The sequence below is a fragment of the Gracilinanus agilis genome, chromosome 2 (genome assembly GCF_016433145.1).
Source record: "Gracilinanus agilis isolate LMUSP501 chromosome 2, AgileGrace, whole genome shotgun sequence".
Classification (NCBI taxonomy): Eukaryota; Metazoa; Chordata; class Mammalia; order Didelphimorphia; family Didelphidae; genus Gracilinanus; species Gracilinanus agilis.
In genome coordinates this window covers 425,729,928-425,802,016 of record NC_058131.1, presented here as the reverse complement: position 1 = coordinate 425,802,016, position 72,089 = coordinate 425,729,928, and the positions used below count along the sequence as shown (strand labels likewise).

General features: G+C 39.4%; 1 protein-coding gene across 4 annotated transcripts; it reads right to left on the bottom strand.

The window, feature by feature from the left end:
- Positions 1-41,498: 41,498 nt before the first annotated feature.
- SEPTIN8 (septin 8) lies at positions 41,499-62,716 on the bottom strand. Of its 4 annotated transcripts, none has more exons than XM_044664660.1 (8): positions 62,339-62,716; positions 60,719-60,905; positions 59,008-59,169; positions 58,461-58,557; positions 57,129-57,297; positions 56,609-56,741; positions 56,164-56,354; positions 41,499-42,790 (listed from the first exon to the last, which is right to left on the bottom strand). In XM_044664660.1, exons 1-8 carry the CDS (start codon positions 62,503-62,505, stop codon positions 42,643-42,645), a joined length of 1,254 nt encoding a protein of 417 aa, XP_044520595.1. In that variant the 5' UTR covers positions 62,506-62,716; the 3' UTR covers positions 41,499-42,642. The 4 variants fall into 4 exon arrangements, with proteins under 4 accessions (XP_044520595.1, XP_044520592.1, XP_044520593.1 ...); XM_044664657.1 differs by having other exon boundaries at positions 60,719-60,899; positions 62,339-62,534; XM_044664658.1 differs by lacking the exon at positions 41,499-42,790 and adding an exon at positions 49,942-50,341 and having other exon boundaries at positions 62,339-62,534.
- Between the last annotated feature and the right edge of the window lie 9,373 nt (positions 62,717-72,089).

The following is a 72,089-nucleotide window of genomic DNA, read 5'->3' as shown; positions in this document are numbered from 1 at the left end:
AGGGGAGCTGATCTGCCTGCCATCCATTCAGGCAGCCATCTTGGGTGGAATTCCTATTCCATTTTAAGTAGCAGGAGGTCTGAAGAGATGTTTTACTAAAGATATTAGGGTTTTATTTAAAAATTTTGATAGTTATAGCCACATGCCTGATAAGAGCTCATTCAAATGCCCCACCATGCTTTCCCCCTGGCTGCTTCATAGGAAAGAGAACATCCCAATCAAGTTCTGAGTCTTTATACCTCTGTCTACACAATCACACTTCCTGACACCTGTATATTGCCTAAGAGGAATCTTGGGAAATGTAGTTTTCAAGTCCCCTAAACATCCACAGGAAGTTTATATCATGGATCTCAATATTGACCCCCAAATTTCCAATATCACATTCCCCCCTGAAGAGCAACCAGAGACTGGTCTCCTGGAATGCTCTTGCAAACACAACTAACTTTTAAATTACAGAAATTTGGGGATAAGAAGAAAAGAGGACAAAAACAATGATCCAATGGTTGCTAGCCGTATTTACAAAGCACCAATTAGGGGCAGTCCCCTTTGGCATAAGTGTACATTCAGAACAAATGCATTCAACTCCCCATAGTTCAATCAACTGCACCCCACAGTTAATTTGGACCCCCAAATTTCCAATATCACAGTACAATAATAATAATAATATAAAAATAAAAAATAATAATTGTTATAAAACTAGGGGTCAGTACATTGGCCCCTAAGATTCACTTTATTTCTTTCTCTTAAGCTTTAGGGAGTTTATTTTAGATGAGAAGTTCTAACTTCAGTCTTTAAGTTTGAGCCCATAATTAGGAAAAACACATAGGTGAGGGTTAGCTTCTGCCTAATCTCAGCTCCTTGAGGTTGCAACAAAACAGTTTACTAGAGACATTTGTGTAAAAAAACTGCTGATTCTACTATGATGTCTATAGATTGACAGGCATTGGGAGGGAAGCTAAGGAAAGAGCCAACTTTTTAGGGAAAGACTTCTCAGCCTACATCTTCTTCTAGAGATATCCCTAGAGCGGTTATCTTCATTCCCTACTACTATTGTTTTCCCTTTGCTTCATGCTAACTCCAACATATTAAATCTAGACTCTCAGAATCTCTTCTCCCATTCTGAGAACCTTTCACCTTATATACAAATGGCTAACCCAGTCTCTGAACCAATGGCTTTATGTCAAGCAGATGTATGAGTCTTCCTTATATTCAGTTCTTATTAATTCAGTGAAAAAGTGTTTTCACCTAGTCAAAGTATCAGAGCAAAATAGAATGGTTTCAACTCACCTTTACAAATGAAGCCATTAATCCATTGACAGCTTCCTTTCCAGTTGTCATCCAGTCTGTGAAAATGGAATTAGCTCACCCCTATTCATTTTTTAGACTTTAGCCACCAGGAATGTTACCCCACCCAACTTAGAATTAAGTGGCGAGGGGGAGGTCTATGACCCACATGTGCTAGTAAGTGACAAATCAAAAACAAGTGACTGCCCCCTGGACAGTCCAAAACAAGGTTGAGGCTGCCATTTATCCATGTAGAACTGGAGGGTGGACGCAGGAAGTGAAACAAAGAACCATCTTTTAAATATGATGGTAACTTCCTGTGGAGGAGAATTTGGCCCTTTGAACTTGGCCTTAGAGGAGCTCAGTTTGGAGACCTCAGACTGCATCCCTTTGGATTGTCATGTGGGTGAGTGAAAGGCTGACTCCCTTTTCTTTGGCTTTTCTGGAGGACTAGCCTCTGAAGAGGCCTCAAGCCTTGGAAGAGGCCTTGTAGCTAGAAGCCTTATTTAATTAACCTCTGTGTCCCCCTTTGCTGGGGCCTCTGAAGCCCTGTTTGGTTCGAGGCCCTGGACCAGGTCAATGTAAATCTCTCTCTCTTTCTCTCTTTTTCTCTCTTTCTCTCTCTCTCTCTCACTCTCTCTCTCTCTTTCTCATTTTCCCTACCTTTACTCTTCTTATTTGTAAATAAACCACCATAAAAGTCATCCTGACTTGGATCTTTAATTTTGGAATTGGGTAATCAATTCCTGGTGACCAAACTCTTAAATATTCAGTCCAACCATAATTTTTACCTCTTACAAATCAAAGGTAATGAGTGTGTAGGAGCAAAAGCTGAATACACTTTTATCAATGGTAGCCTTGTACTGTTTTAGGGCCAAGTTTCATTTTGGCACTACAGAGAAAGATTAGGGGCTGAAGATAATTGATACTAGATGAATTGTACTAAAAACAAAGTAATACAGTATCCTTTTTTGAAACAGGTTCATAAATCAAATAATTTCAGGTAATTCTTTGAATGATAAAATACTTGTATATACATTTTGTATATGATACAAACATGTATATGATAGTGCAGAGGCTTATATTCCTTTTATACCTTTTCAGATCATGAAGAAGCAACCAGAAGTCCTAGATCTGTTTTAATAGAATAGGTTTATTGAGTCAAGATACAGAGATATTCTGAATTTTTAGCATCTAAGGATCATAGATTTAGAGCTAGAAGGGCTCTTAGAGGTGGATTACTCCTATACTTTTACTTTACAGAAGAGGAAACTGAGGATCAACATGGTTAAGTGACTTTCCCAAGATTTCACCAATAGTACCAGAGTCAGGATTTGAAACCAGGTCCTCTGTGCAAAAAAACAGAGCTCAGCAATGTGCTCCACAGAACACTAGAAGTCAGAGTAGGAGACAGATTAAATCAGTGCCTGACCTCCATTTCCAAGAACTGTGCAAAAGTCCCAAGATCTGTTCTTTCTACTTTAATTTAATTACTGACCGAATGAATTGGGTGAATTTCTTGTTATTTCCACATAATTCTGTCTGAATTCCAACCATCATCTTCAAATAGCCTCACTGGAAACTTGAACTCTATTCCTGGATACCACACTCTGAAAGATGAACTTTTGCCTTATCCTGCCCAGAACCAGGAGTCTGTGAAACTTCCTAGTTGTCTTCACATCAAACTGTACCTCCACACCCCCTTTCTTGCTCCCTTTTATGTGTTGTCTTCCTGTTGTAATATAAAGTCCTTAGGGCAGACACTGTCTTGCTTGCTTGTATTTGCATCTCCAGCACTTAGCATAGTGCTTGACAAACAAGTAAGTGTTTAATAAATGCTATCTAATGCTATGACTTTCTTCCTAAAATAAATCCATCTCCATTTTACCAGAAAACTTCTCCTGTGGATTACAAAGCCTTATTCAGAGCTTTACTTCTGAGATTTTTTGTTTTTTAGATCAGTCATTGATGTAGTAGGGCAACTAGGTAGCCCAGTGGATGATAGAGAGCTGTCTGAAGACAGGAGGTCTAGGGGATGGCCTCAGACACTTCCTAGCTATGTGACCCTGGGCAAATCACTTAACCCCAGTTGCCTAGCTGCCTTGGAAACAATATTTACCATCAATTCTAAGACAGAACGTAAGGGTTTGTTTTTTGGTTTTGTTTTTTAAATCACAAATGTAGAGCTGGAAGGGACCTGGAGATCCTATTATTCCTACCCCATTATTTGAAAAATAAGGAAATAGAGATCCAGAGTAATCAAGTGATTTGCTCATGGTCACTGGAGAAGTAAGTAATCAGGGGGCATGTTTTGAATCCAAGCCTTGAAACTGTCAAAATTTTAAAACTCATTGGCTTTAGTGAAAATAACAAGATTTGCAGGTAATTCTTATTTTTGACTGTTTAGGATTTACTTGAACCTAAGGACTGATTTCCCTCATATCCTCTTATGCTTTTTCTTACATTTCTTTTTTATCATCACTTATGATCACTTTTCTGAAATTGAAGTTTTGTTTGCTAGTGATTATTCCCTCCAAAATTCCATTGTCTTTCTTATATTCCCCTTTCCCTGTCCCCATTTGTTTTACTTTTGAGTTTAATATATTTCTACACTAAGTCTATGTCTGAGTTTGGAAGTCTGCATGTTCAACCCATCTTTATATGCTTCAAATAAAGGTGAGGGTAAGTAGATGCCTGCATTTCCCTACCCTTTTCTCCATATTTGTATTCTCTTCTTCTTATACCCCCACTTTATGTGAAATAGTAAATTGTTCCCCCTTCTTCCTCATTTCTTCCATAACATATTTTTTTCTACCTTCTATTTACTTTCTTTTTTAAAAAAATCCAGATCCAAGCCCTGTGTTGTCCCATTTCCCTCATTCTGTAAATAATACAGAACTACCAAAGTAGTTATAATAAAAGATCTTTAATTGAGGTAGACAAATAAAGCTGGAGAGATGAATGAACCATACATAAGCTTCAGACTTCCTCTGAACTACAGAAAGTTTAAATAATCTTAGGAGAAGAAGAAGGACAACAGCTTGGTTATATAAATTTACTGAAGTTCCTGGGGAAAATAGGATAGCCATAGTCACCGATATTAAGATTAAATTTCTCCTGAGACTGTATATTAATTTATATGTGTTTGTTAAATAATTTTAAAAAGTGGTTCAGAGAAAGAAAAACCACCAATACCAACCACATGTGTCTGACTGTTCCTTTCCCAAGCCTCCTTCCCCTAAAGTGCCTGGGAGTCCATCCCAATAATGAGTCTGAGAGCAGCAATGCAAAATGCAAAGGGACTTTATTATCTTAGCTTAAGCTAAGGGTCTCACATCGTAAGGCTGATGTGGGACCCCGAGCTGTGCCAAGCTGAGTTTTTAAAGGATAGTAGACAGCAGGGGACAGGATAGGGCGATGTCTGCAAGATAGGAATTCCTGTAGATAAGGCTGTTTTATCATGCAAGGGTTAGGATCTGGAGACCAAAGGTCTGCAGGTTTGAAATTCCTGTAGACAAGCCTGTTTCACTATAATGTTATACAAGGGTCTGGACTTTTAATTCTGACCCTCTAGGTTCCACACCCCAGCACTCTGCACCAGCTTCTCCACCAGACCTCAGGCATGCCAGCACCCTTCTAGACAGCCAGGAACCCAATAAGGTGTGTGTACACCAGAGTTCTCCTAGCCAGTGCTCACTCTTCTAGCCTCATCCTCCCAAGCCATCTGTGTGGTCACACGTTGGCACCTTACACCTTTTCTTTGTGTGATTCTGAGGCAAAAGAGAGCTTTTTCCTTCCCCTAGTTCAATTTTATGCTCCTTGTGGTGTCACTTTTCCATACCCCTCTGATTTAGCAGAATCTGACCTCAGTCCAGATTGGAGTCAGGTCTTCTGGATGCCAGGAGTCACAATGGGACAAGCATCATCCCAGCACCAGGATGACAGGAAGCCTCTGGTGTTCCCAAGAAGGGTGGGTATAAGTCCTCCTTATTGTAAGTAGTTTGTTGACAGACAAAGCATCTGCCTTTGTTCTTAATTCAATTAAAGGGTGGGGCTGAATCATATCCTGAATCAGTCAGAGAATAGGCTATTTTCAAACTCAGTATGAAACTTTCCCTTTAAAATCTAAGGCTGATCTTAGAGTACAAGAGAAAGAAAAGGGGTACAGGCTAGCATTAAATTCTCACAGTATGAATTTGAGGTTTTTTATCTTTAGCTAATCCTGGCTAGGGTGATTAGAAAAATACGTAAGAGTTTATTGTCTCCTTTAAATTGTCTTTGGGAGAGAGGCAAACCTAATTTAAAGTGAATTCAGTCTTTTTTGGTCTTTTGCATTTACTTCCTGGGAATAGTCTAGGAAACAAGTGAATCTGGAGATTCCTTGCAGACAGGGTTGTCAAATCTAAGCATTTCATCATTTATCCCCTTCCAATTGCTAAATTTATTTACTTTTCTGGTTTCTCTTGACTCTTGTGTTAGTATTTCCAAGTTTCTATTCAGTACCTCTATTGTATTTTTTTAAATCTATATTTTCCCCATTCTCAGTTTTTCAGAGTTGTTATTCTGAGGTATCAGCCTTAATTTTTTGCCTTTGGGGACATGTTATTCTGAGATTTTCTTTGCTTTAGTTGCTAAGTCTTGTGTGCTTCTAACTATGGGTCCTTGACATTTTAACTTTTTCCTTCTGACTGCTTGTATTATTTTTTCTTTGATTGGGAAGCTCCTAATTTGGGATATGTAGTTTCAGTTTGGAGTTTTAGAAAATGATTGGTCAGTTCTTTATTTTTTACTTTATTTTCTGATTCTGGTGGATCTAAGACGTTTTCTTTTATGATTTCTTGAAATATGATCTCCAGGTTTTTGTTTGTTCATGGTTTTTGAGGATTCATAGGATACTTACGTTATCTGTCCTCAATCTGTTTTCTGGGTCAGTTATTTGTGATAATAGACATTTTATATTTCGTATTTTTGCATACTTTTGACTGCTTTAATATTTCTTGCTGTTTCATGTGCTTATTCCATTCTCTTATACTTATTATATATATATGTACATACATATATATATATGGTTTTTTTTTAAGGAAAGAAATTGGTACTGTCCCCCTCTGTTGCCCTGACAGACCCCACTGACATGCTTTCCTGAGATTTTGAAGGTCTTGGACTTACTGCTTAGCCTCTGGTGATGAGATGGGGACATAGGGTTTCCTGGTTACCCCAAGTCCCTAGAAGAATCCCAGGTCAGAGAGTACATGAGGAATTTCCCAATTTTCCACCCCTGCAGTGCTGGCTGAAGAAAGCCAACCCTAATGCAACCAAAGAGATGGCTGAATAAACAATGAATAAACTCTGCCTCTTTTTTTATATGCATTTACACTAATTTTATGATCGGGGTCTTAGCACTGAGGGATACCTTCTGTTTGCACCTCAAACATCACTCGATTCTTCAAGATAGTCAGCTAACCCACCTTTTTTGATCAGGATGTCATAAGCTATGTATACCTATGTATACCCCAGACACCAAGGCACCTCACTATGTCACCTAATCCTGCTTGTTTATCCCCCTTATTTGTCCCCCTCCCCACCTTTCTTTCTAAGACATATAGACCCTATTCTTTTAGGATATAAAAATCCTAGACTCCTCTTCAGGAAGGCAGTTTGTTCTTGAACCTGCCTCCCAGACATTCAACCTAATAAATTTCTCGATTTTTAAAGATATTCATCAGAGCTTGTTCATTCTTTGAAAGAGAGTATCCTCCTGAACCAGAACCAGATTAATATCATGCTGTCCCACAACAGTCCCAGAAGCCAGGCACTGAGTTGATCTTGTCTCCTGCTTTGACTTTCAATGTTCTATGGAGCTGCTAAGCTGTTTTCCTGTACAATTGTCTGTGAGGGGGTGATTTGTCACTATTTCACATTTGACAGATAAGAGGTAAGATCTGGATTCAAGTTCCATTATTGGAGCTGGCATTGACTTGTGACACTACCCTTATGCATAGCACTGCCATGTTTCAGGGCTATTTAGAGTTAGCAATGGCTCCCCTTCCTCTGTTGGATTCCTGCCATGTAATTGGAATTGGGGAATCTAGCTCCTTAGTCATTTCCAGGTTGACTTGAACTGGTGCTGACTTTCCTAGTTATAATCTTCTACCAACCTCTACTCTCATCTGGCCATCTTTTTTGTGTGATTTTGGACTGGCTATAAGAGCTTCTAAATTTTTTGAGGTTTCTTGATAGTTCATCTGTTGGGGGGACATTTTTCAGATATTTGGGGGGTTTCTATGAGAGATCTAGGCTTCTCTAAGACCTTTCACATCACCTAACCCCATCTTAAATAGAGTCTTCTTATCCCTGTTTATCTCTTTTTAGCCATGTCTAATTTTACTATTGTCTTTTATCTTGTGCCAATTTTTAAAAATTCATCTGAACCAAGATAAATTCTACCCTACCCCAATTATTTGAATTCTTTGTGAAGCGTTGTTTCAAGTGTTTTTGTTGTAAAGTACATGTTGTTGGATTCTGCTGTGAAATTCATTCCACTGCCCTCCTCTGTTTGGTCACACATAACTATGAATTCATCCCCTTTGTTATTCATGATTTTCCCTTACTTGCATCCTATTATAATTATTTCTCTTTTTGCCCTCTTTATACAGAAAAAGCTTGGGAAAATAGGGAATAGAATCAGTACAAATAATCTGTAACTAAAGTAGCTTGATCATACTTCTCTGACCTTCATCTTTTTTGGTCATTTAATTTTCTGATTAATGGTTCTCTTGCTTTTTCTCCTTTAAATTTTTCTTCTATGCCTAATCTTTTGAAGTTAAAATTTATTTTACTTAAGTCTCTTCCTTCCCACTCTTTACTCTCCCTCTTAGACTTCCTCTCCCTTCTCCCTGTCCCTATCAATTTCCCTGTTGAATTGAGTTTATTTCTGCACTAGACTTCTCTTTGTGTTCAATGCTCCTCGGTTAGTAAATATTTATTAAATTCCTACTCTGGGCCAAACACTATGCTTACTGTTAGGGATACAAAAAGAGGTAAAAGTCAATTTCACCTCTCAAAGAGTTCACAATCTAATAACAAAGATAATTAAATATGCACAGTCAAGCTATGTGCAGGGGAGAAAGGGAATAATTAAAAGACGGGAGGCACTAGAACTAAAAAGAATCAGGAAATTTTCCCTGTAGAAGATGGGATTTGAATTGGGACCTAAAGGAATAAAGGGAAGCCCACAAGTGGAGATGAGGAGCAAAAGCATTATAGGGATAATGAATAGCTGGAAAAAAATGGAGTATCATATTTGTAAAAAAGCAAGGAGGGGGGGCAGCTGGGTAGCTCAGTGGATTGAGAGCCAGGCCTAGAGACAGGAGGTCCTAGGTTCAAATCCGGCCTCAGACACTTCTCAGCTGTGTGACCCTGGGCAAGTCACTTGACCCCCATTGCCTACCCTTACCAATCTTCCACCTATAAGTCAATGCACAGAAGTTAAGGGTTTAAAATTAAAAAAAAAAAAAAAAAGCAAGGAGGCCAATATCAAAGTATATGGAGAGGAATAAAGTTTTTAAAAAAAATGAAAAGGTTTTAAAAGCTTTGATGCCAAACAGAGGATTTTGTATTTGATTCTAGAAGGGATAAAGAGTCACTGGAGTTTACTGAGTTGTGGAGTGATATGGTGGGGCCTGTGCTTTAAGGAAATCACTTTGGTGACTGAAGGATGAATTAGAGTGTAGAGAGACATGAGTCAGGCAGATCCACCAGAAGGCAGTTGTAATAGTCTAGGTGTAAAATGATGAAGAACTCTACTAGGGCGTTAGCAGCATCAAAGGAAAAAAGGGGCTTTATTGGAGAAATGTTGCAAAAGTGAAAATGGCCTTGGCAAGATTAGATTTGAGGGATGAGAGGTAAGAATTGGTGGCTTAGCCTAAGCTGTAAGCCTGAGGATGGTATTGCCTTCAACAGTAATAGGGAAGTTAGGAGATGAGAAGATTTAGGGGAAGGACTAATGAAATCAGGTTTTGATATGTTGAGTTTCAGATATCTCCTGGATATCCAGGTAGAGATATCTGAAAAAGTAGTTGTAGATATGAGATTTTAAGTCAGCTCAGAGATTAGGGCATGATAAGTAGATATGAGAATAATCAGGTCCTATAGCAGTGATGGCAAACTTTTTAGAGATGGAGTGCCAATTCCCACCCCCACCCACCCACCAAGACTGTGTGCCATGCCCCTCCCCTCCACCACATGCTGGGTATGCCCTCCTTACCCCAAACAGGGGAGGGAAGAAGGGCTTCCATTAGGCTGCTGGATGGAGGGATGGGTGAAGTAAGGAATGTCCCCAGCAAGTGTAAAGAGGGGGAGGGGAATAGTCTGAGCTCTCAGCTCCCCGCCAGCTCTACCACCTGTGAGCCACCCACCTTACTCGCTGTGTGCTCCCATTGGACTGCTGGGCAGAGAGGTACCTGTGCAATAGGTTTGCCATCACTGTCTTCCATGATTCTCTGAACATTCATCAATTCTTATAACATTTCATATAGTATTCCATTATATTCATATACCACAATTTTCCAGTTAATGAGTATTTACCTTATTACTAGTTCTTTGCTACCACAAATAATTCTGCTAAACATATCTCATTATATGTGGTATAATTTATTATCAGTGATCTCCTTGGGGTATATTCTTAGCAGAGGAAGCACTGGGTCAGAGGGTATGGGCATTTTAGTCACTTTGCATAATTTCAAATTGTTTTCCAAAATGGTTTTACTAATTCACAACTCCACCAACAATGCTTTAGTATTTCTACCTTTCCACAACCCCACTAACCCTGATTATTCTAAGCATTCATCATCTTTGCCAGTTTGCTAGGTATGGCATAAAGTGTCAAGTTTGTTTTGATTGCACTTTTCACATTGTTAGTGATATGAAACATTCTTTCATAAAGTTGTCAATAGTTTGAAATTCTTATTTTAAGAACTGTTTATTCATATTCTTTGACTGCTTACACGGAATTTTCCAAAGTTTTTTGACACATTCATCAGGAGAGTCAAATCAAAGAGGGCTTCCCTGTAGATGATGTACTATAATATTCTTGTTTATAGATGGCATTGTATTAATTGTATCAAAAACAACTAAATGAGTCTTCTAGAAGTAATCCATAATTACTTAAAAGAGTTTGGCTTAAATGTCCAGGTGGGGGAAAAAATCAGGTGGATGAAGAATGCTTACTGCCTAAATTATGATAGTTACCCATAAAATTCATATCTTAGTACATACATCTTAGACAGACATTGCAAGTAGAAAAAGAACTGGACTTTTAGAAAGAAGATATTTGTCTAGATCAGTGTTTCCCAAAGTGGGCACTACCGTCCCCGGTGGGTGCTGCAGTGATCCAGGGGAGCGGTGATGGCCACACTTTTTTTGTATTGCATTCTATTCCGAGTTCAATAAATAGTTTCATAATTTCCAGGGGGCGCTAAGTAATATTTTTTCTGGAAAGGGGGCGGTTGGCCAAAAACGTTTGGGAACCACTGGTCTAGATTGACTTTGGGAAATTATTCAGTGCTTTTAATGATCCCAAGCTTTTTCCTGAAACAAAAATCCATCTTTATGATAACAACATTCCTCTGGTGATGATCAAGATATGGATTATTGTCTCTCAAGAAATTAAGTTATGATTTACCTAAAGACCATAGGCTTCAGCATATTACAAGCAAGAAATTGCACAAGAGAAGCAGTGTTTGTCAGAGTAATGCAGCATTTGGTGAGGGTAGCAGAGTGGATGTGGAAGATAGGCCACAGGATTGAATAAACCTGAAAACATAAATTACTTAGGGAAGAACTTCCTATTTATTGAGAATTATGGGGAAATTGGAGAATGGTTTGGCATATATCACAATGTTTCTTACACCAAGTAAGTAAGCCCAAAGTGAAAGGATAATCAGAATATTAAAGGTCACTCCATAAACAGATTTGAAAAAAAGAAATTCAGGTACTATGTCTAGGGGAAAGCTCTTAATCAAATCGAAAAGAGCCAGAAGCAATCACAAAAGAGAAAGTGGGAAATTTTGATTACATAAAATTGAAAAGTTTTTGATGAACAAAATCAATTTGGCTAACATTCAAAAGGAAACTGTCAATTGGGAAAATATTTGCATCAACTATCTTTGATAAGGGTCCAATATCCAATTTTTTTCAAACAAATTTTATTAATATATCTTATTTTATATATGTATGTTTACATTATATATAAATGCAAAACCTATATTTCCCACTGAATCCCTCTTCTCCCTTTAAAGACAAAATAATAGTTCTGCAAAACCAGCCAATATATCAAAAAAATGACTGACATTATTGCAATATTCAACACATATATTGTTCCCTACTTCTGCAAAGAAGTTGAACAAGTGTCTTCTCATAGCTCTTATTCAGGGTCAAGTTTGAGTCAATAAAATTTTGCCTCATTCAATTCTGTTTTTGTTGTTCTATTTTTAGACTGAGTGTGTTTGTGTGTGGTTTTCCTGCTTCTACTTTACTTTGCATTGGTTCAAATAAGCCTTTCCTTGCATCCTTGTTCATGTCCACCATTTCTCATAATACTATAAAATTCCATTACATTCATGAACCACAATTTAGCCATTCCTTAGTTGATGGGCATCTAATTAGTTGCCATTTCTTTGCTAACACAAAAGATGCTACTATAAATATTTTGGTGTACATGGGGATAGTCATTTTGTCATTTATCTTCTTGGGGTCTAGGTCTAGTGATAAATTAATAGAACAACAGATTTATAAAATGAAGGGACCTTAGAACCCATCAAATCTAGCCCCCTTATTTTATGAATGAGGAAACCAAGAGAAGAGACTCGTCTAGGATTACATAGCCTGTCTGAACTACATCTTCCTGATTCTAAGTCTAATGCCCCATATAGTACCACAGAGCTGTCAAACCCCTGGTCAGACCAAACCAGTTTGAAATGTAATTACCTGGGAAGTGGATAGCTAGGTAACTCAGTGAATTGAGAGTCAGGCCTAGAGATTGAGGTTCTGTGTTGAAACCTGGCCTCAGATACCTCCTAGCTGTGTGACCCTAGACAGCTCTCATGCCTAGCTCTCATTCCTCTGAACCAATATACAATATTGATTCTAGGATGAAAGATAAGGACATTTTTCAATGTGATTGGGAAATATTTAACAAATAAATTAAAATACAATAAAATATAGGCAATATATGTGTTTTTTACTAAGTCAATAGGCAGGAATCCTTATATATGGTTTAGAAGTCCTCTTTTCTATTTGAAATACCACTGTACTACACAACAATTCTGTGGGACAGGTATTGTAGTCACTTTCTTTATATAATTCCAGATTGCTTTCCAAAATGTTTGTATAATACCAGTTCATAGCTTCATCAATAAAGTATAGTGTGTCTACTTTTACGAACTCCAATCAATCAAGTATTTATTAAGAATTAAGGTAATAGGGGGCAGCTGGGTAGCTCAGTGGATTGAGAGTCAGGCCTAGAGATGGGGGGTCCTAGGTTCAAATCTGGCCTCAGACACTTCCCAGCTGTGTGACCCTGGGCAAGTCACTTGACCCCCATTGCCCACCCTTACCACTCTTCCACCTATAAGTCAATACACAGAAGTTAAGGGTTTAAAATTTAAATAAATAAACAAACAAACAAACAAACAAATAAATGAATGAATGAATGAATAAACAAATAAATAAATAAATAAATAAGCAAGTGAACAAATAAATAAATAAATAAAAGAATTAAGGTGATAGAAGCTTTTTAAATTTTATTCTAGAAGCAATTCCTTTCTTTTTTTCATCATTACCAAATTACTATATATAAAGTGAGAACTCAGGGTTGTTTTAATTTACATTTCTCTTGTTATTAGTGATTTTGATCATTTTTATATGACTGTTTTTTATTCAAAGATATTTTATTTTCCCAGTTACATATAATAACAATTTTCAACATGTTTTCTGAAATTATAAAATCTAAAATGTTTCCCTCCCTCCTTTTAGAAATGGTAAGCAATTTGATCTGTATTATCATGCAAAACAATTCTTCCATATTGATCATTCTTTTTTTTTTTTTTTAAATCCTTATTTTCTGTCTTGGAGTGCAGAAGAGTGGTAAGGGCTAGGCAATGGGGGTCAAGTGACTTGCCCAGGGTCACACGGCTGGGAAGTATCTGAGGCCATATTTGAACCTAGTACCTCACTTCTCTAGGCCTGGCTCTCAATCCACTGAGCTACCCAGCTGCCCCCATATATTGATCATTCCTATAAGAGAGTACTCATATAAAACCAAACCCCTAAAACATAACCATAAATAAAGAAATGTGAAAGCTAGTATGCTTTGAAATTCTTTTAAAAACTTTTTGTTCATATCCATTGAAAATTTATATTTTGGGAAACAACTTTTGGCGTTATATGCTTCCATCACCTGACCAAATATCTTGGTAATCATACCCTTATAAGAAATACTATACAATTTTTTCCAATTGACTATTTTCCTTCTTATCCTAGTTGCATTAGTTTTGTTCCTACAAACACTTCTCAGTTTCATGTACTTACAATCAAGTAATATAAGGAATTAACTCAAATATATCAGACTAAGAGATATTCCCATTGAAAAATGGACAAAGGATATCTGAAAAGATAAAAAAGTATTAATGTCCATATGAAAGATACTTTAAGTCATAAGGAAATTTTTAGCTTTATATGATTAGAAAATCGTGTAACTCAAAGCTTACCAAAGAAGTCAAATCTACCTCAGAGATGCTCCAGGGACACCAGGCAGCTGCAAGAAATGCTTATTTCCCCCATGGGTCTTATTTTGGATACATCCAAATGTTATTTGGGTTCCCCAATGGCTTTTATTTTCATTTCCCCCCACTTTATTTTTTTAAACCCTTGTACTTTGGTGTATTGTCTCATAGGTGGAAGATTGGTAAGGGTGGGCAATGGGGGTCAAGTGACTTGCCCAGGGTCACACAGCTGGGAAGTATCTGAGGCCAGATTTGAACCTAGGACCTCCTGTCTCTAGGCCTGACTCTCAATCCACTGAGCTACCAGCTTCCCCCTCCCCCCACTTTTATTGAACATTTATGCTTAGCTGCTGATATACATCTCGAGCAACCTTACCTAGGAACTTCTCTTTTCTGGAAAATGAGTAACTGCTTAAGTGCCAGCCAACCAGCTATTTGCCCATGTGCCCTTTGTGTGAACTCTATATAATATGAAACTTTCAGAGATTCAGAAGGAAACCACAGTTTTTCTACTCTCTCTTCTGCTGAACCAAAAATAAAATTGAATATGTAAAATATCAAAGTAATAGCAAAACAAAGCAAGTACCTGACATATTGGCTTGGAATTCTATGTTCTATAGCTTCTAGTCAGGGACCTCATTCCATTCTAAAGAACAATGAATTAGGGAACCACTGAAAAGTATGTGTCATGTCTGAAGGTGCATGATAGAACCTCTTCATGGTTCGCCAGTAAACTGGTATGTTAGCTACAGTTAGCTACAGTCAAGTGGGCCTTTTTAATCCCGGGTATTGTGGTGTTCTTTTGAATTTGCCTCAGTTGTTGTAGCAAGGCTTATTGCCATGTTTTTACCAAAAGAAGAAATATGTACTTCCTACCATGACTCATGGCCAAGCAGGCAATAGCTTTCACTTTTAAGTCATAAATCTTTTTGTTATGCCTATGTTTGACTGGCCCACTGTTTAATGGTGATGTGAAATATGATTTTCTTTTTTCTTTCTTTCTTCCTAATTAATTTAAATTCATGATTTTTTTTTTAAACTTGAGTTTAGGAATCAGTATGGATGTCTGATATTGAAGGATCAGCTTACAATGCCTATCAGTCCTGACAACATTGCTTACCCAAAAGGTTTAGATGGTGGAAACCTCCCATTGGTTGTTAAATGTTACAGGACTTTAACTGATATTTATGTCTGATTTCAGAAAAAGGGACTGCTAATGAACCACTGAGCAGTATGAAGGAGCACATGATCAAGGATCAATGCTAAGGTAGAGGACCTGCCTCGGGGGATTCAGGGAAGCAGCTATTCAGCAAGCCCTGAGATTATGACTGTCCTGTTTTCTGCCTTTAAGATATGAGACTAAAATTCATCTCTGTTTGGCTTTAACTCTGCCTTGTCATACCTTTGATTGACATAGAAATAATCCCAAGGGATCATATTCCCCTTTTTCTCAGATTCTTACCTCTTCTTTCTTCTTTAGATTGACAATTTTCTGTAGTCTTGGCCAATGGTGGATAACTGCAATGTTGCTGCAGCTGTCCTGCTTGCTTGTAGAATATAAGCTACCTAGACTGATAGTGTTACGAATAATATTGATACAGATGGATATATTCAAAATATTTAATAGTTTATGTAAAGCCATATTGATAATTAAGAAGGCCACATGCCTGCTAAGATCTAATTCAAATGCCCTGCCATTACCTCTGCCCACCTGGCTGCTTCTGCAGGAAAGAGACCATCCCAATCAAGTTCTGAGACTTTATACCCCTGTCTACATAATCATACTTCCTGTCTACCTCATTACAAGAAGAGTCATGGGAAATGTAGTTTTGAAAGAGTCCTAAATGTCCACAGGAAGTTTAGACCAGAGACCTCAAGATCCTTTCAAAGAACCCCAAATTTCCAATATCACAATGGTGAATCAAGGACCTGTTATGGTTTTAATTTATACTTATATTTATGAACACATAATTTAGACACATTTTTTAAAATTAATTTTCTCTCTCCCTTTGTTTTCGGGAGAATTGATTCATATACCTTATAGCTTTGCCACATACATCCTGTGTCAGTTTTATTATTGGTATATATCCTCCTGGGGCCGGGGGGGGGGGGGATTGTGTAATTATCCTAAAAGTCCAAAGTCTAAGATCTTTTTAAAATAATTTTGGGAAAAGATAATCACCAATAACCTGGACCAGGAAAGCAGATTATCTGGAAAAGACGCTATACGGATGCTTGCAAAAATCAAACACTACATTAGGACATTCTGAGTGAACCTTTGGATATAATAAAATGAACTGAGGTAGGGTTGAGCCTTCCACTTATTCCAGTTGTAAACTCTCCAAAGGGGAATGCCCCCTAAATGTCTCTTTGTCAATGCACCTATCTATCATTTTTCTCTCTCCTCTTTCTTTTTATTTCTCAAATTGTAGCAATTGCCACTGTGAAATGTACAATATGTTTTGTGTTCTTCTGCCCCCTGGTGAGAAAATCCTAAATATATGTGTGGAATGATTCATTGAGGAGACCAACATGTTAATCTCCTGGAGAATAATGAGTGAGGAGACAACATTCTGGTCTCCCAAATTATCAGAGAGGAGATTGTGTAAAGTAAAAATATTTAGGGGATCTCTAACCCAATGCATCCCAACATCCCCTGGTGTCCCCCAGCATCCCAGCATCAGTGACAACATCCCTCAATGTCACATGACTTTTAAAAACAATTGGCAGAGTTTTGAAAAAGCAGCACAAGAAGCTGAGAGATTCTCTCTCTGGATTTGGCTCTTAAACTAAATCATTCCCTAGGCTATGTGTTCTCTCTCTCTTTCTCCTCCTTCCTCTCTCCCCCTTTCCCTTCCTCCTTCTCTCTCTCCTGAAAAATGCTTATAAATCTGGTAACAAGCCTCCAGATTGATTTTTATTTATAATATACAGGAATGGCCAGTCTTGGTGGCCCCAGGTAACATGAGAACTAAAATATTTTTAAGAGTTTGTGAATCACAGTTATTTTTCCTCTATTTTCCACTTATTGATTGAACTTTGTCCTGGTGTGAACTTTAATAGCATGCCTGGGAACATGAGATGTGTAAAATCAGGGCAGGTAGCTGGCAGGAAGAGACCCAAGCCTTGAGAGGGGGATGGGTAGAAATGCAGTTAGAACACCACCACCACCCCCACCCAGCACAGAGCCTGTTTACTGATCTAACTGAAATAAGGTGGGCCAATGGCTTTCTTGTATCAAATGACTAAAACTTCTTTCACAAGCTGGACTTATCATAAAGTATTGTAAGTATTAAAATTAATGGTTTGGCTAAATATATGAAAATTATAAATCTTTTATTTATAAAAAAGGTGAAAAGAGTGAAATACAAAAGGGTAGAAAAGACATTAACCTATCTAACTAAATATTGTCTTTGGCTCAGCCAGGACTTATTAACCTTCAATCAGAATCAAACTCTCTCCAGAAGACAGGAAGGGAAAACCAGCTATCCACTCATCCAAGACTGGAGCTGAAGGTGACTCCTGAGGCCTACTTTCTTCTTTGAGCTGACCTTCTTCTTGAAGCCAACTTCATTCTTGGAGTGACTCTCTTCTTGAAGTTCACTCTCTCCTTCTTGGAGTGACTCTCTTCTTGGAGTTCACTCTCTACCTCTTCCACTTCACCAGACTGCCTGCTTTTTTGGTGGTTTCCTGTCCCTGCCCCTTTTCATGGGGGCCAATCACAGTTTCTAAATTGTCTAAGTTGTCACCTTTGGATTAACACCTTTCTTAGTGTGTGAACTCTTAAGTTTCTGGCTGTTTGAGTTTGAGGAAAAGGTGGAGCTCTCCAAGATGTTGGCTTCTCACCTAGCATCAAGTAAGGTGTGAACTCACTAGGTGGTTTGTGAGCTCCTCCACCTAATTCAAGCTTGTGTTGGTTCAATCAAAAGGTAGACAAAGGAGAGCTAATCCTGTCCTCCCAGTATAGTGAGGTACTAAGTAGGGGTACTTAAGTTACTATCAAAGTTTTAACTCCAACTAGGCAAAGAGATTCCCTTTTCACAAGTGTGAACTCAAAGAGAACCAAGAATTCCCTTTAACATCATATTCCCAGGAGAAATTGGAGTATCTAGTTATTGTATGTAGTCCACAGTCAAGGATGGTTGAAATATTCAAAAGGGCCTTCTCAGCAGATCCATTGGATTCCCAACTTCCCCTTAAGCAGGGTAATGGAGGATGACTCTAGGTAAATAATTCTGATCACAGTTGCCTTACTCAAAGGATTCCCACACTAAGTGATTTAGTTATATAAGTTCTTTAATGACTTAGAGGGGCAGAGAGTAAAAGGAAATATGAAAGGTGAGAGGGATAAATAAATTCTAATGATCTGTGGTGATAAAGGATGGCTTCTCCCAAAGCAGGGCAGAAGCCCCCAACAGAAGTCTTCTTTCCTTTCCTTCACTATAGCTACTCTACTCAACTATATAAAGTAATGAATTCAAGATAGATTGTAGGTAGTGTTGATTGAAGGTCTATTATTTCTGAAGATATGTTTCTGATAATTGCTAGCAAGATCTTTCTATAGAAGTATTGACCAGAATCAGTGAGAGTCAGACTTGACAAGTTGTCATGTAAGGGTATAGGGTTAGACAGCACTAAGCACTTCTGGTCTGAGGATTGCTAGGCCTAAGAAAGTAGTTTCCATCACCCTCCTTCCACCCAGAACCCTAAACCCAGAGAGTTCCAGTCTGCTTTGGGTTCTCCCTTATATACCCTAGTTCCAACCATCCTCAACTGCCCTTGGCATCTTGGGGTTCTGTGGCTTGCACCCCACTTGGGATTCTTAGGTTACATATGAAATTGGCTTCTCCTAAGTAATATGGAAGGAGAAAAATGCCAATTTAGAATTGTTTTGGAAGAAGAAAAATGCAAGTTTAGAATTGTTGTATCAGACTAAGAATCTCCATTTTTACCACAATGAACTAACAAGGTTCTTCACCCACCCCAAATAATCTTGGTTAACAACTTGAAACATCTGTACTCTGACACAATATCTTTGTAAATGCCAGATCTGGAAAACACTGTAAATGGCAATCCAACATTTCATTACTTTCTACTTGAGGCATGGTAGTAAAAGTCTGGAGAGTCAAGAAGATCTGGGAAGGAAATGAAGGATGGATAGCATAGACTCCTTCCTCACCGGAAAGCTAGATCTTTCCTATCTTCTGTCTGGAAACTATAAAGAACTTCCGAATCAAAAAAGAAGAGCATTCTGCCAAATCTTATTCTAAAGGTCACTGCCCTAAGCTGAAAAGGCACAGTAGCAGCCCATATAAAAAAAATATAGTACTATCCAGTATCAGTGGCTATAGTTGTCCATCTAAGAGCAAACCCAGAAAATTCAGTTGATCCACTAGTTCAGATGCCACTCTCTGAAAAGAGCCCAGTATCTGGGCAACCTGCCTGGCTTAGCCTGGCAGTCAGAGCCCAACAGCAAAGTGGCTTGTCCAGTACTTACTGGAAGCATATGAGCTTCCAATATCTGAGAAGCCTGTCTGTCCTAGTCCAGCAATAACTGAATCTAATGAGTCAGCCACATCCACAAAATGACCTGTTTCATCCATCTAACTATCTAAGACACTGTGCCTTAAGTAATAAGACCTCTTGAGGTGTTTTTCCAGCAGAGGTCTTGATAAAAGCCAACCAAAAGGAGCAGTAGAGTAATTCTTCCATTACTCGTCATATTCCAAAGTGTATGTCATAAGGATCCTCTGGAGAGAGAAAAGTCCTGCAATTCTGGAATTGAGAGTTGCCTAGATCATGTGTACTCCCTATACATATATTTTACTACCACTTTATCCTGTCCCATGGACTCTGAGTGTATTTGTGGGAGTTTGCATCTTTGGTGTTATTAAGCTTTGTAAAAACTCTTTATTATTATGACATTTGAATAAACACCTTTACTAAATAACTGTCTACAGGCTGAACTTTCTATTGCCAGTATGAGTTTAGTGAGTGATACAGGAAGCAGATGTTACCAAGGTTTTATAATGAGACAACATAACAGTAGATTGAGTGCAAGCTTTGGAATCTGAAAGTCTCAAGTTCAGATTTGTAATAGGCAACTTCTGGGAAGAAGATGGAGACCAATTTGAGTGACAGACTGTCAGTTATAGAATTTAGAATTTACCCAGATGGCATGAGCCAAGGGCAAAAGACAGTTGCTACCACTGCTATAAAAACCCAGGGGCTGATTCCTTCAGGGTTTCAGTCTTGAGAAGGATCTCATTTTTGAGAAGGGTCCTGGTTGGTGAGGGTGGGTAGGCCTATAGACCTGTACTCCAGCATCTGTACCTTATTGCCTCGAGTGATCAATTCAACTGTTGCTGAATAGGGCTGAGAGGTACACATCAAACATCTATCAAGAAGAAGATCATAAGCCCTCCTCTTACCTGATCTGGGCCACAGCCAGGCCTGACCAGAGCCTGTGAGGGAGAAGAATGTCTCCAGCCAACTGCCAACTTGTTAGTGATTGATTAACTTACTCCAGCTCCCATTAGATTAGCATAACCATCCCCAATACCATTTTCCTTATCCTGGATCCTACCCCTTTGAGTTTAGTAGTATTAACACCCTAAACTAAATTAAGTGAAGAATGGTGTCATTCTCAAGGACAACCTAATAGATACCTCTAAGGGGAGTTGTGTAAATCACAATCAACTGAGTTAATCCAACCTTATCAACTACTATCCTTGTTATAAACCTTATCCATCAATCCAACCCCAAGCCAAGTAACCAGAGGAGCTATGTGGATCAATATACAGCTTCTCACCTATATTCACTTTGGCTTGGGCATTGTTTGTGGGGTCAAGTGCTTAGCTGAGCTGAACATTAATAAGCCCTGGTGGTTACCAGCATACCTTAGTGGCCATTCAGGCATCCCTCTCCTCACTCAGCTTAGATCCATATACCATCTAGGATCTTGGGCCATCTTCATCAGGCCCATCCTACTGAAGCACCATACCACCCTGTATAACAGATTCTGCCTCTGATATTTAGTAGCTAGGTGACCCGGTCATTTAACCTCTCTGAACTCATTTTCTCACCTATAAATGGAATTGGATCTGACAATCTCCATGGCCCCTTTGAATTCTAAATCTATGATCCTTTTAACTGAAGCCATGATAAATATATAATCATTTGTGTACAGTCAATTTTGGGTCTGAGTTTTACCAAGGCAATACATTTTAAAAAAAACAAAAAAAAAAACCTCTCAGAACTACCCAACTAGAACATTTAAGAAGAGATAGTATGGTATAGTGCAGTGATGGCCAACCTTTTAGAGATGGAGTGCCAGACCCTACCCCCATTCCACCTCCCAGACCAAGTGCCATGATTGCCCTCACTAGAGACCAAATGTTGTGCCCCACCCCTTGTGGGGGGAGAAGAATAGGAAGCACTCCCATTGGGCTGCTGGGGATGGGGGATGTGAAAAAATGTCATCATGGTGGAGAGGGAGAGTCCCTCTGCCTTTCTAGGAACAAACTCTTGGGGGCAGAGGGTGGGCTGCAACCATGTGCTTATGGAGAGAGCTCTGTGTGCCATCTTTGGCACCCCTGTCATAGGTTCACCATCACTGGTACAGTGGATAGAGAGCTGCCTTGGAGTTAGGCAGAGTTAGGTTTAAGTCTTTTTTTTTTTAAACCCTTACCTTCCATCTGTGTACTGGCTCCAAGGCAGAAGAGTGGTAATGGCTAGGCAATGGGAGTCAAGTGACTTGCCCAGGGTTACACAGCTTGGAAGTGTCTGAAGCCAGATTTGAACCTAGGACCTCCCATCTCTAGGCCTGCCTCTCAATCCACTGAGCTACCCAGCTACCCCCATTAGGTTTAAGTCTTAACTCTGACACACACTCTGTGACCTTAGGCAAGTCATAGCTTCTCAGTGGTCTATACAACTAAGACTATAAGTTGCAAAGAATGTATTTAATTACATTGGTACAGGAAATTTCCTAATCCAGAAGTTTTCTATATTAATCTTTATTATTGTTGTTCATCCTTCATTTTTTTTAAAACCCTTATCTTCCATCTTAGAATCAATACTGTGTATTGGCTACAAGGCAGAAGAGCAGTAAGGGCTAGTCAATGGGGGTTGTAATGGCATGTTATTATTATTATTAAAATGTACCCTAAATGTTTGTGGGTCCACACTGGGTTGAAGGAGAGACAGGACCAACCAGGATAGGGAGACCAGGGTTCACTGTTTTAACTGATACAAGAATGGCAGTTGGCCCAACGGTCACCCAGCTCACCCTAGGCCAGGGTCTATGGAACCAGCAGGCAAAGGTAAAAGTTTATACAGTTTAATTGAGGGTAACTAAATAAAGGATGGGATAGGAGATTCTACACTTGAAAACCTAAGAGTAAACCATAGGGGGCAGAGAAGGACTTAACTACTTTATCCTATTGACCTAAGCCAGGCAGGGCCCAAAGGAAGCAGTACTGATGTCACAGGGAAAGCTTCTTCAAACCTGATTCCAGCCAGGTTTGGTCAGCTCAGCTAAAGGGCCTGAGGGTGACTTTGGGGTGTCATGGTAATCCAAGGATGGTCACAGGATGCCAAGAGCCAACTCCACCAGGTGATCCAAGGTACCCAGGAGGGAGGGTGAGTTTGAAATTCTGTCCACCAGATCCCAAACCATTTCCCCACTTGGTGCAGCTCTGCAGGTCTTGTCCACTTGATGAAAGCCTTCACCTCTCAGGATCCTAGGGAATCTGGATGCAGTTTTTCCCAAACTCTGAGATCTCCCAGGGTTAGCAACAGTTATTTCCCAACCACTAATGGAGTCTCTCTCAGAGCACAAACCCACTTCCTGCTCCTTCATTCCATCTTGGAATCCTCCAGCCCTTCCTGCTATTAGTAATTAACACTAATAATTAATTACTAAATAAACCCTCACAACAGTTCCCCCCTTTGCACAAAATCAAAATTAACAAAATTTTAGTATTTGTGCACTACAAACTAAATTAAAATTCTAAATCAAAATAACAAACAACCTACATTAACTGTATTCTATCTAACACTATCCTACTCTATTCTACACTAGGGATTTCAACAAGGAAAGGTAAAAGGATAAATTGAACAGTTACATAGTTCAAAGCACAAAGCAACAAGTAACAATGCAAAATTTCCAATAAAATCGACAGCAAATATGAAATATCAACACAAAAGTCAAAACAAACATCAAACGTAACTCCTAGTCTAATACAGAAACATCCTACCAACTAATAAATGCAAACAATTTTGAAAAACACAATTTAACACAACATTGCATAAGTCTTTACATCAAAATTACAACAAAACATTAAACTCCCTTATGTAAATTACATTTAAATGTTTTCAACTCAATTACATCAAAGTATTCACAGAATTTACATTTATACACATGTACACGTGTGGTACATACATAATACATACACATATGACATATATGTATGTACACATAATATGTACATGTATACCCTTTACATGTACACAATACTTACACTATAATACAATTTACAATATACACATACTATTTACACAACTATTTACATTATTTGTGATATGTGATCTGCAGTATGTTATATGTTCTTCATGTAATGCAATTTTGTTATGTTTTTGTATCTGCACTGTAATGTACATTAGTACCTTATCTTATCCTCTAACCTAATCTAATACTATATCTATTTCACTAAACTATTCTAAACTATCCCTATGGTATTAGTATATTAGTCTAGCTTCATCTACCTAAACAACTAGCTAATCTTTGTTAGTAACTGTTAGTAACAGGAGTTCTTCTGGAGAAGGAGGTCTTCTGGTGGAGGAGCTCCTCTGATTCATGGAGGAGTGCTGGTTAGGACCCTGAAACCTTGGTGAGATCTTTCTTAAATCTTCCTTTGGAATTCCATGTGGTGAGTTTAAAGACTGAATCTTCCTGAACTTCTATTAAGGAAATTCCTTTTAATAGAGACTCTGTGACTGAAGCTTTTGCTTTATTCGCCTGCGGACACACCCCACCCCACCCCCACTCTTGGCTTAGGTTAATTAGATCTACCTAGATTAACTAGGGGATCCTAGTAATTTACCTACTGTGTTAGATTCTTATTTCCTTATTTCTTCTTCCTCTTCTCAATTGTAAATAAATTTCCATAAAAGTCAATTTTGACTTGAGAAATTGTTCCTTAATTGGGGATTTTTCACCTGGTGACCAATCTTTAATATATTCAACCAAAAATACCCCTTTTTCCCCTTACAATCCACTGAGTCACCTAGCTACCCCCTTCATCCTTAATTTTCAGAGAAGATCAATTTCATTACTGGGTGATGGCTTAATTTGTGCATGAATGGGCTTAAAGTAAAGCAGAGCTGTTCTTCCAGTCACCAACATCCAATGGCAAGACAAAAGTTGGTATGATTGGCAATGGCCAAGATACAGTGGGTGACCTTTATGACTTCTATGTCTGACCAAGCTCTGAAGGCTCCCCTGTGCCTGCTTCAGCCATCTTCCTGGCCATTGCAATGAGATTGTTCTTCTCCATCCATTCTGCTGAGAGACATCTTCACATGCTTTGGTAGGCATCCTCCTAACTCACCTATAGGTCTGAGACCTGTCAGCTACTCTCAACCTGGTGCGGCCTATCAGCCAAGGCAATTTTACCAGGGTGTGGCTGCTGCACATGTTATGGACACTTGGAGCCACATGTGAGAGTATAATATAATATTTATACTATAGTGATTAGCATTTTTATTAATTATTGAATAAAGGCATAGATGGCATATTTTTCAAATTTGCAGATGACACAAAATTGGGATGGATGGTTAACACAGAAAATGACAATCACCTGATAGACTAGAGCTCTGGGCTGAATCTGATAAGATAAAATTCAATAGGGTAAAGCCTTGCACTAAGGTATAAACAATTTCACATATATAAGATGGGGGCAGAGGACAGTAGTTCTTCTGAAAAAGTTCTGGAGGTTCTACAGGAATATAAGCTTACTATGAGTCAGCAGTGTGATATGGCACTCAAAAAAGCTAAAATGACCTCAGACTGTATTTCAAGAGGTCATAGCTACCATAAATAGGGAAGGGACAGTCCTGTTGTCCTCTGCCTTCATCTAGAGTACTGTGTCCAGCCCTGGACACCATGGTTTAAGAAAGACATTGATTAACCAGCAGAATGGTGTTGTTTATAAAAATGATGAAGGCAGATATTAAAAGGGAAAATAGTATTTTAATAAAAGCCATTGCTGATAGAGATAAATCATTAGACCACGTGCCTGTAAGGATTCCAATTGCTGCATCAGTCATTTTACATTTCACACCTTCGAGCTCTCAGGTAACAAAAAGAACCCCCACCCCTCCTGATTCCAGGAGTCTTATCCCCTCTCTTACATCATCACACTTCTTGTCTGCCTCCATTTTTTTTTACAAGAGGAATCATGGGAAATGTAGTTTTCCAAAGTCCCCTAAAATGTCCACAGGAAGTTTGTCATATAATCTACATACCTTAATGCTCAAATGAGCCCCAAATAGCTCTTAAATAGAGTCCCAGGAATTCTAAATAACACAATGGTGAAAGGTCTTGGATCCACTGATAATACAAATTGGTTGAAGGAACTGAGTATATTTAGCCTAGAAAAAAAAGAAGACTCAGGAAAGATACAGTAGCTGTCTCAAGTATTTGAAGGACTGTCAGTTAGAAAAGAGATTATTAGTTTATTCCATTTGGTTCAGAGAGCAGAGTCTGGAGTTTTGAGTGAAAGTGATAGAAGCAAATGTCAGGAAAAACTTTCCAATGATTAGGGTTTTCCAAAAGTGAAATGGGCTGTTAAAATTTATTTGGTGGATGCCCCCTCTTCTGAGTTGATCACTTGTTGGGTATAAACATTAACGTTGTAGAATATCTTTTTTTCTGGTCCCCATGACCATTCCTTGCCTACTATTTATTAAATGTATAAGTAGTGAGTATAAAGTCACAATGGCAGGAAGCTAAAATTGCAAAGAATAATCTTGAAGTCACTTATAGACTGTCCCATAGATCCAAGGAGTATAACAGTAGCTTGCAACAAATTATATATATATATATATACAATCTATCATATGTATTATACAATATATGTTATACATCATATTATATACAATATATGTTATATATTATATTATATACAATTATAACAACTAAAAATCACATCCTGAGACTACATGCTAAATCAAGGGATGCTAGAAAAGCCTTGCTGTAAGAGTCTTTTGGTCTTATTAACTGCCATGGTCTGTAAACCTCAGATAAGTTCCAGATATCCATAATTGGACCAAAAGAACACCAAATATTGCTGATAACTCTGAGATGATGTGGATATGCTAATGAACTAACCCTAAGGTGGCATGGAAAAGAATTAGTCTACCCCCCACCAAAACCCAAAAATGAGACCCCACACTTCTACACTTCAAGCACTAAGTAGGTCCAGGCTACTCAAGAGATCCCAACTCCATTTTGCAGTTACATCAGTGACCCCCCACCCCAATTCTCTTCCCCATGCTCACTGCTTTCTTCCACCACCCCATCCCCATGTCATCTGTCTCTGTACTCTCTCATTCTACCCCACCACCCCCTACACTCCATTGGGCTGTTTTTCTCTGTACTTTTTATGACATTTGCCCCTGCACCCTCTGTGGCTTATTAAAGTGTGATAGAAACATTACTTCCTGCTGTAGTGGTCTTTCCTGGTGAGTACTGTTATGATGATAATAACAAATAATTTGGAGAAGCAGATATTTATGCCTGGGCCAATAAACCTTCAAGTCACAGACACTGATTGACAGGCTTCAGTGAGAAAGGAGGGGGTTAGACACTCCTGGATCTCAAACTCCTCCCCCCTAAGCAGTTGATGTTCAGTTGGAAAATGGAGACTGACTAAGATTCTTCTGGTAAGTTTCTGTTATGGCTGAACCCCAATGATGTTCCCTTTCTATAATTTATATTCCTCACAGGTCTGATAGAGGAATAAGTAGAAGCTAGCTATCTAACTGTTGAGGACTGAGATAAATGATCTTCTTAAAACTGGCAGCTGACAGGATTCAAACTAGATGACCAGACTTGAGTTGTGAGTATTCTCCCAAATAATTTCCAGGCACAGATTTTGAAGGTAAAGCTTATATTAAGAAGTAAAAAGGAAAACTAGAGTAGTTAATGAAGGTTTTTGGATAAGGAAAGGTGACCCTGATCTATTAGGTTGAAGCTGCCCTTCCCCCCCACAGGAGGGGGAGAAGGCACCTAACTGAACTGGCTCTCTTGTTAGATAATTTATATATCTAATCACTAAATCACTAAATAATTATTATATTGATGTTGATAAGGATTAATTCTAACAAACAGGCTAACCCCTGAGTAGAAACCACACTGGCTTATGCCACAATGGCCACTCAGGTGAACTCCCAAGTCAGGAGCAGTAAGCAGTGAGTCTGCTCACCTCAACCCCCACAAAGCAACTGCCTCAACCCTTCTCAACTGCCCCCTCACCCAAAGTTCTCCGGGGGGGGGGGGGGAGTCCCCTGGAATTCTGGGTAAGGCTGTCCCAGTATTTTGCAGGGATTCCATGCATCCATCTCTACATAACAGTACCCAAAGAATTGGATGTTCCTATCCCCTTTTAATAAGTCCATAAATTAGCAATTCAGCATGCTCTAGTGGGGATTCCTTTTGTTTTTGAGTTGGACTGGATGGGTGCTAAGGGCCTTACCAAATCTCTAATTCTGTGGTTCTGTGTTAGAAAATCACAAATCCAGTTCCTCTACTATGAAGGAATATTGTAATATCTGTGGGCTTTTTAGTTGATGTGGGAGCACACTAAATTTGGTAAATTATTAGTGTGGTGTGATCAAATTGGAAGAGAAGGTAAATTGACCAAGTGTAGTTATAGAGGTAAGAGTGAACTCAAAACCCTGTTATACTTTGGCAGGCCACACAGACATAAGAAAAGCCAGGAAGAACAAATGACCTTGCCCTGTGGGCTTAAGTTTGTCTGGTCTTTCCTGTTTGTCTGCTCATGGTAATTGTCTCTCCTACCTGCTCAACCACTTCCCTAGTTTTATTATAGAGATACTATTATCCTAAACAAAATGGCTTTGAGTTTACTTTTACAACCTTGTTTTTGTTTTGTATTTATATGTGTTGCCTCCCCCAATAGAAAGTAAGCACCTTGAAGGCAGGGACACAGTAGATGCTTAGTAAGTGTGTTTGGAATTTGGAGTTGAAAAAACTAGGAAATCTCAGATCCCCAAATTATTAGATGGTTATCGATTAACTCCCACAGGGATGACAACCAAGTATAGTTTACCCTTCAAAACTTAAAACTGAAATTTTTTTTAAATGCTCACAATAACCCCTGGGCCAGAAATTTTAATTTTAAAAAATTAACCCTAAGGGGATTTAACCTGTGGGGAATAGAAAGGAATTAATGTGTTCTTCTCAGGGTGGACATCCATCCTACCCCTCACCCCCCTCCCCTCCATCAGGAATTAAAGTCTGTTTAGGCTTGCAGAATAAGACCTCGAGGACATCTTGTTATTGCCACAGGCCCAGTGAGTTGGGAGACCCCTTATCTCTCACTTCAAGGACATGTTGTAAGGCAGTGATTCCCAAAGTGGGCGCTACCACTCCCTGGTGGGTGCTGCAGCAATCCAGGAGGGCACTGATGGCCACAGGTGCATTTATCTTTCCTATTAATTGCTATTAAAATTTTAAAAAATAATAATTTCCAGGGGGCTAAGTAATATTTTTTCTGGAAAGGGGGCAGTAGGCCAAAAAAGTTTGGGAACCACTGTTGTGAGTAAGGGCTCAAGAAAACAAGGAAAGCAGTAAGGCTATCCTACCTCACTCTCCTCATACCTTTAGTAGTGAAGGGAGTCACTCCAAAGGACATGGTTATCTCTCCCTCCCAAATGGGAGCTCATAATGAGCTCATGCTATGTATCTTGCTGTTTTCTGACTGGAGCAGACCTCGAGCCTAGATTTCTAAGTCCTGGCCCCCAGACAACAGGAGAAGGGAGGGGGTGTCTCACGTCAGGAACCTCTATAATGTTATTTTCTGTGCCTATGCATTGCATTTGCCACATTAGGACACGTGACCTTTCTCATGAGAAGGAATATAGGTTGCTTCTTCTACTCGCACTTTCTGACTCCAGGTTTGTCATTTGAATAGTTGGTTGTTTTTATCCCACTCAAACCCAAAGCCTAACCCTAAAAAGTCTGTGCCTGAGGCAAAGAATCTGATGGTTATATAAAAATCTTTTAGTCAAAACTCAAGAAAGGAAAAGACAAAAAATCACTCTGTAACAGGAAAAAAAGGGGAGATTGTTTCATTTTTCTGGGGAGGCTTAGGGCAAGTTTAGCTGTTTTCTTAAAAGTTATTTTCGGGGGCAGCTAGGTGGCTAAGTGGTTAGAGAACCAAACCTAGAGATGGGAGGTCTTGGGTTCAAATTTGACCTCAGACACCTCCTAGTTGTGTGACCCTGAGCAAATCACTTAATCTGAAATCTCCAAGCCTTTATGTGTCTTCTGCCCTGGAACCAAAATGAGTATTGATTCCAAGCCAGAATAAGGTAAGATAAAAGCTATTTTAAACAGTCTTTGGCTTTTGAACTAAATGAGTATAGTGGATCCCACTCCTCTGAGGGAGAGATAGCACTATAGTCAGAGACTTTAGTTGAACCTGAAAGAAGAGATAAGTTTCACAGCCCCAGGCCCAGTGAGCTCATGCATGCTGGCAACTTCTGGTGAAGACTGCATCCAATCAGTCAATGTCTGATAGAGAATATGTAATCAGAGGGAGAGTGTTTAGTGGCGCAGCACTTGCAATAATCCTGAGCAGGAGTAGTTCCAGTAAGAGCAGCACAACCATTGTTAGACATAATCAGTGGCCTTGTGCTATTGTAGTTGATGACCCCCCATAATCCTAGCTTTACATTTTCCTTACATATGTGCTTCTCTATACATGTTTCCCAATGTGTTCCATTCTTCCTATTAATGGCATATTTTCTCAGAGGGAGGGCAAGGTCATGGTCCAGGTTTATAGTGGAAATATTTTGTTGCTTCTTTTCTTACTCTGCCATTTCATGAAGTGCCTTTGTTTGGAACTGATCTTTCCTCCAGCTGACAAAAGTAATATATCATGAAAACCCACTGAGCTTTGGGAACTCATGAGTACATTGAAAGAAGGGAAGCTATTGTGAAAGGGAATTCTTGGTTCACACTTGTAAAAAGAGAATCCTTTGTTCTCTTTGCCTAGTTGGAGTTAAAACTTTGACAATAACTTAAGTACCCCTACTTAATACCTCCCTAGATTGTGAGGACAGGATTAGCTCTCCTTCATCTACTTTTCGTTTGAACCAACACAAGCTTGAACTAGGTGAGTTCACACCTTACTTGATGCTAGGTGAGAAACCAGCAAGATACTTGGAGAGCTCCACCTTTTTTCTAACTCAAACAATCAGAAACTTGTTCATACCCTCAGAAAGTATGAACCCTTTTGATGAGTATCTACCCCTCCAGAAGGTGTGAACCAGTTCACACAAACACTGCCTCCTGGGCAGTATGCCTACAATAACTACCTCCTTTTAGAGGTTGTTTTTATTGTGTGTAATATATAAGAAGAATGGGTATTATTAAATTTACAATGTAATGTCTGATTATTTTTCTTTATAATATTTTTGGTTGTATGTTTGTGCATGATAAATGAAGGGTAGATTGTATTGGGTATATAATCTTTTATGTGCTGAAGGTCTCTGTGATTGTTAACCTTGAAACCCATCTGATTCAGGACTGACTTTACTTTCAGAAATGAGTCCCAGAATGGGAAGGCAAGAAACCTAGATGAAGGCCACCCAAGAGATGATGCTCATAAGTTCAAATAAGAGCAACCACCTCATATAAGAACAACCACCTTATAATAATATCATGTGAGTGGCATACTTGTTGGAATGCTATGGATTTTTTTTTTAACAAATGTTCATCAAATTTAATGAAGAATAATTGTGAATGGACAAGGAGATGTTTATTGACCAACAATTAAATAGAAGAATTTTTTTTTAATTTAACTTAAAAAATTTGAACTTGACAAATAGCAGTTAAATGACTATTTCCATATATATAGTGGAACAGAAGGGGTTATATGTGAAACTGAATAATCTATGACACCTTGTTTTTCCTTTAATAATATATTCAACATGTAACTCTCAAAGTTGTCACATGTCTCATTTCCTTCTGGTAGTCTTCTTGTTCTCTTCTGTGGCCTTAAAATAATTCAATGACCCTTTTTCTTTTTTTTATGACAATATTATCATTCATCTCTCTCTCTCTCTCTCTCTCTCTCACCTTCCTCTTTCCTACCCCACCAAAAAGATGAAGGGGAAAAAAAAGAAAACCCTTGTAACCAATATACAGTGAAACAAGTTCCCATATGAGCACTGTCTGAAATTCTGCACATTGAGTCCATTAATTGTGACAGGAAGCTAGTACCATGCTTCCCTATCAATACTCTGGAATTGTGGTTGGTCATTGTAGTGATAAGAATTCTTAGATCTTTCAGAGTTGTTATTCTTTACAATGCTGTTATTTTTGTATAAAGTATTTTCCATTTCGTTTATATGTCATAATTTAACACCTTTAAGAAATTTTACAATGCTTATAATTATGCAAAGCAGCTTTCTGAATTGGTATCCCACCTTTTTTTTTTTTTTTTTTTTTTACGCTTGGCTACTCTCAGCAATCTGGGACAATCCTGAAAGACATGATGGGGAATGCTATCCACCTCCAGAGAAAAAAACTGTTGGAGTCATCTTTCACATCAGTGTATTTATGGTTTTATTTAAGGGTTTTGGTTATGTATGAGTGTGTTCATACAACAGTGACCAATATGGAAGTGTGTTTTGCAAGACAATAAAAATAAAATGAAAAAAAAAATTCAACAAATGAAAATATACCTTTTTTACTCTCCTACCTGCCCCCCCCTTAAAAAGAAAGAAAAACAAAACCCTTGTTACAAACATCGCTTCTTATAGCCCAAAAGTATTCCATTACATTCATATACCATGACTTGTTCAACCATTCCCCCATTGATGGGCACCCCATCAGTTTCCATTTATTTTCTTCTATTGAGCTGCTATAAATATTTTTTTATATGTGTCCTTTTCCTCTCTCAATGATCTCTTTGGGATATAGACCTACTAATGGTATCACTAAGGCTAAAGGGCATTCACTTTAATAACTATGGGAGAACAACTCCAATGGACTTTCCAGAATGGCTACCCCAATTAACAGCTCTGCCAACAGTGCATTAATGTACATATTTTCCTACGACTTCTCTAGCATTTGTTCTTTTCTTTTTGTCATCACCAACAACTTCATAGCAGTGAGATAATGTCTTGGAGTAGCTATAATTTACATTTCTCTATGGATAATTTAAAGCACATGTATCAAATACACAGGTAAGGTCACAAGAACTCTAGAGTGTGACTTGAATAAATTATAGTTCTTATATTATTTTATATATTAATATCATATTAATAAAAAATATATAGACATGTTTTTCTCTGTGTTTCCTAGAGAATACTTAAGTATGGTTTAGTGACTGCCATTTGTATTTGAGTCTGAGACCACTGATTTAGAGCATTTTTTCATATAGTAATTAATATATTAGATTTCTTCCTCTGCAAACTGCTGATTGAAATCCTTTGATTATTTATCAAGTGAGGGATAACATTCTCATAAATTTCAATCAGTTTCCTATGTACCCTAGAAACTTGCTGCAAAGATTCCTCTCCCATTCCCATTTTCCTGTTTCTCCTCTAATTTAAGCTAAATTGGTCTTATTTGTGCACAACTTTTAAATATTGTTTAAAAAATTTTCTATTTTAGCTCTATGGTCATCTCTGTCTCTAGTTTGGACATGAACTCTTTCCCTATGCATAGATCTGCCAGGCAATTTCTTCCTTGCTCTTTACTTGTTTATGATATCATTCTTTATGTCTAAATTACTACTCATTTATAACTTATCTTGGCATATGATATTAGATAATGGTCTAAATCTCATCCAGTTTTCCCAGCAGTTTTTATGAAATGATTTACTTTAATAGCTGGGTCTTTGAGATTATTGAAAACTAAGCTACAATGTTCATTTACTTTTGTATATATTGTTAACTAATCTATTCCACTCATCAATCTTTTGCTGAACCAGTATCAAATTATTTTGATGATTACCAATTTGTATAATGGTTTGAGATATGCTAAATTACCTTCCTGTTTTTCATCAATTCCCTTGAAATACTTGACCTTTTTTTCTTCCAGATGAATTTTATTATTTTTGCTAGCTCTAATTTTTTGGTAGTTTCGGTATGGCATTGGCAATATTGTTTTTATTATATTTGCTCAGCCTATCCACAAGCAATTAATATTCCTCCAGTTATTTATATTTGCCTTTATTTGTGTAATGAGTGCTTTGGTCCTGTATATGTTCCTATATGTGTTCTGGTCTCCCAAGAACTTTATACATTCTGATTTGGGGGCATCTTTTTTGAATTGCCCAATTCTAGCCTTTAGAGACTGGTTTTCGGCTACAATCTTTTGGTTTTCCTTTTCAATCTGGTCATTTCTGGTCTTTGATTTACTTGCCTCACTTTCCAATTGTGAAATTCTGCCTTTTAAACTGTTATTTTCTTGCCAGATCTCTTCCATCTTTCTCATCATCTCAGATTTGAATTCTTCAAGACCTTGTGACCTGTTTTCATTGTTTTGGAAAGGTTTGGATATGGTTACTTGTTTGCTCTCCTCTGCTGTTTGCTCTGTTGTCTGGATTTTTTCTGTGTAAAAGTTGTCGAGTGTTAAAGATTTCTTCTTCATCTTTCTCTTCTGGTTTTCCTGATTCTGGCTTGCCATTATGTGAGCTGGGTGCCCTCTCAGCTTTATGCTTGCGCCCAGGATCTGTCTGTGCTCTTTAGGCTCCTTAAGTCCCAGGTCTCTGGGTCAAGCCTCCTGGTGGTCTCCTTGCTTGTTCTTCTGCCTAAAGCTCCTTTGACAGTCTCAGGGCACTGCTTCCACCGTCAAGCACCTCTCTGCACTGGGTCCCCACTCAAGGTCCACTCCTGTGCTCAGGATCAGCCCCTTCCTCCACGCCTTAGCCCCACGCCTATGTCCACACCTCCGTCTGTGCCTGCGCTCAAGGTTTGTGTTCAAAGTCCATGAGTTCTTTAGCCTCTTGGGGTCTTAAGTCTTGCTGCTCTCAGGAACAAGCGCTGGTGAGCTGCCAGTGACTTAATGGGTGCCCCAAACTTGCTCTAACTCTTTTGAGCTGGCTTTGGCACTGTAGGTGGGGTGGGGTAGGGGTAGGGGGTTGCTCAGCTTGTGTTTTAGTGAGAGTTGTTTCACCCATTTATAGTATGGAAATGCCCGGATTCCACGTACCGTCAACGCTGCGCCCTGCTGTGGGGTCCCTTCGTTCTTCTGGATTTGTTTTTATGTCTTCTTGAGGAGTCCTATATGCGTGGGTTAGGAGAAGTCAAGCAGCTGCTTTTTACTCTGCTGCCATCTTAACCCGGAAAAAACAACTTTATACATTCTGAAGTTATTTTAAATGGTGTTTCTCTATCTCTTCCTTCTGGTTTTCATAAATATAGAAATGCTGACTATTTGCTTAGATTTGTTTTATATCCTTAAATTTTGCTAACATTGACATAAATTATTGTTGACATAATTATTTAAAATCCACATCCTTTGACTCCAAATTTAGTGATCTTCCACTGCTCTTGGGCAGTATTGCATAGTGGAAAAAGAGCCTGACTTGGGGTCAGGGAGACCTGGGTTTAAAATCTTAGGTTGTTTGGATTTTGGTCCCTCATACTGACAACCCACAAGAAGTAGCAGATATATATTTTATCCAGGCCCATGAAAGTGTGAATATGTGTGAATATGCAGCTAGTTACAGTTCTCTATCATTTCCCATTTAGCTACAATATGGACTCCTCTATCAGGCCCCAGAAACCTATCATCATCATGCAAGGTCCTTTTATCCCTAGAACTCATACTTTATAAGGTCTTCCCCCTTGGGACACTCCTTCTGAGTTAGAGATAGACTTTATCCCCAAACCTCCATTTAAGGAAGACAGGTCAGCCATCTCTTCATTTCCCACCTGGCTATACAGCTTTGACATGACCCTAGATATCTTCTCTTCCTTTCAGCTTCCTTTTATACACTGATTTCCCCCTTCCTTACAATTAGATTGTCAATTACTTGTTCATATTTGTACCCTAGATACAGAGGGAACTACGTCAAATTTACAAGAAAAAGAGTCATGCTCCAGTTGATAAATGGTCAAAGAACAGGGAGTTTTCAGAGGGATAAATTCAAACTAAAATAACCACAGGAAAGAATGCTCTAGATCACCATTAATGAAAGAAATGCAATTTAAAGCAACTCTCAAGTACAACCTCACATCTATCAGACTAGGTAAGATGACAAAAACAGAAAATGTTAAATACTAGAGGGACTATGAGAAAACAGATAATGCACCATTGGTACAACTAGTCCAACCATTCTGAAAAACAATTTGGAACCATACCTCAAAAGCTATCTACCCTTTGGTCCAGTAATTCCATTACTAGGACTATACCCCAAAGAGATCAGAGAAATAGGAAAATAACCCATATGAATAAAAATGGGTATAGCAGCTCTTTTTGAAGTGGCAAAGAATTGGAAATTAATGAATTGATACAAAGTGAAAAGAGCAGAACCAAGAGAACAATTTATATAATAACAGTAATATCATACAGATAATCAACTTTGAAAGACTTGGTTAATCTTTGATCAACCCACTGATCAAAGACTTTTGATGAAATATGCTATCCACCTTCAGAGTGGATATTCTCAGAGTGCAAATCAAAGCATATTGTCTTATGTTATTTTTTCTTTCTTTTTTTGACATGGCTAATGTAGAAATTTGGTTTTTGTGTGTGAGAGTGTGTGTTTTTTTAACCCTTACCTTCCATCTTGGAGTCAATACTGTGTATTGGCTCCAAGGCAGAAGAGTGGTAACGGCTAGGCAATGAGGGTCAAGTGACTTGCCCAGGGTCACACAGCTGGGAAGTGTCTGAGGCCAGATTTGAACCTAGGACCTCTGGTCTCTAGGCCTGGCTCTCAATCCACTGAGCTACCCAGCTACCCCCCCCCCAAAATATAATTTCTGTTTCTCTTTTAAATCTATTTTTTCTGTGGCTTTGAGATCACAATTGTTACTCTTGTATTTTTAACTTCAGTTGTAGCATAATACATTTTTTTTTAGACCTTTATTTAGACTGTTCATTTTTCTGTTTCAAATGCATTTCTTATAAACATGTTGGATTCTCCTTTCTAATCCATACCACTCTGTTCTTCCATTTTATGGACAATTTCATTCCATTCACATTCAAATATGATTGATAATTGTGTATTGTCTTTAATGCTATTCTTTTATTTTTATTTTTTGCTATCTCTTCTTGACAAAGAAGAGACTAGTGAAGGAGTAGCTACTCAGCAATAGTGCTCTAGATTTGATAGAATCTGTTTCTTCTTTCCTGCCTCTCTTCTTTCTTGTTCACTCACACATTCTTATCCTTTCAACTCCTCTTTGTGATCCATCCTACTTACTTTGTTTTCCTTAATGAATTCCTTCCTTAATCTACTCTTCTTATTCCACCCCCTCTCTCTTTTTTCTTCCTGTTTTTTCATTGAGCAAAAAGTGTTTTTGAAACCAACTAGTTTGTATATTCTTTCCTCCTTTTGTCAGTGCAGTTGAAAATGAGATTCAAATGGCATTTGCTCTCTCTCTCTGACTTCTTCCTTATGTAGTCTTCTACCTGTACATTCTGATTGTGACATAATTTCCTTATCCTTCCTGTTCATATTTTCCTGTACCAGTATTCCTCTCCTCCTTTTTTCTTTTTTTTTTAATCCTTGCCTTTTGTTTGAGAATTGATATCAAGCATCACTTCTAAGGAAGAATAGTAGTAAGAGTAAGTGCAATTAAGTAAATAGTAAGGCAACTGGTGTTAACTTACTTGCCTAGGCTCACACAAGTAGGCCCTCTGTTTCTTCAAGACCATTTAAACATAATAAAATTACCTCCAGGCCTTTTATCTTATTTAATTTTCTCTGTATCTCCTAATGATAGGGTTATGAGGGGTCATGTACAATTTTTCCATATTATAATTGTGGAAGGGAATTCTTTATTCTTTGTCTAATTTTAACACTTGTGAAAAGGAACTCTTTATTCTCTTTGCCTATTTTGAGTTGACACTTGATTAACACTAACTTAAGTACCCCTACCTTAGTACCTCACAAACTATGAAATATGAATCAGACTTTCTTTTAGTACCCCTACTTAGTACCTCACCAGACACTAAGTAAGTGTTCACAAGTCATTTACTAAAGTGGGAAATAATTCAATTGGTCAGGAAACACAAATCCTTTTGATAAGAGTTTATACCTCCAGAAGATGAGAAGTAGATCTTGCAAGACACTGCCCTTCTTTCTTCCTCTCACCCCTTCCCCTCCTGCACCCCCCCCCACAGTGCTAGACAATTTGAAAGCTGTGATTGGCCCCTTTGAAGAGGAAAAGAAGGCCCTATAAAAGCCCTGAATTTCTAGGGCTAGAGATTTGCTTCAGGAGTCATCCTCTACAGATTGTCATCTTCAGCTCAAACTGCCTCTTGGAGGGAACTTGGGTGAGTGAATAGCTGGCTTTCCTTTCCTGACTTCTGGAGAGAGATTAATTCTGGTTAAGGGTTAACAAGTCCTGCTGAGCTGAGTTGTGCACCAGAGCAATATTTACTGTGATAGGCTAAATATCTTCTCTACCCTCTTTTTTGTATTTCTCAAATTTCACTCTCTCCACCTTTTTTGTAAATAAAAACTATTGAAAGTCATTTTGACTTGAGCTATAATATTTTAAATCGGCGACTACCATATTATAATTTTCATATATTTTAGTCAAACCCTTAATTTTAATTCCTTACATGATATAGTTTATCTTTAATAAAGACATATATCCTTAATAATAAACTACTAATAATTCATATATTTACCTTTTTATGCTTGACTCCTGTGTTTTCATTTCAAAGTTTCTACCTAGCTCTTGCCTTTTCATCAAGAATACTTAGAATTCCTCTATTTGATCAAAGATCCATTCCTTCCTTCCCCTTTATCATTATACTCAGCTTTTGGAATATCATACTCTAAGCTCTTGGCTCTTTATAATTGTGGCTACTAAATATTGTGTGATCCTGTGACTCTTCAGGTCTTGAATTCTATTCTTTTGTCTGCTTATAGTCTTTTTTTTCCCCTCTGATCTAGACCTCAGGTTCTAAGAAATCTAGGCATTTTTCTTTTATGATTTGTTGAAATATGTCTAGGTTCTTTTCTTTTCTTTTCTTTTTTTTTTTTTTGGTCATAGCTTTAAGTTATTCTAGTAGTATAGTTATTCTTAAAATCTTTTCCCTCAGAGTATTTTCCTGTTTTCCAGTCATGATGCAGGTAAACAGCCTTTAGGCAAAGAACACTTCATCCCCCTCATCTTTAACGGGGAAAAAACTATACTTTCAAAGCCTCTCTTCCTTCCCATATGTCCCCAATAAAGGGGCACAATATAATGGTTATCATATGGTGAAGGGAGAAGAGCCTTCCCAGAGCCCCTTGCATTTAGGGCTGAAGCTAATGGCAGCTACATAGAGCTGAGAGAAGATTCAGGAGTAGAAGTAAAATGGACCTAGTGATGTTAGGCAGGCCCAGATTCCTGCTCAATCTACTTTCCAGAACAGTTGTTTTTCCTTTCCTTATATTTTGTTCTCTTTTTTCCCAGTCTTTGCCCTTGTTTTAATCTTTTTGCTATCTTATGGAGTCATTAACTTCTCTTTGGTCAGTTTTCAAGAAGCCTGTTTGGGTTTTAAGGTTTGTACTTTTGCCAAACTGCAAGTTCTCTTTCATCTCTTCCAAGAATTCTAATTGAACTAATGTCCAAATTATATTTTCCTTTGAGGCTTTTGCTTGTAGATGTTTTGGACTCATTCTGTTTTGGGGAGGTTTGTGGGTTGAGCACCAGCATCACCATAATAGTTTTTTATGAAGGGATTCTTTTTCTTTAATTATTGCTTGTTCTATCCTATTTCCAAATTTAGGACTTTCCTAGAATCAATGTACACTTCTAGAAAAAAATGTGTAGGTCATACTTGGGGGGGGGGGTGTTGATCCTGCTACTGCTTTCAAGGGTTAATAAATGCTATTATTCCAGGATCACAGGGACAATTCCGTTTTGGGGACCTAAAACCTTTTAAATGCTTTAAATGCAGGTCCAGGGCAAAGTCTAAGTACTACTCTACTAGTCAGAGTTCTATAAGTTCCTGACTTAAGTCTGAGTCTGAGTAACAAAGCTGTGGGATTATTCCTGATAAGTTACAGTAGACTGCTACTAGACTCAGTTAGCTAGAAATCTCTGCATGTTCAGACAGAACTTTAGGCTCCCCTTTGTTCTGGGGTTCCTATCCTGATTATTCTACTATAGGCTTCAGAATGGGCAGGAGCTTGGAATTGAGATCCTGCTCCTTCAGGCAACATAGCTGGTATTCTCCTCTGTATTTGCTCCTTCTTAGCAAAGCCTAGGTCCAGAGACCACTCTTTGCCCTTGAACCTTCTAAAGAAGCTTAGGTCCTCTCTTCAGTCCTGTATTGAACCTTCAACCCAGCACTAGGCAAAGAGTGACAAAGCTGCTGATTGTCAATTGTTCCTTTTCTTTGAACAAAGCAAGTCCTTCTTTGTGGGTCTAGAACCTTTTCTTGCCTTGGTGAACAGTCACAGGAAGTTCTTTCATTCAATTCCTTTGGTTGCAAGCTTCATGGAATTTATTTCTGGCTAGATGTATCCTTGGACCTCTCTATGTTCCTGTATTGAACTAGACTGGGGAAATTATTCATTTTGATTTTTTCCCCTAGTCAGGTCTTTGTCTGATGTGTTTTTTAGATCTTTGTGAAATAGTTGTGTGGGAGAACTCAGCTATACTTCTTCCTGCTTCTCTGCCATCTTGGGAGGTCCTTTTTGCTATGGAATTTCAATAGCAGGTGATATGTATAAATGTATTACCATAATGTTTTGAGCTCTTAATAAATGATTTTGGAATTCAAAGGCAAGCATCCTTGGTACTTTTAATATTAGAAAAGATTAAATGAAATGAGAAAAAATACAGAGAACCTACTTTAAAGACCTTTTGGGGAGAAGGAAGTAGGTAATTTTAGCTGAAAAATCAAACTGTCTCTGTACCAGGAAGGAGAGGAGCAAAGAGGTGCAATATCATATCAGAAAGGTCAACAAGCACACATGGTTTTTATCACTCCAAACAGCGAGATAAGTCTTTTCAGTACCAGAAAATACAGGAATTGAGGCAGGCTAAGTTGTCCTTAGCTTCCTCATGTGAAGGGGAACAGATGCTGGTCTACTAGGGTCTCTGCCCTGAATAAAATCTAAGGGAAGGACACTGGAAGCCCAGGACTCCTTTCTCTCAGGAACCTGTGCTCTTTTGCCTTATAGCTCTCTCTGCTTTGTTCCCTGCACTCCCCTTGGCCGTATCTCCACACATGCCTCATTACACCTCTGCCCCCATCCCAATCTTCTCTTTCTTTCATATGTCTGGGTAGGACCAGTGTCACCTGCTTCTTGTGGGTTGTGGATGTGAGGGGACTGAGTTCAAATTGAGCTTATGTAGGAATTAAACCTAGGTCTACCTGACCCCAAGCCTACAACTGTATCCATATATAACACTGCCTAGGAGGCTCTAAGAGAGCTTTCAAACATATGGTGTTATGAAAGATTATGAAAGATTCAGAGTTAGAGGACCCAGATTTGGATCTGACTGTAATACTTACCATTCTCTTGACTTTGGTTAGACCAAATAACATCTATGAGTCTTGTTTCCTCACCTGTAAAATGAAGGGATTAGACTAGATCCCCTCTGATCCCCTCCAGCTATGAAATGATGAAGACAGTTATGGCAAAGTCAAGATCATTTATAATCTGCTGGAGATGTGATTAACTTTAAAGGAGATGGTACAGCCAAATTTTGAAAACCCAGGGGCTAATATCTTGCCATGAGTGACCACACTCAGAATTCAGATTTGGTTTAAAGAAGAAATCAGATGCTAATTGGGAGATTGCATATCTATCAAAGGATATATAACTAACCAAGCCCTATTTTGGTTTTTCTTTCTAAGAAACCAAAGGATAACTAAGCAGGGGCAGGGGAGGGAAGAGAACAAGTCTAGATACAGTAAGAGAACTAGGCTCCTTTTGCACATGGATTTAAAAGAAAAAGAAAAAAACAAACCACCACATCTCCTGGTAGGAATTTATCTTTTTTTATTTTCATCTCTTTACAGGTAATAGTACCTGTGATGATATTGCTGTGTATCATCACTGTACTCCTACAGAGCTGCTGAGAATGCAGGTCATCCTAGGCAATTTGCCCTAAGATCCTTTCACAGCAACAATGGGGGACTTCTTGTTTGTTGAATATAAGCAGCTATTTACCAAGTAAGACTACAAAGCACAGATGCGCACAAAGGGTCTGTATGCACATGGATTAAGCTATGTGCATGTCTTATGAAGAATGCAACAGTGGAAAATAGACCTTAAATATACTAATATTCAAAATATTATTCAACCAGAATCTCACTTTTAAAAGATGATTAAATTAACTTTATAAATATTTTAGACGGCACTATAATGATCAATTTTTCTCTCATTTTTTAAAATACACACTGCAAAAATATTTCTACTTTTCCATTCTAGTAATACTGTACATAAAAAGCTATCGGATTGCTATAATTTACTCGCACATTCTCTCAGCTGTCTTTTTACTCACCCATATGTTTAACCTTTAATTCAGGCTTTAGACCATATTGATCTGGCACTTAAAATAAAAAGGTAGTGTTTTTTTGTTTTTTGATTTTTTAAAGGGAATGATAGTCTTCCTTAGGGAAATGATTTGTTAGTAAGGCAAAATTATGCAACATGAATAGAACAGAAAAAGGCCATGACATGACGATGAATGATAAGAAGCCACCGGGAGCAATTTCTTTGGGGAAAGAGTCACAACCAAGCTAAGAAGTTTCTTGCCACGTGAAACTGACAGCTGTAACTTTTTTATTAGCTTGGAAGCTCTTGCTGTTATTCAGCAGTCTTGGCATTTCAGGATTGTGAGGTTATAAGATTGTTAGAAAGCAGAGATTCTTTAATCGTATTTGAATGATTTGTACTCCAGTGGGACGACATCATGGTGTTGTCGCCCTTGGCAATGGGGGATGGCTCACACCTGAATTTCCCTGATATAAATCTGAACTAGTTTGTACTTTGGGGTGATGATATGTTTAAAGTAAAGAGTTTGCTGATGATCTAATTTTTTCTTTACTTTTTTAGAAAAACAAAATCTCTTCACTCCAGTTCCAGATTATGGTGCTATCCAACTGTCCCCATCTACTAAATGAGCTGCCTCAGATGAATCGTTCCTGCCCCGTCGGACTCTTGCTCAGGCATTTTAGATTCTTGTTCAGGCAGTTGCAGCAGCACAACTGTATGGCTTGCCACCAGCTACTGTACTTTAAGGGCTCCACGCTGGACCTTGTGATCATCCCCTTAGAGCTGGAAAGGTAGAAAGCATAGGTAGGAATCAAAATCACCCCAGGCCAGCTTCTCCAGTGGTTGCTATATGGCCATCACCGCCCCACCCCATCCCAATGGCATTCAAGCCTCCTTTGAGTTCATAAAAGTGCTCAAAGCACAAAGGTATTAATGCATCAAGAAAATTCAGCCCAGATTTATACTCCTTGATATACACTGCTTCTCCTCCACAGGAGCTAGGAGATCAGACTACACAGCTCCTTTGTCATGTGCATTTCTCTTGATCATCAAAAGTTTATCTTAGATGAAGGAAAGTTGTAGCTGAAAGATTTGCCTCATTCAGAGAAAAAGGCATTGCCTGATATAGGATTAGAATTAGAGTTTAATTCCTAGACTCTATTCTAGGAGCTACAGCACAGGAAGAAGAAAGCAAATCTAACACTTTTAGATTCCGTTACAATAAATGTGTTAAGATGAAACAAACATATTAGACTGATGGCCATTTTATTGACTTGGGGGATGCATGTGCTTAAAATGGCAGGTTAATTACTTTTTTAAGGAGGTTAAAGATGAAGAAGCTCTCTTTATCAGATATGTCAGGGTAACCATATGTCATGTGGGCATAGATTTCCTTTCTCACGGCTACTCTTTTTTTGTACAGAAACAGCTAAAAAAGCTTTCTGCTGCCTGGTGCTACATGTATATTTAACTTCCCAGTTAGCCCTCCCACCCTTATTTTATAAGTACCTTCTTTTGTCATTGCCCTTATTACACATGAAAGGCAGAATTTATACTCCCAGGGAACAAACTAAATCTGTTGATTTCCAGTTTTGATACAGATATAAATTCTTCCATTTGAACATCTATGTAATATAGGATGGAGAATTCATAAACAATCTCTTATACCCTGAAACAAACTAGAAAGTACAGCTATGGAAATAGATGTTATTTGGGTTAGTCACTTAGAAGGAAGCCAGTAAAAGCCACTGAAAATACCATTTTCTTGTCCTAAGAGACCCTGAGAGGTCCTCTAGTCACTCAAACCTCTCTGAACTTCAGGTTCCTCATCTGTAAAACGGGATAACAGTAACAGAGGATTGTTGGGAAGATCAAATGAATTATATGTGAAGAATAAGTTTTGTAAACCTTCAAGTGTTATGTATGTCACCTCGTATTATTATCATTATTACATACCTTTTGCTTAGTGTTTTCTTGTGAGGAAATTTGAACAGAAAGCTAAAGCAAAGTCCCACACAGGACATAATGACCACTGTCAGCTACTCCTAAAGGCAATGAATGACTCTCTTAAGTAGCCTTTTTTATCCAGATTTCAAAGGTCTCTTTGGGCTGACAGCTAGGCTGCACCAACGTCTTCTGTACTATGACGCAAATGCGTTTTCATAGTCAGGCTAGATGGTTATGGAGACATTTTAAAGAGAAGGGCCTAATGATTCTAGGATGAAACACAAGGAGTCAAATCTGGAATACAATAGTGAATTCGTTCAAAAGGGACCAAATCACTATGGACAGGTACGGTGTACCACATCACTTGCCCAACAGTGATTTATTAGCTTCTCGTCACTAAGGCTAGGTTGTACATCATGAATAAAGGAACTGTGTAATCACTCTTACAAAAATGAAAACAAGTTTATGATATATTTGTCTTTGTTACTAATTGTATACCACTCCTTGATGGTTACAAATGACTTAGCTTATAACAATTGCTCTAGCCAACATAAAGGAACGTTATTAAAGGATAACTAACTGCATATTGGCAGGAGTTGGGAAGAGTAACATGGAATATGCATTCACACAAAGGTAAAGAATACTCTTTTTTCTTCCCCCCCCCCAAACCCAGTTGCCTTTCTAAACATGTACTACTAAAGCATCATTATTTAATATAAAGCAAGTATAACTAGTGCTTTTAGTATAAATTAAGCTTGATCTCTCTATCCAGTGATGTTTCCATCTTTCCATGAGCAGTGAATGAATTACAACCAAAAGTTCAGAAGCTAGTAAAAAGCTGCACTTGTAAACCCTTGAATATTTGAACCAGGAACCACAGTGGTACCTGGAAGAGGCCACGGAGCTGGCAGAGAGGGGAGTTATCATTCATTGCTCCCTAGTAGTCAGAATTATGTAATCGAGAGTTAGCCAAATACCCTCCCCTCTTTTTTCCTCTTTGCTCCCTAGGAGTTTTATAGGTTTGTAAAGTCAAATTTAAAAGCATCATAATTTTTTTGAGTTGGTCTGGCTGTGTGACACTGTGACAGTGTGGTACTTTTCTTTAGTTTTACTTCTCTGTTTTTGGGAAGACAACTTCTTCTATCAATGCATACACTTACTTAGTAAGTCCTGGAATGTTAGAGCTAGAGTGCACTTTTAGAAATTATCTGGCTTAACACTTTTTTATAGTTGAGGAAACAGAAGCCTAGAGGTGGGATATGACCAGCCAGTTTAGGATCCAGGAAGAAAGAAAGAAAACCAATCTTCTCATGGCCAGTCCAATGTTCTTTCTACTGAATTATGCAAGTTCACCACTGAAGCAGTCATTTTGTATAAACTTTAAATATGATGAAATGTTATCTGAAGTGATTCATTATTAAACAATTCAAGGCATATATATATATATATACGTATATTATATATATATGTATACACACACAATTGTATATATATTACAGATATATTGCCAGTGTGATATTTTTATATTTACATAAATATGTGAAATATATAAGTATAAATAAATTTACCTTTATATATTTGTGATTTTTTTCCCCTGCTTGGCTATGATATCTAGATAGATATGTCAATATGTATGCATGCATGTATTTATGTATCTATCTTTCTCACAGTCTGGCAGAGAAAACTAGCAATTCTTTCATCTTCTCTTTTTAGAATCAATCATCTCAGCTCCTGAAACATACTTTGGTCTCCAACTATCTGATCCATTGGTAGCTGTGCAGAAATAAAAACCACTTGTGACTTCAGTATTACTGTTTGGGATCAGATGCCTATCCCTCTTAGCCCATTTCAGTCTCACAGAGAACATTACTGTGAAGTTGTTTAATGAATCATTCTCCAATAACTATCTAGGCAATGAGAGTGATATTGTAGTTTAGCTCTATATATCTCTGGCTCTCTTGATTTAAGGCCAAAATCCCAACACATCTGCTCAGGAAGGATGAAAAGGCTCAGTCAGTGACTTTCTAGTTAGAAAGCTCCCTGGCTTGGCTTTGCAACTAAATGGTTCTTTGGATAACTTGTCTATATTTTAATACAATGGGCCCAAAACAGTGCTTTGTGGGTGACTTCTCCTGTCCATTTAGTGCCCTCAAATAGTATCCCCACAAAAGGATTTCTAATTTAGTCTTTAACTGGGGATTTTTAGTTTGTTCTTTTTCTAGTTTTTTTAGTTGCATACCCAATTGTATCCCCACAAAAGGAAAGTGTGGAGAGGTCACTCGTGTAATACCCTTCAAACTCATTCTCTTGAATGATCTCATATTCTGGATGATTTTAAATATGACCAGGGGGAATTTATACTGGGGGGGCTCAGACCACTCATTTATAGCTGTACTCATTAATTTCCTAGCTGGTTTTGCTTCTTGCTGCGGCATTTCTTACTCACAGCCTTCACAGGTCTGATGGCAAAGTGTCCAGAGTGTAAAAATCAGTCATACTTGGGAATACCTAAACTAACCCAGTCAAAACAACAGGCAGAAAGGGGGAACATTTCCTCTTGGAATTTACATTATATAGAATCAGTCACCATCATCAAACAATAATGATCCAGGCTGATTTTCCAGGTTCACAAATTCTCACTGAAACCAAATTAACAGAGGAAACCAAATTATGTACTCAACCTTATGGGGCTGATTTTGTTGCTAACAAAGTCTTAGGATTCATGCTGAGAACCAGATCTTCTGAGCCTGCAAGATATCAGGAAGCTTAGTGCTCATGGCCAGTCTATTCCCAGCATCTGCTGTTTAACCTTCAAAGAATCTTGCTACTGACTTTCCTGACATTCAGTACATATACTGTGAAACCCAAAGGCAGGAACTCCAGGAAGAATTTTATGCAAAGTTAATATTCAAGTTGTGAATGAAACTGCCATGAGAATAAAACAAAAATGAATGTGGAGGGCAGCTGGGTAGCTCAGTGGAGTGAGAGTCAGGCCTAGAGACAGGAGGTCCTAGATTCAAACCCGGCCTCAGCCACTTCCCAGCTGTGTGACCCTGGGCAAGTCACTTGACCCCCATTGCCCACCCTTACCAATCTTCCACCTATGAGACAATACACCGAAGTACAAGGGTTTAAAAAAAAAATGAATGTGGAAGTCTTAAAACTGTGCTAGGAAAAACATTTTCTGGGAGACCTTATTTGCAAATGGGAAAATGTGATGGCATCTAGCAAAGAACTCTACATCATGTAAACATTTCCCAGATGTTTTTTAAATTTAATAGTTATTATGCACCAAAAAGGAAGGGTGGTAAAATCAAATGCAGGAAGCTGATATCATGGGCTCTTTCCTAACAGCCTGATTAAAAGCCATCAAACAGAATGATGTGAAGTTACTTCCTTAACGATTTCATCTCCATCCCTACCAGTCCCTGAAGTCCTAGTCCTATACCTCCTCTATGAAATCTTCCCTGACTACTCCAAGGAACAGACTGGCCTCCCCTTTTGTATGAATCTATTCTTTTTAACACTCAATAGTGTTTTATATTATTTTTTACCTAAAGCATGTATATATTCCGGAACAACAGGGTCTGTGTTTTATCCTTCATCTGACCCACAGGGCTAAGTTAAGGACTGGCAACCCAAGAAACAATCAGTTAATACTTGTAGATTGATTATTACAGTCTTCTTCCCCATTCCTAATTTCTTTCCTTCACCAATCAGGGAAACAGCTAAATGACACATGTACATCAACAGGAATCCTATGTTCCTTTTGGCAGGTTTCACATGGTCAGGTCAGTACACCGCTGTCCAAATCAACACAAATACTACTGCTCTTGGTTTTTATAGCAAATAAGTATGTCTGGTAATGCTGTTAGGTTGGAGAGTTACTGCCCCCCAAAAAAAAAAAAAAAAAAAAAAAAGACACCACAAAACTCAAAAAAAAAAGTGAAATTTAATAAAAAGGAATGAGTACAAGGTGAACAGAAAGATACAAAAACAGTCCACAAATGAATGTATGAATGAAGCAGTTTGGAAAAGCATGTTAATGTTACAAATCTGAAAGTCATTCTCCTTGCCCAATAACACTCATAACATTTAATGTAGGCTGTCTTATTCACATTCACACAAACATGCATGCATAGAAAGTCTGCATAATTCAAATCATCTAAAATCACTTTATGTGTATATGTATTCCAGAAAAAACACGGTAGGGAAAGCTAATGTCATCCCAAAGAGTGTCTTTATAATGCCAACCAATGGACATATATAGGTGGAAACCCTGGATTACCTATCCTCTACAAATGACCCTTTGGAATGGGTAGTCATCCTTTATGTCAAGAAATAAAAGAGCCATGTGGATTAGAATCATGCCATGATGGTAGCTTGTTAAAAATGGCACAGAAGTTCAATTCACCTCCTGTACCATGGACAACTAGTCTGGTTTCGTAACAAAACAAACAAACAAGAAAACTTAAAACGATCAAAAATTAAACAACAAATACCCAAAGAAAAATAGGTAATAAAAAAATGAATACATGTATAAGCTTATGCTGACAACATATGTGACTTGCTGAGAGGTGGGCAATAGGTAAGGCCAATAAGGCTAAGATTTAAGGTTCATGAAACAAAGTCGGCCCAAGTGGAACCTCCAAGTCATTTTTTTCTGCCAGAAACATCTGGAATCCATGTGCTTGTGGGGCAGCCAATCAGGATGCATTTATTTATATCTCCAATCCCTTGGATGTCCAAATTCCAGACTTCAATATTGCTGGCCTCACCAGGGCAGTCAGTAGTTGCTGACTGGCCTTCTGGCTCTTTTTCAAGTCCCAAGATTCACACCCACTCTCTATCTAGTAATAAACACATTGTTCTATTTTCCAAAAGAACCTGTGAATGTATTAAACCACTGGGCCTCCCACTGCTCAACAAATTCAGCTGAGAAAGACAAGTCATGATGAACCTCTCTCAGAAAACTCCTGAATTGGATCTAACACATTATAAGGAAAGACAAGAAGTTCCATCCTACCATGATTGTCTAATGCATATGAATTTACCTTCTTTCTCTTGAGATCTCTACTTTCATAATAATGTGAATTTCATAGTTATAAAAATAGCTAACCTCTCTTCTCAAATAACTTGAAAATTAGTACATCTGCTCTATCCCAGGGAGAGCCCAATAAATGCTGCTTCTGAGAACAGATGCAACAAAAGCTAGGCATTGTTCACACCTCCCCAGAAGTGGAACACTGTCCTGGATAGGAGCAAGGGAGAGCCCAAGAATATGTCCTGGAAATAGTTAAAAACAGGTCAGATTGGGGGGGAGGGGGGAAGAGAAGGGGAGGGAAGAGAAAAAGGGAATAAAGACTTTATTTTTCTTTAGAGACCATCCACTAAAAGTTGTGCAATAAGCCCACATCTCCACATCGGCAAAAACAAAACAAAACAAAACCACCATTGGCCAAACAATAAATGAGTAGATTCTAAAGGCACCAAGGAGAAAGGACATTTGTTTCCTTTCAGCATAACAACCAACAGTATGTTTGAGTGCCTTGATCTTTAGGGTTTTAACCCCAATATTTCCAATATTTGGAAAACCACATTGCACTGAGGTCTCCATAGCTAGCTAGCTTGAGAAATGTCAGTGCTGGCTGCTGCCTATTCCTATATTATTTGTATAAATCAGACATCTTCATGATTTTTCTTCTTTCTTTCAGAAAACTAAATTCTGACTTCAGAAGGAAAGTTATCAAGGTACTCTTAAAGCTGACTAGCTTCTCTATGGGTATATATGGTTAGAAGACTTTGTATCTCAAATGACAACAGGCACTAGAAAAGACACAGGGCTAATTATTCTTCCTTTTGCAGCAAGTACTGTGAGTCATACCTATAATAGTATTATTGCCTGCCATTTCATTTATACCAACAGTAGAAATGACCCTATTTTATGTATCACTTTTGTCAGTAAAGAAATTCCAAGCACTGTCATAATATGAAGTTTATTACCCATGTCTCTGTGTATATTTTATAATACAGAGGAAGAGCTTAGAGAATTTTTAGTGGTTTGTTTTAATGGGAAGTGTTACTGGTAAGAAATAGTGGGAAGGGATATTACTCGGCTTTATTTGCATCAAGATACAAATTTAGACATCTTTTAAAAATTCTTAGGAAAGTTAAAGTATGATTAGAAAAATTAACATAATTCAAGTGAATTTCACAGCACATACACCAGACTGTTTGGTTACACCTAGGGCAGGCACCTTGTAAGTAGCCATCTCAACTCTGAACAGTTAAATACAACGTAGCTGGGGTCGTGGGGCTTCATTAAATCGGCACAAACTGCTCCATCAAGAGATGGTGACACTATAAATGGAAGACCAAGCACTGGTTCTGAAAAAAATAAACCTTGTCAGTTTCAGTTCCAACATGAGATCATTTTTTTGTCTTTGCTTGGGGGTGGGGGAGCAGCCCAGCCTGAGTAGCCTGACGTGCTGCAGCCCCCATGAGGAGTATTAAGCCTTTGCTGTAAACACTGGAGTCTGTACTGGCTCTCAGTTTGTCCTCACACCATGTTATGGGAGAAGGATCACAAGGTGGTAGGTAACTCAAGCAACTTAACACATGAAAGTCTAAAGTCCATTCGACATGTATATCTGTGCGTGCTTTAACTGAAAAATAAAAATAAACAAAAAGACACACACATTAAAAGATATGCAGACCAAATCAAAGAGAAGCAAAATATGACAAGACAGATGGTGGGAAAGAGCAGTCAGTTTGTGACGAACAAATCAGAGAAATAGCTTCAGTTTGTAATAACCCAGGCCATCATGATCTGGTTGGAAATAGTTTTGTCAAAAACGGATTAAGAGTTGGCAAACAATTACAACTAACCAAAACCTTTAAATTATATTGTCATTCAAAGGAGAGCTTGTGCACTGACTGTGGGGTCCCTAGCATTCCCCATTCCCCATCAGGATGAGAGGGATGGTGTGTTCCCCAAATCCCAAGGCCATCTCCACACCACGACAGAAAACTGACTGAAGCTTTCTACCATGTCCAGTCAACACTTTAAAAAAAAAAAAAGAAGCAGCAAAAATTGACCTGAGCTTCAAAATTCCAATCCAAATGAAAATGCAAATTAACTGAGTTAAGCACAAAACATGAAGGAGCAGGAACCATGAAAGCTATTTGTGCTCCCTTCCCTAGAAGCCATTGATAAGAATGCTTTCTTTTCCCAGTCTTTCCAGAAAGGCTCTCTTGACCAGCTGGCCCAACTGATCCTGATCTGTCAATTATCTCAGAAAATGGCAGCATGCTAGCTGGGACCTGGCTGCCCAAACTCCAGCCCCTGAGCCCAAGGATTATACCACTTCTGCAGTTTCCTTTAATTGGTTTTTGGGTTGTTTTTTTTCTGGATGAGGTCATATGCTTTTTCTTTGCTATTTAGCCCCACTCCTAATCTCTTTTTTTAGCAAAGTTAATCCAAGAACCTATATACAGATTATTCCAAGATGGTACCACCTACTCTAAGATGGTACCACCTGATCTCTCCTCCATTTCCTCTTTCTATCCCAGAAATAAAATAAGCTTTCCTGGATTCCTTAGGATGACTCACTAGTTATGGAAGAAAGTAGGTTTCTGTGAGCATCTGCTGCTAGACAAACAGAATTCAGAGTCACAGGTCCCCATTGTGGAGAGATTCCATGCAAATTGGGTGATCACTGTAAAAAGCAGACCTGAAGCAACAGTGAAAGCCATGTGACAGAAGGAAAAATGGAGGTTCTCCCTCAGAGAGAATGTTTCAAATAAATGTTGCCCCGAGAAAAAACGGAGGCTAATGATATTGTCTGGATAGTTCTCAATACAGCCATAAGGAAATAACTATAGTGAGGGCAAGATCTTGGTAGTCAAATAGGAGAGGAGAAAGGTAAGAGGCTGGGGAGAGAGAGAAGAAGGGAAGGGAAAGAGGATGACGAGGAGGAAGAAAGGGAGGAGAGGAAAAAGGAGACAGTAGAGGGGGGAGAAGGAACTTCTGGAGGAGGTCCTCAAGGGGTCCTCAAGGGGTAAAGCTCATCCCAGAGAACAAGTGTCTCTTCTTTAAGGCAGTAGGTACTGTGGGAGTGAAATCCTCCCTCTAAAACACTGGGTGGGCTTCCCTAAGTCTGTCCTTTTTCCCTATACCTCTCAGATTTGATCCAGAAATGCCTTGATCTTTCTTCTTACCCTGAGGAGGGGCTGGAGTGTCGAGAAGCAAACAAACAAATAAATGAATGAATGAATGAATGAACAAATAAATAAATGAATGAATAAATGAACGAATGAATGAATGAACAAATAAATAAATAAATAGGTGAATGAATAAATAAATGAATTAATAATAGTAATAATAATAATAGCTGTCATTTATATAGCATGTTAAAGTTTGCAAAACATTTTGAATTTTCTCTTCTGAGTCAACAAACTTGTGATGTAGGTACTATAGGTACAGGCATTATTATCCCCATTTTATAAATTAAGAAACAAGCTCAGAAAGGGAAGTTTCTTGTCTATGGTCATATAGCTATTAAGTAGCAGAGGCAAGACTTGAATCCAGGACTTCTGGATTCAAGTCCAGCACTGTCCACTACACTAAATGCCTCCCATGAAAGGATATTTGTCCAGATTCACATTGCAAGTTTATGGTCAATTTGAGATTAGATTTTGCCCCACAGTGGCTCAAAACCTAATCTAGGATGCTTGACCACGCTATTAACAAAAGAAGGAATAGATAAAGATGTTTCCTAAACACAGGAGGCATCTATGGATGGCTCTGGGGATCAAAAGAAGGAGGAGGAGCTATAAGATTAATAGAGAAGACAAAGAAATGGCTACCCATGTATTACAAAAGACATCCAAAAAATGGATCAACAGACTCATTTGAGAGGCAAAGAAACAGATTAAAGTCAACTCCCAACAGAAGCAGAGCCTGAATAATTCCCAAATTCTGTAATACAGCAATGTATCTTCTTTGGGGTAGACAAACTTTCTTAATTATGTCATTCTCAGCTAATAATGGAATCCGTAAATTCACTCTGACTGGTAGTAACTCCACCAGAGGCCCCTTTTCTCTTGTTTTTCAAGCTCTTCATTTTCCTTCTTCCTCTCCCCTTTGTGTATCATCCTCCAGGGTTCAGTCCTATCTTCAACCTGTGCTCCCTCCTTTAATGGCCTCCTCCTGACCCATGTCTTCCAGGTCTATAAAAATGATACTTCAAGCTCTTTCGGAGTTCTACTTTTGTATTTCCTATTTAGGTTTAACATTTCTACCTGGATGTTAGCACATCATATTCAAAATGTTCTAAATTGAAATCATCATCATCATCTACCCCGAAGTTGTCTCTCCCCTGACCTTTTCTGTTTCTGTTAATGGTACACCCATCCTTCCAGGCTCATTACCTCAAAGTTATCTTTGCTTCCTCTTCCTCTCACTCCATTATAACCATTCCTTTTACTTCCAAGTTAATTTTTTTTATTTTTTTATTAATTTTATTAATTAATTTTTTACTATGGATCTCAATTCTTTTCTCCTAGACACTGGAACAGCCTCCTAAATGTTCTTTCTACCTCCCATTCATTTCTCAATGCCACCCATTTTTCTCATGGGTTACTCAGATGTCAGTCTTCTACTTGGAAACTTGGAGTGGTTCTGGTTCTCCATTGCTTATGTATAAACTCCAGCTTTAGAGCACACTGTCCCCCACCCCCTCAATAGGCAGCTACATGGCACAATGGATAGAATACCAGACTTGGAGTCAGGAATACTTGTCTTCCCTGAATTCAAGTCTGGTCTCAAATACTTAGGAGTGTGTGACCCTAGGGAAGTCACTTAACTTTGACTCAGTTCCTCATCTATAAAATGAGCTAGAGAGGGGAAAGGCAAACCACTCTAGTATCCCTGACACAAAAACTCCAAATGGAGTCACAAAGAGTTGGACATGACTGAAACAACTGAACAACAACAAATTCTCCTTTATATTTTCTATGTAAACTAGACTATTCTCTATTTTCCTCTTCCAACACTCTCCTATCATACATTTGCTTACATATAGCTTAATAAATGCTTGTTTGACTGACATTTAGAAAAGACTCTTCCCACATCTGGCTATTGAAATCCATTTCTTTCAAAGTCTGAGATGCTACTTGCTCCACAAGCTTTCTCTGACCTACTCTTCCTCTTCCTCTAGCTGAAAGGGATCTCCCCCTCCTCAAATTTCTCATTACACTTTGCTGAACTTCTCCTTTGCTCTCATCTCCACCTTCCTTGTATCATAGTTATTTGGGGACAATTCTCCTAACCTCTCATTAGGACATATATATGGTCCTTGAGAGCAGGATTCATGTCCCACCCCTGTATCACTAGCACAGGTCCCTGAAGATAGCAGGTCTTTGAGGAAAGTTAAATGCTTTTAAATAATAGTTGATATTGACATACTTGAAGGTTTATAACACACTTTATAAATATTACTTTGTTTTAAACCCTTACCTTCCCTCTTAGAATCAATACTAATATTAGCTCCAAGACAGAAGAGAGGTAAGGGTTAGATAATGGGTTAAGTGACTTGCCCAGGGTAAGGTCAGGTTTGAAACAATGACCACCTGTCTCTAGGCCTGATTCTCTATCCACTGAGCCACCTAGCTGCCCCTACCTCATTTGATTTTTAATTATCTATGAAAAATGTAGTACAGGTACCCCTGAAAATGAAGGCTCAAAGAAAATTAGCTTGCCTATTTTCATGTAGCTACTAGTAGTATCAGGGACAGATTTCAAACCCAATTTTTTCCTTACTTCAAATCTGGCCATTTTTTCATTATACCAAATGAACTGAAAAAGGCAACTTAGAGGCTTGGGCTGGGATACAGTCTTCATAAACAATAATTTTTTTTTAATTGGCAACCCATATATAAAAAAGGAATCTGAGTTAACTAAAAACCTAATGGCTTAAAGTACATTGAATAGATGAAAGTCAGATACCATGGATTAAAAAAGCCCAAAGGAGAAGGGCTTTGGAAGTAGATTAAGGAGAGAAATCTAAAGTGATGGTCACTATTTGGCTTCCCTCACTGCCAACATCCTTTAATACCCTCCTGATCCCTTGGAGCCTGTCTGCTAAGTGCTGATGCTGATTTCTGCCAACTCAGAGTTTCATCTCACTTCCTTCTCCAACAGAGAAGCTACCAAGCTTGCGGTGGCTTGGGCATATATAATTGCTGAACGTACAGGACATCACATCTGCCTTTGAGAACTTCTGTGTCCTTTTTTCCCCATTTCTGAGGTTCAAAAGACCAGGATGGGGAGAAATCTATGGTTCCTAAGATGAAGTCTAACGCCCTGGGGACTGAGACTACAAAGAACCTTTCTCCTTTCCCACCCTCTCAGAAAGACCTTTTATTCTAAACTATAACTAGAGGTAAAAGGATTGGTGATCCTGAGACTCCAGATCTGGTTGAAGAAATTTACTTTATTTGAAACACTGAGAAAAACAACTCTGAGCCATTGCTAGTCTTTTCAGTGAATCTGAACACCTTAAGTTGGAATAAGTCATTTTGCTGTTCCTAGGGATCTGCTAACTGAGACCCACTCTTGGTCTTCCAAATCCTGAAGAGTCTTTGTACCCTACTCTTCCTAGAGAGTTCCGTGGTCAGGTTTTCTTGTTCCCGATTCTCTGGAGTCTCAGTTCTAGACTCATGGAACTGTCTAGAACAGCTAGACAGTAGCTGTGGTTTTTAGGAGGGCAATCCTCAAATAGTTCCTACTCACATATTTTCTAGCAGATAATGAAAGGACCTGGTTTATATGTCCCCCTGCCCAGAGGGTCTCGCAAATCCCTGCTACAGATAATCAGTTGTAAGGAGATATTAGCCAGATTCCAGCAGCACAAGAAAACTTAATTTTAACCTCTTTCCTTAATCAATCAGGCAGGAAAAAAAAAAATATATATATATATACATATATATATTATATATATACACACACACATATATATATATAAGGGCAGGCAGGTGCCCCTATGAGACACAAGCACTGTCCCACCAAAATGCCTGAATTATGGCTCTAGGCTTGAAGTCAAAGTCATTTACGGCCAGAGGCCAGAACCAAGGTTTGCCAAGGGCCTGGTCACTACAATAGACAAAGAGAGTGTGGAAAGGTGAGTGGGCTAGAGCTAGCTACTTACTTTTTCTTGTCCTTGTCCCTTCTCAGTGGTTGCTGTGAGGTGGCCTGTAAAGCTTGGACCTGCATGGCCTCAACAGCTGCCTTCCTCCGATTGAAAGCAATTTTCTCCTCCTCAAGTTGCCGTCGTTTTTCTTCCACCTTCCGCTTTTCTTCCTGGTGGGTCCTCTTTAAGAGCTCAAATTTCTCATGAAGCTAGAGGGGAAGTCTGCTCATTGAAAGAAATGTCCTCCTCCAAGGTCCCACCTGGCCCCTGGAATGCCCCCTATTCTCCCAGGTTGATTCTTCAACACCCAATTTCTAGGCCCCCAAGTTGGATTTCCAAGTATGTGAAGAATAAAGACAGAAATCTTTCTGGGCTACCCATCACCTCAACAGAGCATTCTCCAACACTCTCCCATTCCTTGGCCAAATGACATAACCTACGGAGGGACCTCTGACTCACTTACCTCCTTCTCTTTCTCTTTCAGCTCCAACTCTGTCTCCTTCACCTTGTTCACAAACATCTGTCTCATCTCTTCTTCTTTCTTCTGCAGCTCACCTAGGAACTCCTTCCTCCTGGCTTCATAGGTCTCCTGAAGACTAAATAGGCCCACACATTGCCCAGGGAGAAAGGCCAAAAGGGAAGTGTTACAGAATGATGGCAGATGAATGGAAAGGAGAATTCTAGGGTGGACAGATAATAATGGCTACCAGAGAGGAATAGGTAGCTAGTTAGGAAGTAGATAATCATGTAATCGGGGTTTGGGGGAAGCTTTTCTAAGGGTCCCACAACCTGAGACAAAGCAGAAGTCCAGGAAATCAGCCAAACCCGATAAAACCTGCTCTTCTACTGAGTGGAGATGGTCAAACCCGCCCCCATTGACTGGGGATGATCCAGACCCATTGTCCCTGACAAACAGGGGCCTACTAAGAGGGCTTTGTTCTACCATGGGAAAAGGGTCCTACGTGGGACAAGCCAGGTGTCACCTAACAGGCTTGCTCTCTGCAGCTGTGTCCTGGAAGCCCATCTCTTCAAGCTTATGGCGCCGGTACAATTCATAGTGTTTGCTGTGTGTCTGTTCTCGGAGATCCTCCATGTTCACACGGATCAGCATCTCCCGGAGTTTCACAAAGTCACAGTGACTCTCATTCTCCACTGAGGGCATGGGACAGACACAGGCACTCAAAGGGGACAAATGGACAGGCATTCAGGGATTACAGAGCAGACAGATGGGGTACCTGCTGGGTGATCATAGGGCAAACAAATGGGGCATGGATGGGGTTAGAGCCCAGTGAAGATTCATCCAGTGAGGGGGAAGCTAAAGTTCATAGACTCAAAGAATCTCAGAGCTGAAAAGGGCATTAAAGATCATAGAGTATAACTCCCACTTTATAGAGCAGGAATCTGGGACTAAGGGGTGACACAGTTCACATAAAATCATGCTATGGTGGCCAGGCTAGGACTCAAACCCACACCCCTGACTCCAAGTTCGGGGTCTATATTTCAATACCACTGCTTCTTTTCCCTTCAACATTGTTGTTCAAGTCCTGAACAGAAACAAATTAAACTTGTCCATTATAACCAGACTTGTTTTGTGTTATTTCTAACTCCATGAGACCCTGGACACCCAGTTTAAGAGCATCCAATCAAGGCAGCTAGGTAATAGTGGATAGAGCACCAGGTCTGGAGACAGGAAGACTTGGTTCAAATCTGGCCTCAGACACTTCCTAGCTATGTCACTTGGGGCAAGTCACTTAACCCCAATACCTAGCTTTTGCTGTTCTGTCTTAGAATTGATATTAAGACAGAAGGTAAGAGTTTTTAAAAAAGAGCATCCAATTAAGATCTGAAGAAAAGCACAGTTTGGGTTTGAACAAAGAACCTATTTTGCAATATGAGCATCTTTTCTGATAAGTTTTGTAGCTTTTCTCCCCCTTTCTCTTTCCTAGTCCAAAATGCCAAGTCCTAGACTAAATATGCAGATGTTTCTTAGATATACACACACATGAACATACACAGACACTTCAAGTATTCAAGGAACAAAGGGGCCCTAGGGCTGCTGCTTTTCCAGTCACCAAATAAAGAAGTTCTTTCAAGTATAAATACAAGATCTACTTACACATCATCAAAAACAGCTGACATATTTACAAACTTTAAAAATACTACATACATACACATGTACTTTGCAAAACAGCTATATTCCTGAAAAGATGTGAGTAAATTCATTTCATCTAAACTGAACACTCCCCCTACAAGCCCCCAGTCCTTCCTGGCAGCAAGAGAGAGAAGGGTTCCTGGAGTTCATCATTCTCACTCACCTTGCACGACACCCCAGGGGTACTGCCGAGCTCGAACCAGTTTGTTCCCAACTTTTACTTCATCAGTACTGCCAACCACAGCAAAGGGAAGATGGGCCTAAGGTGGAGATCAGGATTAAGGGAATTCAGAGCAGATTCTCTGCCTTCCTCAAAAATTCTGCTTCCAGAGTTGCAAGGAAGACCTTAGATAATATGGAATCTATGCCTCTTTAGCTTTGTGTCTCCCAGCTAAGCAAGAACAGGGGAAGTTCCTGGGGTCAGATATCTATTAGGAACCCTTAAGCACAGACTCTTAAACTACACTTCAGGCCTCAGGTTTTCTCCTTGAAGCTGGAGACAATAAAAACCACATCCTGGGAATGCTCAGATCCACCTCCATCCCCCAGATCCCAACCAGCTATGAATGAATCTTGTGTGTCCTGTGGCCATGACTTTGGTCTGGCCTGAGGGACCAAGAGTTTAGAAGCAGTTACAAAGCCCACTAAGTGTCCCAGTCCTGCCACTACGACAATCCCCACACATCTATGGAGCACAGGGTTGCACTCACATTCATGACCGCATTGATCTCTGCCACAGCTTCATCATCTGTAGGGAACTGATAGATCTGGACCCCATTTTGATCCAGTTCACTCATGATCTTGCTTTTGAACTTGTGCAGTTCACTCTTGGAAATGGTGTCAGCTTTGGCAATGATAGGGATAATGTTCACCTAGCAGAGAAAGGCAAGGAGCTTTGGGATTTAGAGGGGAGCTCATGGAGGAGCAGCAAAAGAAGCCAATCTCTCTCCAAGGGTTCCTCTGAACATTCTGTGACTGGGGAGGGGGAGGAGAAGGGGAACCTCATAATTAGGCAGAGTCCAGTGGCAGAATAGTTCAGCTCTAGAAATAGGGGGATACAATGACGATGCCATATCAGATCCCCCAGTTGCAAAAGAGGTAACTGCTGCACCTGACAGAAATCGTTCTTCTGGGAAATTAATCACCCCTAAATTTACCAAATGAGGCCCAGAGGTAGCAGCAATTGAGTCTAGGCAGGATTTCCCTGTCTATGAGGTCAAGATGACCTTGTGGGACCCCCATGTTCTAAAGAGAATTCCTCCCCAACTGCCCAGTCAATTCTACCTTCATAAAAACCCAACATTTCACAGAATATACAGTATGGACAGAGGAGTAGCATGGAAAGAATGGTAGATCTGGGGTCAGAAGCCCAGATTTTAAACCATGCTCTGCTATTTCTTATCTGTGTGACCCTGAGAAAGTCATTTACCTGCTCTGGGACTCGGATTTCTCATCCCTTAGGATGAGAAGAATGGCCTACATCATACCAGAGGATCCACTGAGTTCTACCTTGATCATCCTCTTGTGATCCTACTTCTCAAACAAGTGAGATGCTGTGATATAACAAGAGCCTTCCTCCACCTGGGGCAAAGGGCAAAGGAGGAAGGCTCTATTCCTGGTCTATTTCCCCCATGACTAGAATTTTCCCTGTCTGGGACAACCCCTCCCAGATACATATTCTTATGGTTAAGGACTCTCATTGTCCTAGTCCTTATATCCACATCCACACCCATGCCCAAACACAGTGGAGTCCTTATTTATGTTCTTTCTCTGCCTTTTAATCTATCTTCTTTTCAGTGGAGTTAAGGTCAAACTGAGGGATATCCATGGATAGATAAAAGAAGGAGGGAGAGAGAAAGAAGAGAGCTAAGGAAAATGGCACTAAGCAAAGGAAGGACTGAAATGGATTTGGAGGAGGTTTGAAGACAATGAGGAGCTTTCTAAGGAGAGGTCGATTCAGACACACAGAGAATAAAGGACTAGAGCCAGGAAGGGATAGAGAAAAGCCAGGGAATGGAAGAACAAGATGGCAGATCAACTAGGCATGGAAAACAGAAACAGAATAAAAGGACTGAGCAACAGTATCAGCTGAGAATACTTATTAGAAATGGAACTGAGTGAGGAAGGGTCAGGGTAGAAAGAGACAAATGGGTCATTCAGTTGCAGAAACTGGAAATAGGGAAGATGATGAATAGTGGAGAGCACTATGTGAGAAACTCAGAAACAGGGCTGAGGAAGACATTGAGAAAGCCCTCTCTCAAGTCTTACTCGGAGGCAACTTGCCTGACAATGGCATGTCCTTCAGCTCTGGGAGAACCCATTGGTAATCGATCCGATTACCCTGGGCAGGAGCAGCTAGATTTCCCTGACTAGATTAGGGAAAGGGCAGAGGGCCTGGGGATGAGGGGGAGTGCTTCGCACCTTGCTATCCAGCTTCTTCATGGTCACCAGGTCCAGTGACTTGAGGGAATGTCCAGTGGGTGTGATGAAATAGAGACAGACATGGATCCGTGTGTCATGATAGTCAAATAGAGAGCGCTGAATCTTCAGCTCTTCCTGAAGGTAGTTTTCAAACTGCGTATCAATGTAGTCAACTATAGGCCTGTAACTACAGACAAACTCCGTCAGAGGTCTAGGGATGGACAGACAAATAGGCCAGGCCAAGTCCTGGTGAAAGGTCCAGGAGCCATAGCTGCCTCTCTATCACTCCACTTAGGGGAACATTCTTCCAGGAGCGTTGGGCCCCTGAGCTGTTTTGACTTAGTTCTAAGATGGAAGCCAAAGAGTTTAGGACCCCTATTTCCTCTGCCACATCAAAGAGAAATAATCTTGTAAAACCTTTGAGCACAGGGCTCAGGCTTGACTTGCAGGGAAAGGAAGGACCTCAGAGGCTAGCTAGTCTAACTGCCTCATTTTACAGGTGGGGAAACCAACGCCAGAGAAGTTAAGTGTCTTCCCAGTGTTACATTGGTAGAAGGCAGCAGAGCTTGGCTTTTAGTCTTATATCTCTAAATTCAGTACTTTTTCCACTTCTCCAGGATGCTGCCTCCCAGGCTCAGTTTCTCCATAAGCAAAATGAAGAGTCTGGATTATATGAGTCATAAGGTCTACTTCTCATTCTAAAATTCTATGAACCTTTGGATCTAAGTTCCTTGCCAACCGTTGAAGCAAAATTCTTTTGTCTCACTGATCTCAGGACAACATGGCCCATGTCACATGAAACAGGTGGATTTCACAGATCAAACAAGATGGACTTGACAGGTCAAAGCCCACACAGGATGGGGCCATAAAGGATAATTTCCTATGGAAAAGTCCTCTAGGACAGTGATGGGCAAACTATAGCCTGCGGGCCAGATGTAGCTCCCTGAAATGTTCTATCAGGCCCCTCAACATTATTCCTAATCTGACGAATACAATGAGTAAGATACAATACAATGAAACTTCAAAAGAGTTGCCTTAGAAACAGACTGACAGATGAGCATTTCCTTTCCTTTGGCCCCCTCTTTAAAAAGTTTGCCCATCACTGGCTTAGATACGCCAATACTGAACCAGCCTTAGTCATGCTAAAAATTTTGTTCCTAGGTGTCTGAAGAAAAGGAAAGAAATGGGCAATTCGTGATAAGTAAAATATGGTCAATGAGGCTTTTTTTCAAATTGTCATTATCCTACTTTGTATGGGAAAAAAAAAATCCATGGCCTCTGAGCTGGTATAATTCATATCAACTCCTAGAAAAGTAGAGTCACTTGGAAACTATTTCCTTCAATATCCAAACTGAATTTCTATGCCTCCATCATAACAAACCAAATTTTTCTAAAAAATTTTTGTCCACCTAGAGATAAGCTGACCTGGACACAAATTTGTGGGATCCTGTGAGCATCTATAGCATAGAATTCTTGTAACTTATCTAACTAATCAGGATAATAATAGCAGCAGAGGGGCACCAACACCCGGCTGGCCAAAGCTTGACCGTGGTAGACACTTCACTAAAATAACAAGTGAAGAGAAGGGGATGAGACAGAATCAAACATCACACCACTTGCCTCTCATCCTTATTGATCTGGTCTCCAAAACCAACTGCATCCACAATGGTCAATTTAAGGTGCACATTGCTTTCCTGGAGATCATAAGTGCGTGGCCGGAGGCGTACACAGGTCTCATAGTGTCCAGACTCTTCTGTCTCAAATATTGTGTTGAAGAGTGTGTTCATCAGTGTAGATTTTCCAATGCCTGTTTCCCCTGGAGAAGTATAGAACACTGTCAGCAGGGAAAGGGAATTTTTATTTTCCTCCTAATTTCTAAAGCAGATTTTGGGGTCTGAGAAGGTATTACCTAGCCTTCTGAAGTCTGTAGCTTTTTGGTTGCTTTGTTTTTTTTTAAACCCTTAACCTTCTGTCTTGGAGCCAAAACTGTGTATTGGCTCCAAGACAGAAGAGTAATAAGGGCTAGGCAATGGGGGTTAAGTGACTTGCCCAGGGTCACACAGCTAGGAAGTGTCTGAGGCTAAATTTGAAGCTAGGACCTCCCGTCTCTAGGCCTGGCTCTCAATCCATTGAGCTACCACTCAGCTACCCCCCTGCTTTTTTTTTTTTTTTTTTGGATAGCTTCCTGTCTAGGGGTTCAGGAAGTTCTGGTTAATACTAAAGCATGAGGGGTATGCAGAGCAAGCTGATCAGGTCAGATCAGGGCAAAAGCTAAGATGCTCAACTAAACTAAGAATTGGCCTCTCTACTCCCCACAGGGAATAACTTACCCTTCAAGCTCCAATAAACCTCAGAATATGAATTCTTAAAAAGGAAAAAGGCAGCTAGGTGGTTCATTGGATTGAGAGTCAGGTCAAGATTGAGAGAAGGTCCTAGGTTCAAATCTGGCCTCAGACATTTCCTAGTTGTGTGACCCTAGGGCAAGTCACTTAGCCCTCATTGCCTAGCCATTCATGTTTTTCTGCCTTGAATTGGAAAAAAGAAAAAGTAAAAAGCTAAGAAGCTTCAAGATGTGTATGAAATGTCTGGTGTAAAGTCTGCTGTGCAAAGCACTTATTGTGTGCATACCTCTTCCTGCATATGGTGTGAAGAATCTTCTCCATAGGTCACACAGGATGGAATAAAATGAGATGATCACTAGTTTAGAGATAAGGAGGGAGGAGGCTGAACTGGGCTAAGTCTATGAGACCTCCCTGGCTTCTTGACAACCTTCCTCTCACATGTACTTATTCCTAAAGATGAAGAGAAGTTGCGCGGCATTCTTATCTTCTCTAACTCTGCCAAACTGGCAGAGGGCTCCTCTTCTCACTCAAAAGAGGACAATGCCCAGTTTGGGAGGCTGAGCAATCCCCTCAAGGTCTGTAACAGTACAACCCCAACTAAAAGTATCCACACCCCTATGTAGAGAAAGAACTACTCAGACACTCTGCCAGGAATTCTATAATGAGGCTTAGAGATCCCTCTAGAAGACATTTAACCCAACCTACCATTTTCATGCCTCTACTTTCTCTAGGTCTTCTGGAGCCTCCTTGAAGAATGCTTTGCCATTGGAAAAACTCTAGCCCAGGGATTCTTCCATATGGTGAATCTAAATGTCTCTCACTGATACCTAGACTCATCTATTTTTGGTCTGTCTTCAATAGTTGCCTCTCCCCTGTATAACAATCTTCAAATGCTGAGTTTAACAAACTGCCTCCAAATCTCCCCTAGACTTCTCTTCCCAGGACCAAGAATTATAAGTCCCCTCCAGATGCCCTCTACTACCTAAAGATATCTAGACTTAATTCTGTTGCCAGTTTCTTTACACGTCTTTCATGCAAATTTGCTCTCCAAATTCTTTTCCTTTTGTGACAATTATACTAGAAGGTCCAGAGGTGACATTCATTGCCTGCATTGTCAGTTTCCCTAGAGTCATTTTCTCTACTATGGTCTAGAGACTATTCCCTTGCCAGGTTTTCTCAGAGACTTACCCACACAAAGGATGTTGAAGCTGAAGCCCTGAGATATGGACTTACTGACCAGCTGGTCTGGGAGGCTGTCAAAACCCACATGGCCTCCCAGATTGAGGATGCGCATCTCTTCTTTCTGCCAAAGGAGAGAGAGGTCAGAATTAGTTATTACTGAGCATAAAGACAAGGAAAGAATGACAAGTGAAGAGAGACTAGAAAAATCACAGTAAAATCTGCTCCTCTTGTCACAAAAAGACTACAACCCTATCCCTGCCCGTATATTCAAGGTTCTTGCTATGAGATTTCCTCCTTCTAGATCCAGAAGTCTCCGGACAGAATGAGAACCAGAATTTGCATGTTGTCCCAAGGGGAGTACAAAGTACTATAAAAATACCATAAAGCACACAAGAAAAAGGGAGAAAGGGGCTGAGACCAGGAAAGATTCTTTAACTTAAATGAGCTGAATTCCAGTTTAGATAGAAGTTTGCTCTCTCCATGGTGTGATAAATGCATCACTGAATGCTAGTTACATTTATTTCACCCTGGCCCTTCACTTTGCTCGGCATGATGTAGCATTAAAAAACTTCAATAAGTTTTGTGTCTGGGAATGGGAAAAAGGAAATATAACCCTGTAAGAGACTGTTCCCAGGCTTGAAAGGCCACATTTTTGTGACTGTCAATGAAAGTAGCCCAAACCACTCCTCTGCCCAATGGAATCTATCTCATCCCTGAGAATCTGTATCCAAAACCACTAACTCTCTCCTAATCCCAGTGTCCTTCCTTCCCATCATTTTCCCCATCCTCAGAGATTAGTTTATTGGGAAAGTTAACAACAGAAGAGAGATCATCAGTGGAAATTAGCCTACCACACTTCCTCCAGCTCTAGGGAGGGAGCAGAGTAACTATTGATAGTTGTAACTAGAATGAAAATGTCCCCAGGAACTAGGGTTTCTAGGCAACACCATCAACCTTAGGATTTCAGAATAGGTTTTCTAGAGAGAAAAGAAATAGGAGCATGCTTAGTAAAAGAAATAACCAAATCCACAATAGTAGCAGGGTTACAGAAGAGGAAGAAAGAGACTAAACAGCATCTGGCCCATATAGCATAAAATCATTAGAGTTTCTATGCTACACACTATATATTCTTAAGACTTACACAGGCCTGGGGGGGGGGGAGGGGAAGAGTCCTCATCCTGCTGCCCTTGCTAGTTACAATTCTATTTCTCTCCTCTCTTGGGCTTCACCACAGCCTCCAGTTATAAACTTTCCATTCTTTCCTTAATATTCTGTAGTCTGGCTTCTGCTTTCCCTCATTTTTCTAAAAGTATTTGCTCAGAGAGCAGGTAGGTAGCTCAGCATACTGAGAGCCAACCCTAGAAATAAGAGGTCCTGGGTTCAAATTTTGCCTCAGATACTTCCTAGCTGTGTGACCCTGGGCAAGTCACTTAATCCCCATTGCCTAGCCCTTACCACTGTACTGACTTGTAACCAATATAGGATATTAATTCTAAGACAGAAGGTAAGGGTTTAAACAAACAAAAAGAAAAGTGTTCACTCAAAGGTCACCAGTGACTCCCTAACGGGTAATTTCTCAGCCCTTCTTGTTATTTCTACATTATTTAGCACTATTGACCACTCTTTCCTTCTTGAAATTTATCTGTTGGCCTGTTCATCGACACCATCCTGGTTCTCCTCCTTTCTTTTCATTTATTGAGCCTTTACTATCTCCTCTGTTATCTCTTCTTCCTCCTCCAACTCCAAAAATGTGAATTCCTAAAGACTCACCTGCCTTCTTCTTCTCTTTCTTTACTCTCTCAGAAAGCTCAACTATCTGCATGGCCGAACTTCTGTGCCTTTTGACTCCTGGGTTTCATCATTTCAAACTCAGCATGTCTGAAGATAAAGTCCAATACTCACTCTGAGGTACTTCCTCATACCTATCAGATTGGCCAATATAACAGTAAAGGAAAATGATAAATGTTGGAGAGAATGTGGCAAAAATGGGACACTAAGGGGGCACCTGGGTGGCTCAGTGGATTGAGAGCCAAGCCCAGAAACAAGAGGTCCTGGGTTCAAATCTGGCCTCAGACACTTCCTAGCTGTGTGACCCCCAATTACCACTCTTCTGCCTTAGAAACAATACATAGTATTGATTCTAAGATGGAAGGTAAGGGTTTTTTAAAAAGGGACACTAATGTATTGCTGGTGAAACTGTGAACTGATCTAACCATTCTGGAGGACAATTTGGAAATATGAGCAAAGGTCTATAACTGTGCATACCCTTTGATCCAGTAACACCACTACTAGGTCTAGACCCCAGAGCAATTTAGAAAAAGGGAGAAAGGACCAAAAATATTTATAGTTGCTCTTTTTGTGGTGGCAAAAGAATTAGAAATTAAAAGGAAGTCCATCAATTGAGGAATGGCTGAACAAATTATGGTATATGATGGTGATGGAATACTATTGTGCTATAAGAAATGATGAACAAGATGATTTCAGAAAGAGCTGGGAAGATCTACATGAACTGATACAGAATGAAATAAGCAGAACCAGGAAAACATTGTATACAGTAATAGCAATATTGTTGAGTAATCAACTGTGATAGACTTAGCTGCTCACAGCAAAATCTAGGACAATTCTGAGGGATGTACAACAAAGAATGCTATCTAACTCCAGAGAAACAACTGTTGGAGTCAGAATGCAGATGGAAGCATAGATTTTTCAATTGTTTATTTGGGGTTATGTTTTGGGATTTTGGTTTTTTAAGATAGCTCACTTACAAAAATGGACGATATGGAAATGTTTGTAATGTAATACATATATAATCCAGATCAAATCACCTGCCAGCACCAGGAGAGGGAAGGGAAAGGAAAAGGAAGGGAATGAGGGAAGATAAGTTTGATCACATAACTTAGGAAAACTTGTGCAGAAATTTGTTATTACATGTAATTGGGGGGGGGGGAGTAAAAATATGAAAAAAAACCTCTCTAGCAAAGAAATAGTCCTCTTATCTATATGTCTGCTAATGATATCACCATTCTCAAAGTACCCCTTCCTTTCCATCTCCAAAATCACTATGAAATCCAAATCTCTGTGACTCCCAGCTAAGTAATTGCAATGTCCTTCTACCTATCCTCTCTGCCTCTAGAATCTCCTTACTCCCACTCCACCTGTATTAAAATTAATCCTCTAAATGAACAACTCAAATCACAAAATTTCCCCCTTAAAAGCCTTCATTGGCTCACAATGAGGACTGAATCTGTAGCTTTTTCCCCTTTTTAAATAGAGAATCTAAAAATGCCCAGAATTAAAGACGTGTTATGTTTGCACAGATGGCTGCTATGTTTGTTCATCCTCCTTCTTCCAAGGGTGACACAATCGGGACATGATCTAACGTCCTGTAGCTCAGCCAAAACCCAAGAAGCCAGCTGTGCTGAGAGATTCCTCACTGCCCTTCTCAGCTCCCCTCATTACTCCCCGCCTCCAAAATCCCTTCACTCCTCCTCATCTCCCAATCACTGAGTTATGAGAGAAAAGATAAGAGATTCTTGTCCATATGAGTTCTCACTAACAGACCCTGGGTTCACAAAAGGCATCCTTAGAGCCCCAAAATCCTACCATTGGCATGGCCCAATTCTATACATGGCTTGATTGGAACTGGCCTTTACAGACAACACAATAACAGGCTGGCAAGGGGCTACTATATCCAAGTGGGGATAACCTAACCATAACAAAGCACTAACATTCAGTTATGCATGCCTCAAGCAGGACTAAGAACACACCGGAGTATTCAACCCAGGTTTAGGGGTCAGTCTGTAGCTTGAGGATACTTAAGGATGCCCTATGGTCAAGGGCCAGATCCTCAGCATATTCTCTAACAGGTGTTCTCATAAGAAACAACCACCACAAAGACCAATAGCTCTTGTGAAATATATGTCAAAGGCCTTGCAATGGAAACTAACTTCCCAGGGATTCTAGATAATCTTGTAGAGCTGATGCTGTAGTTGTCTACAGCAAAGGTTTCCCCTTCTCCTGGCCCCTATAACTAAACATATGCAGTAGCAGAAGAGAGAAAAAGTTATTATAATTCTGGGGATGCAGTTTCCTCAACCCCTCAATTCAAGCTATCCTACCTCCTGGGATTCCCTGGTTCCTAAGGCTACTTGGCTCCCTGAGTTTATCTAAATTCTAATTACTTTTTCTCTCTTCTGTTGCTGCGACTATATTGTAATGTCCTAGTCTGATACATATTTTGTTCTGCCTTTTATATCTCTGATAGCTATACACTAAAGACTGACTACAAAAATAGCTTTTACAGGATTAATTTATAAGGACAAAATCCCTACTACTAGCTACCTAAATGACCTTTCACAAATCATTTAACCTTTTGAGGCCTCACCTGTAAAACAAAGGGGTTGAACTGGTCTCAAAAACTCCTTCCCAACCCTCTAAATCTATAATCTATAATATACATACAATCTATAACATACAAATTTAGAAATATGCACTTGGGATAGGTAATTATAAGTGTATGTAAGGGGCAGCCAGGTGGCTCAATGGATAGAGAGCCAGATCTGAAGATGGGAGGTGCTAGATTCAAATATGGCCTCAGACACTTCTTTGTGTGGCCCTGTACAAGTCTCTTAATCTTGAATTAAGGTACTAGGCCTAGTTTAGGCTATTCCCCTTCTCCAGGTCTAGAGCTTCCAATAGCTGATTGGCAACCTCATGATTCCGGAGCATTTCCCAGAAAATGTGGCATTGCCCAGCTGGGGGTTTTAGACTAATAAACTCTATTCCATTCCACAACACCTGGCTCACTCTCAGCCAATGTCTCCTGATTGCATGGTGAGTTTTTCATGTCTCAGCTATGGTTAAAGTTCATACACAATGGGGGTGACAACATACAAATACATACAAAATAAGCTACATACAGGAGAAACAGGAAATAATTTAAAAAGGAAATGGAATTAAGGCATTAGGTTGTAAGTTCCTTGAGGTAACAAAGACAGTTTTCTGCCTCTTGGTATCCCAAGTGCTTAGAACAGTGACTGGTACAGAGAAAGTGCTTAATAAATATTGATTGATTTAGATATTTCTCCTTCCTTGGTTCAAAGACAGAGATGGAAAAAATCACTCATTGAATATGATTAAAGTTCCTACTTCAAATTAGCCCTTACAAAGTATACAAAAACCACCTCTCTCATGACAGGTTTCTTTTGCATTCCACAGATTGTGTAGCTAGAGATGTATCAGATATTCAAATGTGCGCTCAACCTCTTGGCCAAAATATCAGATAGCCCCAAAGGCTGGCCAGACCAGCGGAAATGCCCTGGTTATCCATCAGGTCTCTCCTCCTCCAATGATGGATACATTGTCCCATCATCTGAGTAACCCCTTCCATTCATGAAAACACCAGTTAGTAACAGTCTCTTCATGAAATTCCTTTGAATATTCGTTTTATTTATCTAATTGTATTCATACTTTATATCTGAACACACCTGCCTCCCAGAGTCAAGTGGATAAGGCTTATTCTGTTTTTTTGCTCTTGTATTACCATGCCTAGCATAGAGTAGACACTGAATAGAGGTTTGTTGAGTCTGTTGAAGAGCAAAGTAGCAATAACAGTGTCCTATATTCTTTTCTCTAACAGATGTGGCTGTGCTAGCCTGATACAAGTTAAGAGGAAAATAAAGGCTAGAGAAATTTGTTGACTAGTACAGCAACTCAATAGCAAATTAAAAAATGAATCCCAAGTTTCCAGTTATTTCTCTTAACCCTTATGCTGCCAGGATCCAAAGGTTTCTCTCAATCCTTAGATAGCCTTATTCACTTTTCAATCACTATTCCCTAGCTGAGGCCCTCATTCCACACAGCCCTGACCTCACTCAGTAGGAGAACCTCTAGCCAGCAAACTTACAGACTGAAATGGAACTCTCCCTGGGCTCTGGGAAGAATTCCAAGTGTTTTCCCAGACTGCCTGGGCTCTAATCCTAAATTTCCTAAGCCAGGATAAGTCATTAGAGAAATTAAATCTGGAGTTATACAACCCAAATTGGAGCCGCCATGAGAGTAAAGAGGCTCCTGGACATTTATGAGACTCTATAGAGTCAATAGGAGTTCAAAGACTAGATAATTAGTGCTGCCATCTTCCCAAAGGGCATCAAACTAGACTAACTCCCTTCAAGGCCATAAAAAGTCCCTGGGTAACAAGAGCCAAACTAGCTTCAGCATGCTCCTTTGTCTTCCTTCCCCTCATCTAGGGACAAATAAATTATCCCATCATATGCTACCTCTTTTTCCTAATTACTCAAACATAGTTTGCATTTTATTAATTTGCAGTTAAAAGAAATAACCAAAATTGACCTCGTGTTATAATTGTTATAGGCATTATTTTCCCCATTTTACAGATGGGGAAACTGAAGGTTAATTGACTTGCCCAGGGTCACAGAAGTGACAACAGTAGGATTTATCTCTAATTCTATCTAACTTCAAATCCAGTGCTCTATTCACTATTTTCATACTGCCTCCTTTCTATCTTAGATGGATACTAAGTACTTAGAATGGATGCTAAGTATCCATTCTAAGACAGAACAGTAAGGGCTCAGCAATTGGAGGTTAAGTAACTTGCCCAGTGTTATACAGCTACAAAGCATCTGAGGTCACTTTTGAACCCAGATCTTCTTAACTCCAGGCCTGGCACTCTATCTACTCTACTACCTTGCTGCCCACTCACACTGCCTCCTTTTTAAAAAGACACTTTAAGTTGACCCATACCCACAGTTCCATTTCCCTACTTAGAGGATGACCCTTGGACATATTACAAAGGTAATTTTTAGGTATGAGTTAGTTTCTGAGATACCCCTCTTACTTTAAGGTTCTCTAACCTCTGCTGAATGACCTCTAATTAGAAGAACCCTTTACCCACCCCCATCCCCACCCCCCACCCTCCCTAGGCAGCCCTTTCTGCTTTTATACAGCTCTAATTATTAGGAAGTTTTTCATTACATTGAGCCTAAATCTTCCATCTGTACAACTTTCATCCTTGCTCCCAATGCTATCCTTTAAGCCCAAGCAGAAAGTCCAATGATTCCTCTACATGGCAACCCTTGCATCGGCACCTCCCCTAAAATTTCTCACATCCATTCCTCTCTATTTCCCCAGGTCCATCACTGAATCCATAAATGGCAAGGTCTTCAGATCCCTCACCATCATTCCAGCCCTCTCATGATTTCCAATTCATTAATTTCCTTCCCAAAATGTGGCATCCCAAACTGCACACAATATTCCAAATACAGTCTGACTAGAGTAAGGGAAGACAAGACAGTCATCTCCCTTGTTCTGAAAACCCTCCCTTTTCTTAATGCAGACTAAGCCTTGACTTTTCTGGCTGCCAACACAACCCCACTGACTCAAACTTTCAGTCCACTAAAAGCCCCAATCTTTTTCCCATGAACTGCTGGCCAGCCTCCAGTTCCTCCATTAGACAATAAGGAATCTGACATGCTCTTGTTCCCCACACAAGATCTACCCAAAGTGACAAATAGGACTGCTATGAAAGTAGTTCAACAAATTAAATTCACCTACCATTGATAAAGAACCTCCTAGTACAAGGCTATGTGGCAGGGTGCTATTAACAACAATTATGCTGCCTGCCTCACTTCAAGTTGGAAAATGAAGTGAAGGTGGTCCCTTGTTTCCCCCTCCTCCCCTTGGGGTTTCTCTTTTGGGTTCTCACAATTCTTGCCTAGTCAAAGTGTCTGTTACAAATAGAATCATACAAGAGCTACTGTAAGTTTGAGGTTTCAAGGTCTGTGAATAAGTGGCCCAGCCTAGAGTTGGGAAGATGAGGAGGAAGCCCT

What these genes read in the sequence shown, in the direction of transcription:
- SEPTIN8 (XM_044664660.1), bottom strand. Translation starts at nt 62,505, where the DNA reads ATGAACACACTCTTCAACACAATATTTGAGACAGAAGAGTCTGGACAC. An exon ending in CAGATCAATAAGGATGAGAG is followed by an intron (nt 60,906 to 62,338) that starts GCAAGTGGTGTG and finishes GTTTGTCTGTAG; the next exon opens with TTACAGGCCTATAGTTGACT. An exon ending in GCAGAGAGCAAGCCTGTTAG is followed by an intron (nt 56,742 to 57,128) that starts GTGACACCTGGC and finishes GGGCCTATTTAG; the next exon opens with TCTTCAGGAGACCTATGAAG.